At 30.9% G+C, this 70,435-nt stretch overlaps 8 protein-coding genes and 1 pseudogene across 19 annotated transcripts in view; 4 read left to right on the top strand and 5 right to left on the bottom strand.

Moving 5' to 3' along the window:
• LOC107916440 (protein ROOT HAIR DEFECTIVE 3 homolog 2) overlaps nt 1–4,565 on the bottom strand; it is an 8,080-nt gene extending 3,515 nt beyond the window's left edge. The window contains exons 1-12 of the mRNA XM_041102860.1: nt 4,019–4,565; nt 3,238–3,304; nt 2,994–3,096; nt 2,453–2,523; nt 1,629–1,692; nt 1,476–1,541; nt 1,313–1,360; nt 1,164–1,226; nt 1,003–1,059; nt 533–691; nt 382–450; nt 202–293 (exon numbers count right to left, since the gene is read on the bottom strand). Coding sequence (XP_040958794.1) covers nt 202–293; nt 382–450; nt 533–691; nt 1,003–1,059; nt 1,164–1,226; nt 1,313–1,360; nt 1,476–1,541; nt 1,629–1,692; nt 2,453–2,523; nt 2,994–3,096; nt 3,238–3,304; nt 4,019–4,172 — 1,013 coding nt within the window. The 5' untranslated portion in view covers nt 4,173–4,565. The remainder of the gene's footprint in view (nt 1–201; nt 294–381; nt 451–532; nt 692–1,002; nt 1,060–1,163; nt 1,227–1,312; nt 1,361–1,475; nt 1,542–1,628; nt 1,693–2,452; nt 2,524–2,993; nt 3,097–3,237; nt 3,305–4,018) is intronic.
• A 10,747-nt stretch (nt 4,566–15,312) lies between these two features.
• LOC107916441 (uncharacterized) lies at nt 15,313–17,384 on the top strand. Of its 4 annotated transcripts, none has more exons than XM_041102858.1 (3): nt 15,313–15,479; nt 15,907–16,617; nt 16,836–17,384. In XM_041102858.1, the coding sequence occupies exons 2-3, from the start codon at nt 15,918–15,920 to the stop codon at nt 17,177–17,179; spliced, it is 1,044 nt and encodes a 347-aa protein (XP_040958792.1). In that variant the 5' UTR covers nt 15,313–15,479; nt 15,907–15,917; the 3' UTR covers nt 17,180–17,384. The 4 variants fall into 4 exon arrangements, with proteins under 4 accessions (XP_040958792.1, XP_040958791.1, XP_040958793.1 ...); XM_041102857.1 differs by having other exon boundaries at nt 15,459–15,479; nt 15,907–16,621; nt 16,831–17,384; XM_041102859.1 differs by having other exon boundaries at nt 15,465–15,814.
• A 5,325-nt stretch (nt 17,385–22,709) lies between these two features.
• Nucleotides 22,710–26,444, bottom strand: LOC107916442 (TLC domain-containing protein 4). 3 transcript variants are annotated; one of them, XM_041102855.1, is made up of 10 exons: nt 26,098–26,424; nt 25,730–25,748; nt 25,024–25,221; nt 24,773–24,861; nt 24,547–24,682; nt 24,276–24,350; nt 23,830–23,951; nt 23,678–23,753; nt 23,400–23,459; nt 22,710–23,166 (listed from the first exon to the last, which is right to left on the bottom strand). In XM_041102855.1, exons 3-10 carry the CDS (start codon nt 25,162–25,164, stop codon nt 23,038–23,040), a joined length of 828 nt encoding a protein of 275 aa, XP_040958789.1. In that variant the 5' UTR covers nt 25,165–25,221; nt 25,730–25,748; nt 26,098–26,424; the 3' UTR covers nt 22,710–23,037. The 3 variants fall into 3 exon arrangements, with proteins under 3 accessions (XP_040958789.1, XP_016701224.1, XP_016701225.1); XM_016845735.2 differs by lacking the exon at nt 25,730–25,748 and having other exon boundaries at nt 26,098–26,444; XM_016845736.2 differs by having other exon boundaries at nt 25,730–26,429.
• A 5,099-nt stretch (nt 26,445–31,543) lies between these two features.
• On the bottom strand, nt 31,544–35,152 carry LOC107916443 (BTB/POZ domain and ankyrin repeat-containing protein NPR1). Of its 2 annotated transcripts, XM_016845737.2 has the most exons (4): nt 33,831–35,152; nt 32,811–33,564; nt 32,228–32,425; nt 31,544–32,022 (listed from the first exon to the last, which is right to left on the bottom strand). In XM_016845737.2, the coding sequence occupies exons 1-4, from the start codon at nt 34,377–34,379 to the stop codon at nt 31,760–31,762; spliced, it is 1,764 nt and encodes a 587-aa protein (XP_016701226.1). In that variant the 5' UTR covers nt 34,380–35,152; the 3' UTR covers nt 31,544–31,759. The 2 variants fall into 2 exon arrangements, with proteins under 2 accessions (XP_016701226.1, XP_016701227.1); XM_016845738.2 differs by lacking the exon at nt 32,228–32,425 and having other exon boundaries at nt 33,831–35,093.
• Nucleotides 35,153–48,097: 12,945 nt separating this feature from the next.
• LOC107916444 (putative E3 ubiquitin-protein ligase LIN) lies at nt 48,098–53,777 on the top strand. 6 transcript variants are annotated; one of them, XM_041102853.1, is made up of 8 exons: nt 48,098–49,406; nt 49,503–49,632; nt 49,712–50,682; nt 50,771–50,918; nt 50,998–51,053; nt 51,193–51,250; nt 51,385–51,694; nt 51,826–53,777. In XM_041102853.1, the coding sequence occupies exons 1-6, from the start codon at nt 48,427–48,429 to the stop codon at nt 51,200–51,202; spliced, it is 2,295 nt and encodes a 764-aa protein (XP_040958787.1). In that variant the 5' UTR covers nt 48,098–48,426; the 3' UTR covers nt 51,203–51,250; nt 51,385–51,694; nt 51,826–53,777. The 6 variants fall into 6 exon arrangements, with proteins under 6 accessions (XP_040958787.1, XP_040958788.1, XP_040958785.1 ...); XM_041102854.1 differs by having other exon boundaries at nt 51,803–53,777; XM_041102851.1 differs by having other exon boundaries at nt 48,099–49,406; nt 51,009–51,053.
• Nucleotides 53,778–54,645: 868 nt separating this feature from the next.
• LOC107916445 (O-fucosyltransferase 23) lies at nt 54,646–56,386 on the top strand. Its single transcript, XM_041102850.1, has one exon. The coding sequence runs from the start codon at nt 55,299–55,301 to the stop codon at nt 56,340–56,342; it is 1,044 nt and encodes a 347-aa protein (XP_040958784.1). The 5' UTR covers nt 54,646–55,298; the 3' UTR covers nt 56,343–56,386.
• A 15-nt stretch (nt 56,387–56,401) lies between these two features.
• Nucleotides 56,402–57,881, bottom strand: LOC107916446 (fe(2+) transport protein 1). The gene is made up of 3 exons (XM_016845742.2): nt 57,194–57,881; nt 56,964–57,113; nt 56,402–56,885 (listed from the first exon to the last, which is right to left on the bottom strand). The coding sequence occupies exons 1-3, from the start codon at nt 57,809–57,811 to the stop codon at nt 56,580–56,582; spliced, it is 1,074 nt and encodes a 357-aa protein (XP_016701231.2). The 5' UTR covers nt 57,812–57,881; the 3' UTR covers nt 56,402–56,579.
• A 5,464-nt stretch (nt 57,882–63,345) lies between these two features.
• On the top strand, nt 63,346–65,099 carry LOC107915687 (O-fucosyltransferase 23-like; annotated as a pseudogene).
• A 43-nt stretch (nt 65,100–65,142) lies between these two features.
• Nucleotides 65,143–66,777, bottom strand: LOC107916447 (fe(2+) transport protein 1). The gene is made up of 3 exons (XM_016845743.2): nt 65,943–66,777; nt 65,708–65,857; nt 65,143–65,627 (listed from the first exon to the last, which is right to left on the bottom strand). Exons 1-3 carry the CDS (start codon nt 66,552–66,554, stop codon nt 65,322–65,324), a joined length of 1,068 nt encoding a protein of 355 aa, XP_016701232.1. The 5' UTR covers nt 66,555–66,777; the 3' UTR covers nt 65,143–65,321.
• Between the last annotated feature and the right edge of the window lie 3,658 nt (nt 66,778–70,435).

Here is a 70,435-nt window from a genome sequence, read left to right as displayed (position 1 = left end):
AAATTTAGAACAACCCACGAAAGTTGAGTGAAGAAAACTTTTAACTCACAAAGGCAGGTAACATAATGCATAGCTTAGAGTCTTCACTACAGATATTTTTTTTAAAATTAGCAGACCATTCTTCTACATAAATCTAAAATTGAAATAGTGCATCAAACAATAATACGTTACTTAACATGCTAACCATAGAGATAAACTTACTCTGAAAAGTAGGTTTCTAGGATAGAGCTCAGCCTTCTCCCAAAACCAGATACTGACCCAGATTGAACAGCTTCTTCCAATGCTAACCAATCCTACATGACATTTACTATTTCTGTTACTAAAACAAAGTATTCGATTAGTCAAAGTAACAACTAAGTGGAAGATAACTGCAAAAAGTACCTCATCAGATGATAAGCGACAGAACTTCTCATTTGCAATCTCTTCACAACGAACTGTGGCAACCATTACCTATGAACATGATGATAAATCATTTGCTTAAATGGGAAACAAAGAAACGCCATTTGGATAGGAACATTGGATGAAGAGGAACCTTGTGAGCAGGAAGATCCAGATCCTTGTTCTCTTTTATAACTCTCCATATCTGTTGTGCGCTAAAAGAAAATCCAGAGGCAGGGACAACACCCCGTCTGTCACCAGCAAGTCCTCCTGGAGAAATAGAATTGAAAAAACGCTGCCTTAGTTGAGCAACCTGCATAAGATATCAGATAAGGAAGTAAGGCTCTGAAGCCGTGCTCTTTTTTTCTTAACATAAATTAAAATTGTTAGTTTAGCTTCAAGCTTCAGGATTATACTCATTCCCCCCCCCCCAAAAAAAAAAAATTCCTTACGCTTCAAGCCTTCTCTCATGTATCAAAAAAAACAAAGGATAATTATAACCAAAGTACAATTATTAGGTTAAACAAATAACATGGAAAGGCTTAACAACAGTCACTAAAAGTTAGTTATAGCAAGTACTTTTAAAATATGATGAAACTTGACAACTAGAGAGTGAGAGGCTACCTGCTCTTTGAATAACTCCTCTTTTTCTTCATAGCTTGATAAAGCAGTGACCTCCACCTTCATGCCAAAGTTGAACGGTGAAGCAATGCTAATAACCATGTAGTAATATGTAGTAAATGCACACAAGTGATCAGCAAAAATAACATTCTTAATCTTCTTACATTAAAGAATTCACTGAGGGGTGTATCTTTATGGGCCGCAGGTTTACTAACTACATTCCATATCTGCAGTGAACTCAACCAATTAAAATGATAGGGAAAAAAAATAGAGAGAGAGAGGGAGAGTAGAAATACAGAATTCGCAACATTACCTTTTGAATATCTTCCCTTAGTATAGGCTCCAAATATTCAAGGGGGGTCTACAAAAACCAATCACAAAAAAGAGAAGGAAAAAAGGTGTATATTTAAAGGTTTCAGCTCAAACCCAGAAAATGTCAATAAGTTCAGAAGAAAATGAAAAGAATTAATCCAGACCTTTGTTTTATCACGTATAACAAATAGAAGTGTTGTTTTCCGGGGGCTGAATAATCGCATCATAACCTTGATTAAAATTAGAAACAAGACTCTTACACACAATAAATAAAGCAGATATACAAAGGAGAAAAGGATTAGGTACACACGGAGTACCTGAAAAACTGTTTTCAGAAGCGGTTTGTTGGCAGCCTGCTCCCGACCAATATCATGACACCACCTATATCAATATCAACTGTCTGATTAACACCTAAATTTATTTCTAGCATCCTATTTGAAATTATAGGCTGAAATATAAGAACAAAATCAAACTCCATAAAAGCCAAACACACACATCACCAATAAAGCACCATGACAATATAAACAAGAAACCGATAAAAGATAACTAAAAAAACAATGATGAGAAATGGCACAATGATTTATTTCGACGGATCAAAATTAAGATTTATAGTTATATTCAAGATTGTCCTAAAGCTGCATAACATATTATAACATTACTCATTTCTAATTCAGGATATTTCAGTGAACAAGGAGAAAGAACGGCAGCACAAGAGCCATTAGTAAGCAACGGAGGTTCAACACAGACAGGCCTTCATCCACTGCTAGCCTTTGGAAAAGGCGGTGAGTCTATCAATTGAAGTTCGAATACATGTAAGGTTGGGAGGTTGAAATTTTTGTAAATGTGATCATGTTGGTCATCTGGTATGGGCCATCTAAATGTCCATATATCCAAATTTAAATGCAAAGCAATGATATAATGATAGAGATTTATAGTGATTTAAGAGATCCTAGCAGTAATGTTGACAATGTTGCTTTCAAGAAAAGAAACCTTTAATATTTTTACCCTGTCACTCTCTAAAAGTCCAGCGCCTGTTATTTGCCAAATTTTCTACAGATCATACGGCATGAGCCCTGTAAGCTCCAACCTACTGCAATAACCATCAAATCTATACATCAAAAGCATGTATTTAGATACGTACATGTTTATGAGCACAATATCAGCAATTGCCAGAGCAAAGAGGGCACTTTGTTTCTCAAATGTAGTGTCATCCTGAAAATAAGAAAATAAGAAAAAGCCAATGTAATGTAGCAACAAAGAAATGCAACTAACCAAACAAATGAAAATGACTGGAATAATCAATCAATACACATTTTATATCTAGCAATATAAACATTGAGATGCCCACTACAAAATCAGAAGCCTTATATGCCTCCATGTTGGTCTCTTTGTGTTTGTTGGTGAGGATGGACAGTGGACACCAAAAGGAAGCCCAGTAAATAGGATGTGATATATATATGCATCCTGTTAATGTCCCAACCGAGTAAATATTTCTACGATCATATCTTGCCAAAATAAAACAAAATCGAGGAAATTGTAGTATTCCACCCCATCCATTTAATCTGAAAAGCCTCTCACTGAATAAAAGCCCTTCCTCTCCAAATGAACCAACTTATAACTTGCTTTGTCAATGCAAATGCTTTTATCTTTAACATCAAATACTTTTATAAAAAGCTAGTTACCTCGCCTCTTTCTCTTCCATCAGTACCTTCCAAATCCATAGCAATTGTGAAAGGCTCTATACCAACACAATGTGCAATCCAAATACCCTTGGTAGTTTGACTCCTGCAATGAAATTAGATTAGTTTAGAAATCTATCATATAATAGAGAAATAAAAGCAGAAAGAGTATACTACACAGTAATAAGATAAGGGCAAATATTTATTCCTTCTGAAACAATAGAATCTGAGAATTGCAAGAACTAACCTTCCTCTATATGCATCCATCTCCCTGAAATTTGTTTGGAAAAGATGATTTAACAGGGTGCTCTTCCCTATCAACAGAATAGGAAACCTTTTAGTCCACAAGGCAAACACCATTACAAGCAATACATTATAAAAGCTAAAGATAAGAGCAGCCATCCCTATAAACCATCAGGTTGCCACAGAAAATATTACAACAGTCGTAATCAACCTAACGAGATTTACCAACGAACTAAATTCGGAGAAAAAACTTAAATGATCCAATAGTTATGTGTAAAAAAAAGTATAATAGAAAGAAAAATGGTAATTATTGTATTAGCACGCAAGCATCAACTTTCAAAACAAATTTTCTGATAAAAACAATAGGACATAAATTCTCTTCCAAAATCCACTAAATTTTACAGACAAGTTCAGTATTTACATTAGACATTTAGAGAAAAAAGAATTACGAATGCAAATATTCACTTACAGAGACAATTATCCACAAAAGCCAAATTTAACTAAACACAATCAATCAACTTCACTCGAGATTCAATCTCATTTTAGTATTAACAAAAGCAATACATTAAAGAAACTAGATTTGCTCGAAGAAATAAAGTAATAGAGTCGATCAAAATTGAAGTAAGTTTTGAAACAAAAAAAAATCCGATTTTTACAAAAATCCAACAATATCTAATCCAAGAAACTTCAACGAGCTAAAAGTAAACATGCAGACGACAAACAAACAAAAAACGAAGTGATAGAAAAAGGAAGCAAAGCTCGAAACGAATCAAAACGCAACGCACCGCTACTTTGAGGGCCCATGATGGCGACGACAGCATAAGAGAGGCCACAGTTAGAGAATTTAGTAGTCCGCATGAAGTTGTCAAGTCCAACCACATTGAACTCTCCATCTCCATCGATCAATTGTGTCGAGCAACAATGGTCTGTGTCCGCCATCTCCACAAAACCGGATCAAGGATTGAAAAAATATATATATCTGAGGAATCAAAGGTGGATCTGTAAACACCGAATAAGCAGTATGGAATTAGGTTTTGGTTGTTCTTGGTTCTGGTGAAGAATCAGGTACTGCAGACAGATACTTTATTTTAAAACTTTATTCTACTCTTGATGGTTAAGGCTTGTTTGGATTTTGGGTTGAGGTATAAGAAGGAAAGCGAGAGAAAATGCGAAGAGTAGAGAAGAAGGATCCAATTAGAAAGAAGCAGTCTTTTGGCTTACGACCAGAGTTTCGGGATAGCTTGTCTCTCGGGGTTGCCAGAATTTTCTTCTTCTTTTTTCTTTAATTCTTTTTTGGCAATGATGAAAATCAAATTGACGTGGTAAATGATAATGGTAATGATGAAATTTACTTGGCACATGTATTTGTCAAAGAATATTTTAACTCTCATCTTTTAAAACCATAACTGGTACGGTTTTAACCTATCACGTTTTACTTAGGTTAATTATTAATTATTTTTAAATAAATTATTGAGTAATTACGTGAATATTAAAATATACTTCCAAATTTTTTATACTTTTTTACTTTTAACTTTAAATATTTAGTCCCTCTATTTTGTCTAATTTTAAATTTTAAATCTAGTTAACATTTTAAATTAGTATAACATTTTAAAATTAAAAAAAAAATACTCATTTACTAATAATGTAACAAAAGAATAGCATTGCAGTTGACTTAAATTTAATAAATAATTTTAATAGTGTTAACAACTCTAAAAAATTACATCATTTTTTTATTAAAATAAAGTATTTAGGTTAATCAATAATATTGTAAAAGATTGAAGTACTAAATTATGTCAAAAAGCTAAAAATATAAAAATTGAATCTTAAATTCAAGTGTAGGATAAGGATCAAAATTGAAATTTGGCCATTATTAAATACTCTTAAATTTGATTGTAACATAACAACTAAAATTGAAATTTGACTTAAAAAAAGAGAGAGAGGTTAATACACATGCCAACTTTAGTTCTTATAGGAATAAAAGATTTATTAATTAAAAATAGAAAAACTTCGTAACAGCTGGGTATTATATCCATCAAATTTAGCCCGTAGCCCCTTAGCCTCTTGTTCCAGTTTTTTTTTTTTTAAGAATAATCAGCTGGGTATTATTATTAAAAAACCAAGTCGCAAAACAGCCCAACAAAGACAAAGAAATAGGCCCAAATATATGACCCAACCCAGCCAAAAGACAGGAGATGCTCCTGAAAAAACAAAACAGAAACAGCTTCCAACTTTAATTGCTTCTCTTTCCAAAGCTCCAAAACTGTTCATCTGCTTCCTCCTTCGCTCCAGATCCCTCATCTCTCCGATTTGCATGACAGAATACTCGCCCATCAGACAGGCAAGTTACGCAATCGGTCCCTCTCGACTTCCTCTTCCACTGTTCTCTTTGCCTCTTATTCCAGTATTGGAAACGCAAATCTATCGTACTTCTCTTCTAAACAGAAAAAAGTAAAAATTACTGGTAAAGCATTGGAGCTCGGTTAAGAACGGAAAATTTGAACCTTGAGTTAGCGGTGTCCCAGCAAATACCAATTTCATCCCCTTGTTTTAGTTCTCTCCTCTTCACAAACTGTGTTATCCAATTCTTGATAAGCACGTTTGCCCCATTTTTCCATCTTTTGAACTTCATCTCATGTTCGGTGCGGGTATCGCAATCCCAAATTAATACGGGTAAACCTTCTTCAATTTGGGCTAGCTGATCGGCGTTCCAATGCGATAAAATATGAGACTCCACCAACTCCGATGGTAATATCAGCCTTGACATGTTTCCGAGATCACTTGTGTAAAGCTTCTTTTTGATGCACCATGGGTCATCATGATGCCTCACTTGAGTCGGTATTTCAACTTTATTTCTTTTATTTCTATTCGTCAGTTTCCCCATTGTTCGTCTTTTCTTCGATGTAAACTTATCACTCGCAGTTGCTAAAGTAATGGCTTCATTGATCTTCAGTTTATGATGATTGTTACGTTCACCAACTTCAACCCCTGGGGGTTTATTCATTGAAAGAGACCATTCTAACGAGCTATCGGCATTGGATGTAAAATTATCACTCGTAGTTGCCAAAGTAAGGGCTTCATTGATATTCAGTTTATAATGATTGTTACGTTCACCGACTTCAACCCTTTGGGGTTTGTTCATTGAAAGATACAATTCTAACGAGATATCAGCATCGGTAGCGTCTAATTTTCTTGTATATTGATCATTGCTTTCTTTGTAGCAAATCGCTTGTTTTCTCTCATCAGTTTTAGTGGACATATTATCAACGGAAATAGACAGCTCTAACGAAATTTTGGAAGTGGTATAGCTCGGTTCCGACAGAAAAACTCCACTGCTCTTCCCTATCCTACTTTGTAATTTATTGTAATGAATTTCTTGTTTTCCCAATGTTACAGACGACCACGACGAAAGAGACAACTCCAATGAAACATTGCTCTCTTCACAATCGGGGACATCCACGTAATTCAAAAGAATACCAGGCTTGTCATCTGCCATGGTTGAAGCACAGACTCGTTTGTTTTTGTTTCCGGTTACCGCTAAAAGCCTTGTTGAATGGAAATTTATAAAAAAGAAAACAGCAAAAGGTTATTTCTTGCAGGTGAATCTCAACTTTTCTTGAAAATATATCTGAGTTTATATAAAGATCTCGAAATAAATTTGAAATCCTCTTGCCCAAGTAATTCTTTATTTACCGCCTTTGTTTGACTTCTAATTTCAATAGAAAAGGGTTTTAACGTATATAAAACTTTTTGAAATTAAACCAAACATTTAGTACCTGAGTATTATTTTGGCATAATGCGCATGCGAAATCATTATTAATAAAATTATTTCATAAAATAATTTTTAATTAAAAATTTGGATAAATTAATTGATTTATTATAATAAAATTAAAATTAAACTATTTTAATAAAGTATACACAATATAAGATGAACTAAGATACAATATAAATATTGAAAAAATAATTAAACCATGAAACAACATGAGTATGAGTATATGAATACACAAATGTGACAAAATTTGTATAAAATAGATTATTAATGTGTAAAAATTTTATATGAATTTATATTAAAAAGGTGCAAAGTCTTTTTTTTAATTAAATAATTTTAAAAAAAATATGATGACTTGATTACTGACACAAACACAATTTTTTTCTCAACAAAAATAATAATATTATTATTAATAAAAGTAGAGAATAACGATGAAAAAAAAATCACCATCCAAATCCAAGCCATAACATTACAGGGAAACAACAAATAAATCTTTCCTGCAGACACCAAATTTATTACTAAATAGTTACAGGGATTAATTTATCGCCAAAGCTAATCCCATATGTTTGTAAAATGTTGGTTGCAGAACAACATTAATGTTAACGCAACCTTGGATTGGTATGAGTTTGGGATAGTATATCAACCATTCGAAAGTTCTCATTCAGGTTATTGAATTATTTGAAAGTTTTTATTTCAGTCACTAGGTTGTTTTTTTTTTAAGTCTAGCTAGCGAGCTCCAAACAACGATTCAACAATCGGTACAGCAAATAGAATAACTTACCTTAAATCCAAGTCGATTTGACAGTCAATATCGGAGATCGAAGAAGAAATTTATTGGGATTTTGGTGCACATATCCGTTATGTTCAAAGCCATTTCATAAAAAAAAATTAAGCTATAGAAGATAAGGGGGGAAGAGCTTTCAATTTGTGCAAGTGGTGCGTATGGAGAAGGTTATACAATAAAAATTTTAACAACTTAGTGATTTAAATAAAAATTTCTGAATAATTTAGTGATCAACTTATAACTTTTTGAAATCAAGTGAACAAAACATAAATTTACTAGAAATTTAATGACTTTAAATGTAATTTACCCATAGCGTAAATAGTCACCCACTAATCACCAATGAATCCATGAATATAATCCATAGGTTTGAAAACTCGAGTATGAAAAGAAAAATAAAAGCAAATCTACGTCAATTTAGTTCTAACTCTAAAAATTAAAATTTATTTTTAAAAAATTATTTTAGCCTTTTATAATCCATTGACTAACCCATGTGAGATATTAAAATAAGAAAAAGAGTACTCTCTTTCACATCACTTGCAACAATTCCTTTTAAAATATTTTTATTATTTTTATCAAATTAGAGGGCTAATTTTGTTAATAGACCAATGAAAAAAGCCAACATAAGCTCTAAGTAACTAAAATATTTAATTTCAAAAAATTTAGTGACTAAATCGAAAAAATTAATAGTTGGGTGAAGAAAATAGAATGAATAGCATAGTCGGGTGATCATTTTTATAGTTTACCCATAAAAAATAATTTTCAATATGGATTTAACGTTTCACATCATCATTTAACAAAAAAATTTAACGAATTGACTAATTTGCATGTTTCGAAATGTATAAAAGTTAATTTACCTGCTTTTTCAGTAAAGAGACTGAAATACAATCTACCTCTAAATACAAGAACTTCTATGATAATTTTATAGTTTAAGGATTTGTTTATAATATTTAAATTTTATAGATAAATTTAAAATTAATACAATATCTTAAGTGATTGTATGGAGATTACTTATGGGAGGAATGTTTGTGTTTAAATGTTTATGTTTAAAACCTTGTGGATAGGGCCTTAAAAGCCCTCCTTCATTTACCAAAATTTTTTTGTTAAATATTAATCTCGTTATAGATTTTTATCATATCTATTTTTTTATATATAATGTCTAATAAGGGTGTGTAAATTTCAGGTTAAATCGAATTAATTCGGTTAACCGACCGAATTCGGTTAATTGTCGGTTAATCGAATTAATTCGGTCGGAGTCGGTTAATAATTTTTTGAAAGTTCGGTTAACGGTTAATTAAGTTCGAAATCGGTCGGTTAACCGAATTAACCGAATTTAATAAATAATATTATAATATATAAATATTCGGTCGATTCAGTTAATTTTTTATATGTCTATACTTGTTTTAACCAAATATATATATAAATTTCGGTTAATTCGGTTGGGTTAAATTTTTTTGAAAAAATTTTGGTTCAATTAACGGTTTAGGGTTTAAAAGGGTCGGTTAATTCGGTTGATGATAATTCAGGTCAGTTAACCGATTGAACACCCTTAAAATAGGAAGATAACATGCTTCATCGCACTCGAACCCACGTCCTCCTAAACTTTAATTTTATATGAAATGTTATGCATGAATTTTGAATTTGTATAATTTTATACATAAATTTTGTTTTGATTCAATTTTCACAAATTAATAGTGATATGATCTAATCTAATGCCATTTTACGTTTATTTACTATATACACAAACAATTATTTTAGTCTAATATGAAAATAAATTATTATATTTATTTTTTAAAGATGTACAATTGAATCAAAACCAAAATTGATTTATACATGATAATCATAATCAAAGTTTCATATAATAATTAAAGTACTAGATCATAATTTATTTTATCAAATATTACATATTAAACCTAAGTTGATATATGTTTATTTTTTATATTAAGTGTGATCAGACTATGTGTCCATTTCCAATTCGAATGTTCCATGTATCTCACACACACACACTCTCTCTCTCTCTCTTTAACTCTTAAATCTTTATCAATCCATATGCTTTAAGTTCCTAAACTTTTAAATTTAGCTTATTTATTTTTCTAGGTTTTAAAAATTCAAATCTAGTTAGCATAGATTTATTCTATTGGATTTGACTAATGTAACATTTTAAAATTTAAAAATTACTCACGTGTAGCCATATAACAAAAAAATTTGTAACAAGCTTGATTTAACAGGAAATTTTAATTATATTAACAATATTTAAAAACTTACATAAATATTTTAATCAAAATAATGTATTTGAACTAACTAATAATATTATAAAAAATTTCAAATTTGAACGTCATATAAGAACCAAAACAAAGGAATGACATACGTCACCTAAGGGAAGACTATAGCATCCCTTTTTCCTATAATGTGATACATTCAATATTATACTAGTATGGTTTTTAACTCGCACGTTGGATTAATTATTTTTGGGCTAAATAGTTAAAATTAAAATGTTGCAATATGCACCAATTTTTTTACTCTTTGTATATTTGGAATCTAGTCCATCTATTTTTTCGAATTTAAAAATTCAGGTCTAGCTATTAACATTATTAAAATACATCTGTTAAATTTACTGATGTGACATTCTAAAAATAAAAAAATGTACTCACTCGATAATCATGTCACAAAAATGACATTGTAATGGACTCGAATTTAACAAAAAATTCAATGATGTTAACAATTCATTAAATTTATACTGGTAGTTTAATTAGAATAAAATATTTAGATTAACTAATGACATTATAGATGTTGAGGTGATGAATTATGTCAAAAATTAAAGTATAAAGATTAAATCTCAAAAGCATCCATGGGGACTGAAATTAAAATTTGACCATGTTTATATAGTTAAAACATAGAGGGACCAGAATTGAAAATTAACTAACTTTGTTTATAATGTGAGAAAAACGATGGCGTGTCAATGGAGGAAGGCCCTTCCTTTTATAATTAGAAAGTAGAGGTACCATAATTGAAATTAAACCGCTTTTCTATTAATGTAAAAAAAAGGAAAAGAAAGAATAACAAGGACACGTGTCGAAGCTGGAAACTCTTAGAGCCTTCCTTTTATATATAGTAGTATAGATATGAGTTTTTATAAAAGAAAATTATATATAAGCAAATTTTGAATAAGCAATATATTATTATTTTAAATTGTTTCTAGTTTAAATAAAGAGTAATATATTTTCATGAACATATTCATAAATATATTCGTTTAATGTTTAAATGAATATGTTCGTGAACATTAAACAAACAAATATGAACACATATAATTTTAAATAAAACGAACATGAACAAAAAAATTAAAATTCTTAATGAACACGAACAAACTTAAAAATAAATAAATGAACATGAACAAAGGTTGTTCGTTCAAACTCGGTTCATTTCAGTTCTATGTAAATGTATAAAAAATATTTTTAAATATTTTTAAATTTTGAAAAATTAATTAAATGTTGTCATAATATCCACTTGACAATCATTATTATAAATTCAATAACTAAAAAAATAATAAATTAAATAAATAACTAAAATAATATTTTAATAATTGAAAGACCAAAAAAAACCATTATGCCATTCATTATCCGGATTCGTGGCTCCCTATTCTTATATTTTACACGTAATAATTGATTTTTTTTAGTTGATATGGAACTGTTGCGGATAGTATTTTTTAGTTGATTTTTCATCACTTTTCCTAAATCCCACAACAACTTTGATGGCGTATGCCCAACCAGCGGCAAAGTGAACAATTAGTTAGTCGAATGAAATTTTAAATTCGTATAGTCTACATCGTTATAATTCTTAAAGGATTAAATTAAATTTTTATAATTTTAAAAAAAATTAAAATAAAATTTTATCTTTATTAATTTAAAATTTTAAAAAATTTTATAGAGCTTAAATGATAATTTTTCATTTTAGGGGCTGGGCCATGCAGCTCTCGTGGTTGCTTTTCTTCCTACTATAAATTTATTTATTTTTCTATTTTACTATAAGCATTTGTGTTATGTAGTGACGATATAAATATGACTTAAGGGATAAGAGTGAAGTCAGAATTTTTTTTAGGCTGAAATTAAATTATATATTTTTATGATAGTAAAAATATAATTCTGTTATTTTAATATTTTATATATTTATATTTTTTAGACGATTAAATCAAATTTTTATCATTTTTAGAAGTTAAAATGTAATTTTATCATTACTAATTTAAAATTGCATAAATTATAAAAGGCTTAATTATTAAAATTTTCATTTTAAAGGAACCAAGACCTCTGTCAGTTCTCCTAGATCCGCCCCTAGTGTCATCTACAAATGCACAATGTATTTGTTCTTATGTTATTTTTATTATAACCAAGTATAATATATTTAAACATACTTTAATAATTTACATCATATTATTTTTTGTGTTGCATGATCTATGCATGGACAATAATTTCGAACCAAAAACAATGGTTTCTTTCTTTATTTTTTATTTTATGATTTATATTTAAAATACGTGACTATTCACTTTAATAATATAATTCTTATTAATACATAATAACAAAAAAAAAAATACTTCAAAAAACTATTTATGGTTTTGTCTCTTGCTTCATTCCTTACCGCATGGTTGCATTGTATAAAATGAATATACAACTATTCGGGAAATGTATTTGTATTTTAATGGATCGTAAAATGAATATGAAAAGTAATTTAATTTTATTAAAAATTAGTTAATTCATGTGTATCTAAATTTTTAAAAGTGTTTTAAATTTTAATTGTTCTTAAATTTTCAAACTGTAAATATATATGTATTTACCACATGTACAATTTAAATATAATATATTAAGAAAAACAGTGACAATAAAAACAAACATATATAAATATATACTTATTGTATGGAGAATGTAAAAGTACAAGGGAAGCCTCTATATTTAAAGGGTGGATTGTATTTCGACCATTCTATAAAGAAAACGGATGAATTAATCCTTATACATTTCGAAACATGTAAATTAACCTATTCGTTAAATGATGACATAAAATGTAAATTTAAATGACTAATTATTAATTTGTTCGCTGAAATATAGTTAAAATATCATTTTGATTTCTTAATTTTTTTCTTTTATCATTAATTCTAAAAAATAAAAAAACTTTAAAATAAATATAAATTATTAAAAAATATTGAAACTATTAAAAATTATGGGCTTCCTTTGTTCCTCGTCTTCATCCATTGAGAGCGTGAGCTTCCTTTTCATGGCGGAAGCTTCAGTTCCAAACTTTCTCAGATTGTTTAGAATTCGATTGATAGTATCTCTGAGAGTCATATTATGAAGAAGATCATCACCCATTATTTGCCTTCGGCAAACAGAGGTAGCCATTGAAACAATGCAATCTCTCGTGCATTTTTCACAGAAACTAGCGAAACAATACCTCGTCAAAACAACAATTTTCACCCATGGAATTACAGCTACTTGAAGTTGTTGAAGTCGAGGCATACGAAATCTTAAAGCTTTTAAAACTCAAATCTGATGAGTTGGAAACCCTTTATAGTCAAACTGAGGGTCAGCATTAGTAGGGCAACGGTGAATATAATGTCCACCCAAATTGCACCGATGGTAGACATAACCCCACGACGGAATTCGCCACCACTTCCCCAATGTTTTAACGTATGAAACTGTAAACCCCTCTTTGATTTTGGTTTCTTTACAATGGTTAATCCCTGGTTTCCCAGTTGAGCTGTTGGAAATAGAATTAAAATCAAGTCCAAAATCATGGAAATGGAAGCCCTATCCTTGAAGCTCGTCTTTCACAGCAACAGATGATGAATCAATTCCAATCTTGGGATTTTCTTCTTTGCCGATAACGATGGATAATCCAGGCGGTCGAGGAACGCGACAAATCAAAATATTTTAATTTTTTTGTAAAATTTTAATATTTTATATTTATTTTAAAGATTTTTTTTAAAATTAGTTTTAAAAAAATATAAGAAATATTAAAATGATATTTTAACTATAAATCAAAGATCAAATTAGTAATAACAGATAAAGTTTAACAAACGGACTAATTTACACGTTTTAATATATACAAAGATTCTTTTAGTAAAAAAAACCAAAATAGATTCCGTCCCTAAATACAAGGACTTTCCAATAGTTTTACCCATGAAGAACTCATATTGACAATAAACTAACAAAAGTACTTGATATAAATGTATACTTGGAGAAACATATTAAAAATAAAAAATAAATGTTGAAAAAAAATTTGTTACAGCTAAAATGAAAAATCAAAGTACAGGCTAGAGTCCAAAAACTTAGAACGAAAGAGACTAGTCAAGGGGGCTTCGAAGACCCTATGGGCCAGGGCTCGTCGTCTATATGGTCAAAACCCTAGTCAATGTGAGACCACTGGCAACCACTTTTGGTACCCTAACCCTGGTCCCTGGTTGGCAGGTAGATAAAAGCTAAGGAAAAAAAAAAGTTGATGCCGTGGCACTGAAGGGCTTTAAATGTCTTTCCCAAAAGACGAAATTCACAGCTGTGTTTTTCCTCCCCAAAGGACAAAGCTGTCCTCTTCCTCCCATTATGTCCAAACCAACTCCTTGAGTTCGGTCCTTTTTGTAATTATCCTCAACTTTACCCTTCATAATTATATTAAATTTATGCTAAGTACTTGTGTTCTTCATATATTTATAATTTAGTCTTTTTAATTTTTAGATTTAGAAAAACAAGATCAATTGTTAACATCATTAAAATTTTTTTATTAAATTTCAGTTTATTATAACATTTTTTTTACATTTTTAAAATGTCACACCAATAAATTTAAGAGAAAACTTTTAATTACGTTAACAATTGAATTTAAATTTTAAAATCTAAACATGAAAGACTAAATTCTAAATGAATGAAAAGTATAAAAATTTAAAGCAAAATCTAACCACATATGATAATCTTTTCATACGCCAAAACAAAACCCAACTTTAAAATATTTCAGATATTAAAATTTAATGTGAGTTTAAATAAACGATGCGTTTATTTACGGTTAGTGTAAATACAACGATAACGATAACGATAAAATTAAATACTATAACATGAAGCAAATAATAAACTAAACGCATCATGCTTAACCACCATTCAAACACACCCTTAATGTCAGAAATCATGTTGAATGATCTTACTTACCAGTATGAGTATTAATTAGCATTGCAAGCTATTGGCATAATAAAATTTGTTTAGTATTTGATTAAATTAGAAACTTTTTTAAATTGACTACTTTAAAAAGTCAAATGGTTGTAAAAAAAAAACATAAAGTGAGTTAATTTTACTTTATTAAGGGAGTTAATGTTATACAGTTGTGAAAGTGTGTTTTTTTTCTTTATTATTCTATAGTAGGAAGCAACTATAGATGTTTTTTTATTTATTTTTCACAACTATAGATGTTTTTTTTATTTATTTTTCACAACTATAGATGTAGTTGAAAAGAGGAGTGAGGATGATAACATTGGTGGCTTAGCCAAAATCTTGCTAGATCATCCTGAACAGGATTAAAAAAGTTAATAAAATATACTATATAATAAAAATATTATAAAGTAAAAAAAAAAAAACAGTTTCACTTTCTTTTCTCTCACCATTCTCATTGAAAATTTTTGGGGTTTGTTGAAATGTCAGTTTGAATGGATTTGGTTGGCATTTTTCTTATAATGGTACACTTGAGAACACTTCCTCTCTCCCACTCTTTTTCTCTTTGTCTCTCTCATAGTTTGCTAAGCTTTCCCTCACTTTGTGGGGAGAGACACACCACTGGTTTCAATAAGTAGTTTGAGATTTAAACTTTTTAACCTCTCAAGATTTCTTTTTTATGATTTCAAGGGGTTAGTGCAAACCAAGAACACAATCACACTGAAAAATAGCATGATCAAGTTCTATTAAGTGCAGCAGAAACATGATCATGCATATAATAAAACATATAGTATTTCCATTGCCACATTTAGAAATCTTTGTGATATTTGACTACTTTGTTACCTAGACATCAAATCAGGTCCCTCCACTTTCATTTCTCTTTCTCTTGTAAAAAAGACTTCATTTTGCTTCTTTTTTTTGGTTGAGCCATTTTAGCTTATGTTGTTTTAGGGTGTATTCGCATGCACTTGATGATGGATGACCAAGGCGGTAACAATGCTGTAACTAGGGAATACAGGAAAGGGAACTGGACTGTTAATGAAACAATGGTGTTGATTGAGGCAAAAGAGATGGATTATGAGAGAAGGATGAAGAGAAGTGGGGATCACAGTGAAGGGAGGAACAAACCGACAGAGTTGAGATGGAAATGGGTGGAAGATTATTGTTGGGGAAAAGGGTGTTTAAGGAGCCAAAACCAGTGCAATGACAAGTGGGATAATCTCATGAGGGACTACAAGAAAGTGAGGGAGTACCAAAGGAAAGTAGCTGAGAGAGAAGGGAATGATAGTAAGCAAAGATCATATTGGGAGATGGAGAAGAATGAAAGAAAAGAAAAGAACTTGCCTAGTAACATGTTGCGCCAGATATATGACCGTTTGGAGGAGGTGGTGGAGAAGAAAGGAGCTCAAACGGTGGCCGCTACGGCTGGTGGTGGTGGAGGGTCAGATCCCAATATTACCAACTTACCTTATGTTATGGATAGACCAATGGTTAGTACTTTTCAACCTTCATTACCTCCTCTTTTACAACATCAACTTTCAGCTCCTATACCTGCTGCAATTCCATTACCTCTACCACAAGCATCACCACAACTGCCGCCGCCGCCAGCACCAATAATACAACCACCACCTCTTTCATATGCTCAGCCACTGCCCACCATAGGTAGGTACTCTCTCTTTCCCTTGCCTTGCTCACATAGATTTAATGTGCCTTTTAATAGCATTCATTTTTTTTTGTGCGTGCGTGTGCTTGAAAGGGTTGGCAGGATTTCCATCACTAATAATTGATAATTTCCGTGTGTCATAAAATCTTCAGTTAGTATTGATTAATTTCATTGGTTCCATATTTTTATGTTGTGGAGATGTGTGATGATAGCTCAGATTCTGATACAAGTGAGCATTCAGACTCACCAGCAAAGAGAAGGAGAAGAGGTGGTGGCAATGGCGAAGGCACCAGTGGGACTGCTAACAACATAAATGAAGTAAGCACTGCAATATCCAGAAGTGCTTCCATTATAGCAGAAGCCATCCAAGCTAGTGAAGAAAGAGAAGAGAGACGGCATAGAGATCTCTTAAGCTTCCATGAAAGAAGACTAAAGATTGAAGAATCCAAGACTGAGATCAATAAAAAAGGAATGGATGGCCTGGTTGATGCCATTAACAAGCTTGCTAATTCCATCTTTGCTTTAGCTTCCCACAAGAACCAGTCATCAGCTCCCAAGTGATTCTCTTTTAATATTAATTAATCACATTGGTAGTTGTATATAGTAATTGGGTAATCCTCTATGTTTCATGTTTGTACTCTACTCACTTCCATTGATCATTCTAATGTTTAATCTCTAGTGTTTAAACTCATATTTTGTGTTTAAACACAAACTAAGGCTTGGTTGTAATGCTTTCAAAAGTGAAGTATAAGCAAATTGTTGTGTATCTTCTTCAGTTGATTGAATCCCATGGATTAAAAGTGGTAGGTCAGGCCATAAGTGCTTTGTTTAAAGATTGTCATACAAAGTCTGCAACTTTTTTCTATTTAAGTTTGCCTTAATATGTTACAGACTTGGCAGTATAACCCTACTACACTCCTTTGTTTAAAGAACCCCAAAACAACCCTTTCAAACAGTGTTCATAATACATGGTTGGTCCTTTGGAGTGTGAACCACACATGCCATAGTAGGGGAAGTGGAAATGTGAGGGGCTCATCTTATCATTTATGAGGTAGAAATGTGAGAGAAAATATTGTTGCAGGCTACTGAACATGCAGTGACCAGTACTTCTCTGGTACTGGTCAAAAGGCGACCAGTCAATGCATCTCTGAACCCTGAGGCCCCGAGGGATGTCTGGTTCCACAAATTTACAGAAATGCCATTCTGGGTTATATTATTGGAGGAGGTAGTAGTTTTCTTTTCTTCTTCTTGTATTGTAGTCTCTGTTTGCCTGTCACAAAAGTTGGGCCTTTTTCTCTCTTTAGTTTCCACTGTGAATTCAGATTGAGAAAGAGGAAAAAAAACAAAAGAAAAAAGAGGAAGAAGAGGCAATTATTGGCTAATTTGGTAGCTTTGGGTTGTAATTTTCTGACAAAAGGGTTTATATATATGCAGCTTTTATAGAGTGTTATTATTATGTTAGAGAGGCTGGATATAATTGCCATCTTCAGCTTTTCTCTCCCCCCAGCTTTTCTCACCAGTTACTATCTACCTCCCCCCTATTTTGGCCATTTGCTACTCAATTTATAGTACCATTAAGTTTACTTGCTGACTTAGCTAAACCCCATCAAGCTGGATTACATTAGACATTGTTTGTAGTTAAATCTTCAAAATGTTACATATAATTAAAGGGTTTTTTGTACTTGAAATTTTAAATGCAACTGATTGGCAGGACAAGGAGGAGGGCCCCCAATTGGTTCCCAACATGAACTTGAAATGGAGGAACATGACCTTGCAAAGATGCCCTTATCATCAATAAATAAATAAAAACCCATAAATACAAAGAAACTCAAGGTAAAAAATGGGAAAATCTGCTTTTGCTTCTTGCTTGCTTCAAAAAATGATTTTGTTATGATCTGACAGAGCATCAGCATATACTAAGAAAAACAGAAGAATAAGAATCCTCGAGAACAAGAAAATTTGTAGCCATGGTGTGTGTGTGCCTACCATAGCTCTCATTAGCTTTACAGTATCTGCAGATTAGAGAATGTTTGATATAAAGAAAGAATTTTTAGACCACAGAGTCTAGAGATAAGACATACTAGCAGTAGGTTAAACAGTGTTTGCATTCTATTCCAAAGCAGCTTAATATGGGATACAAAGGTTTATACTTTTTTAATGTGCAGAATGGACGTGAATTGAGAAGCATTGTTGCTTAACTTTGGAACACTTAAAGATCCATTTTAAAAAAAATAAAATCATCAGGACCTCTCCTCCATTTTTGGAGCTCAAAACTTTGATTTCTTCTGTAAATATATATATAAACTCTGTAGTGGGAAGTTTGGCACAGTTTCCTGTTAAGATTTGTTGTATTATTGGGGAAACATGTTTGGGAAATTCATGAAAGGTTGAGTTCGGAGCTCGATTATTCTGCACATTTTATTATAAAGGCCTTTCTTTTAAAGCAAATTGAGGTCCCATGGCCATACCATACCATGGACTGTCTTATTTATTCATGTAATTGCCTGGTTTATATCAAAACGTTGAGAAATCTTCTTGTTTTTTTCTATTAATAGTTGATGCGTGCTTTTTGTTTGGTTAAAATTTTCTATTAGTCCTTGCACTTTATAAAGTTGTAGATTTAGTCCCAATACTTTAATTTGGTATCTTTAGTCTTTTTATTTTTCAAATTTTAAAATTTCAATTCTCACCAAATGACTGTTAACTTCATTAAATCAAGTTTTACTATTATCAAAATTTGATGTGTCAAAACATATAATCATATGTGTAATGTCATGCTAGCTTGTTATTTCTACATATTACTCACTAAAATTTTAGTTAATGGATTAACAATTATTATTTGCGTTGAGATTGGAACTTTAAATTTCAAAAGGTATAAGGACTTAAAATGATCCGGTTCGAGAATATGAACTAAATCTACTTTTTAGATTTCAAAATTCAATTTCAACTATTAACACGTTTAAAATTATTTTGTTAGATTAAGGTTCATTACAATGTTATTTTTAGTTGCATTGTTACAAAGTGAGGTTTTTTTTTTTAATTTCAAAATTTCACACCAACAATTTACTAAAAAAAATAATAGTGTTAACAATTGGACTTGAATTTTAAAATCTAAAAAGTAAAAGGATTAAATTCCAAATTTATGAAGAGTACAAGGACCTATGACATATTTTAACCAATTGAATTTAAACAAACAAATTTAACTCTTACTATTTGAGTCAAAACTAAAATTTTAAATTTCAAAAAGTACAAGACTAAAATTGATCCATTTGAAAAGTAGATGGACTAAAATTGATCAAATTAAATTATAGGGACTAAATACATAACATTTGTAAAGTACATAGACTAATTTTAGAATTTAACCTATTTGTTTTATATTTTTTAAGTTTTTTACACATTGGTTTTTGTCGTGTTTTGAAGTAAAATTGTGAGCTTTAAGGCTTAATTTAGTGTCTTAGCTAATTAGGTTAAGTTGTAGAATTAATTTACATGTAGGCTTAATTTTAGTGTTAAATACTTTGTTTAATGAATTTACCAACACATGAAGATTTGACAACTTTGAAGTCAATGTCGCCACGTGTCTGTATTTTTTACTTTTAGAGCAGCAAACTTCGAATGCAATGACGTCTCACCGCCGCAATGATGGAGCAAAGAAGGATAGCAGGGCAGGCCATTATAACATCAAAAACTTAAATTTTAAAATCATTTTTAATATATATTTTACATTTTTTAAATGATTTACTTTTTAATTTATAAAATTTTAAAAATTCAATTTTTCCAAAATCATTTATTTATCCAAATAAAATAATTACAAATACTAACCTTTTACAAATCTCAATTTTTTTAAAAATTCTTCATCCAAAAACTTAAATATATTTGGTTTATAATTGCATTTTGAACTCTTGCAATTTTTTTTTAATTTTTGTAATGTCTAAATAAATTTTAGTTAGTTGTCGTCTTGAACCTGAGTGAAGTTTGAGTTGAATTAGGTTTTACATTAATCAAAGATATCGGAGAAGTATTAGTTGGACAAATTAGTACCTACGCTTTTTTTTGAATATTAATCTCATTACAGATTCTTATTATATCTGCTTTTTCTCATACAATGTCTAAAGTTATCCATAACTCCTCCCCAACCCTTAAATTAGGAAGATAATGCGTTTCAACACATTCAAACTCACATCCTCCAACACTAACAATAATATCAATATCAATCAAATTAAGATTCAATCCACAATTAATACTCAAACTTAGGTGATTAATTTTGGTCGTATATGATTTAATGTTACCGAAATTATAGAATTAAGAGAGGCCTCATTGGTTAACCCAAGCTTAAAATTAATCAATTCAATTAGAACCCTGTTCGAGTCATTAAAAGTTTGGTTAAAGTGGGGTTTGTAGTTTTCAATGTCTTCTTGGTTGATTGGATTAATTCAATTGAAAAATGAAAGTGCATTCAATGTAAATTCAAAAATTTCTATTCGACTTTGCTCTTCTCTAGGGAGGCGATCTCTGGGAATACTTCATAGAAGATTCACATTATATTTTTATACTATAATTTTACGGTTCTCTGCCTGCAACATTAAAACCCTATAAAAATAATAGATTTCAGTTTCATGGGGTTAGGTGATCACCTAATCATTCATCGGATAAAATTGATGTTAAATTTTAGGTTTGGGTTTAGCTTAACTTGAAAAAGTGAGTTTAAAATTTTGCTCAAGATCTATTCAATAATAATAATTTAAATTCAAATTTAACCCGGTTCGCTCGAATTAAAATTTTTATATAAAAATAAATTTAAAAAATTAATACATTAAATATACTACAAATATTAAAATAAATATTTTCCAACAAATTAAAAATACATTTAAAAAATTTTATACTTAAATAAAGTTAAAATAGTTAAAATTTAACAAGCAAATGCCTCTAAAATAGTAGCAAAATTAACAATAAAATAAGCAACAAAATAGTAGTAATACAATAGCAAAATGACAGCAAGACAGTAACAAAATAAGAACAGAAAAAATTTCTAGATAGATTTGAGCCCAGGCCAAAAAAATCATTACCCAAGGTTCGACCTGTTTAGAAGAAGAGTCTTATTTTTTGTCCAAACCCATTTTTCGAGTTTATATTTTTATCTAAATCTTCTTACTTTTCAAACAGATCTTTAAATTTGGACAAATGAGCCGACCGATAATCAAGTCTAGTAAGATGATGATGTAAGTAGTAGGGATAGTTTTAGGGGCTTAAAACTCAAACGCCCCATCCCCCATTCCATGGCTTATTTAAGGTCCTTCAACCTACCACACACATAAAACAAAGAGGCCAAATTCTAAAGTTGGATTTACCAAGTCCGAACATTAGATGACAGTTTAAGATCACTTTCAAGAACATTATTAGGTATATTTAGGATTACAACTCCTAAAATCTACTTTCCAGATAAGTTAGTTTGTTTTCAGATGCTAAAACTTAAAAGCAATGCATCTGCAGGACAGCAAATGCAAAAAGCTTGAATTTTTTTAATTTGTTTTCAGATGCTAAAACTTAAAAGCAATGCATCTGCAGGACAGCAAATGCAAAAAGCTTGAATTTTTTTAATAACATTGCCAGTCTCCTTACTGCCTACATTTGTTTTAGATTTCCTTTTATTCAACTTTAATGGGATTCTTACAACAAAGCAATGAATTAAAAAGAGTTTTAAAACCATACTTTTTTTTTATTGTCTTTAGGTTGCTGTGCTGATCCTGTCAGATTATGTCGATATGGATTACTGCTGTTCCATGGAGATTATTGCTGATAAAGTTTATATTATCCAGATTTAAAGTGTCAAATATGGATATATGTTCGATATGAGCATGCTTAATTTTTCAAAAAAAGTGTTTTTATTTTATTGTAAAATTATACTCTCGTGTTCATGTTTGAAGTTATTGAACACAGTTGTTTCAAAGAAAATGAAGAGTCAGAGTAACATATCAAGTTTGCCAATTCAGAACCATGTGGTTGTGCCAATAAGAAAATCTTCAATATGCTAATTAGGTAATGTAATGTAATGTAAGTAGGCAAAGAATTCCATGTTCAAATAATCAAGAAATGTTCAAATATAACAATCTTTAATTCAAATTTTGAGAGTAAAATGTGCTCATGAAAGAAGTAAATGAAAGATATGGTGTAGGTATACATATCAGTACAACAGAAATGATTACCAAAAATATATATTAGATCGGAACAATTTACAACGACGATTCTATCTCCATCAACTGGAAAAACCGGATCAGACTCGATTTTCTTTTTCTTTAGTACTTGGATTTTGACTTTTTTTTCTCTATGATTTTTTACATGGCAGCAGTAGTAGAAAAATGTACAAGTCTCGGGCAGAATGATACCTGAAGATTTATTAGGCATTCACTGGCGATATTTCATCACTGCCTCTTTGCTAAAGTCTTCAGCACACCTTTAATAATCTTCCCAAACCACATCAAGTTCATGGTGGCTAATGCTGCCGGCACACCGAAAACCAAGATATAGCCAAAGATATGCATCTTGATCACCTATTGAATCAATCAAGTCAGTCGGAACAGAATTTTAGCAGATAATTATAGCAAAACGAATCAACCATACCAGGATTGTTCAAATGGTTTACAGTTTGGGCATGGAAATTGTGAAGAGATGGTTATTGGTGGGCGTACAAATTTTAGACAATGTGTTCGGAGGAGGGTGAATATCGGGATGAAACAGAGATTGACCATGCCTTAAAATACAAAGATCATGGAGGTGAAATTACCTGTGTATAATGCAAGTACACATGGTAGAACATGTAGCCGAATAGCAGAACTCTTGCAACCTGCAATTTATAATTTACCTCAGTTCATCTGACATACTCAAAGACAAGGGCAAAGGAACTTTAAATAAAGGAATTTCGGCTACCCAATACAAACAAAAGCTTGTTTTGACGGCCACCCGGATCTAATTATTTCAACTTTTCCCTTCTTTTTCCTATTTTTTTCTGTGATATAACTACTCATGTCAGTTTTACGATGAATATAGAACAGTTTAGCTCACCAGCCAAGCCAAAAAGATGACAATTCCATTGATGAGATATGCTGTGGACCTCTTCATACCAGCTGTATCAAGATACCTTCATCACCGAAACAGGAGATGGTTTAATTTATATCAGAATTTCAATAAATAAAATCTCACTAGTTAGAACCTACCATCTTATGTTAATCTCCGGAGTTGTCACCTCAGATATAAGAACCATGTATGTATAAAGCTGTGCTTCGCCAGTAAACATTGAATACGCCACTGCAATTCCTGAAAGACTGTGATGAATAACCTGCAATCAGATGCTAGTATATTATTAGTCATCCCTTAGCATCGATTTACTACATGAACATAAGCAGTTCAGGCATGAGACACTTGATAATTTGTTGCCTGCTTTGCTTTAAACCATTACGGTTGTATAAATACTCAACTCTATTCAATTAATCAGTCGAATGGGTTTGTCTTAAGTTGAAAGGTGCGAGGAAAACAGCTGAGTTTTTATGGAAACTTCGACTGTGGTGACAGAATGGGTGCCATCATTCTTTGCAGCAGTAACACAACAAACAAAGAGTAAAAATCAAAGCCAGAGTGCTATCCACATAGAGTATACACTTACATATTCTATTCCACCTAAAGAGGGATATAGCCATAAAATCATTGCAAGATCCGAAATGAAGTATCCAACAGAAACCTGTAAAATATAGTAAGTAATAAGTATTTTAAAAAGGCCTAGCAATTGTACCAAAAGTTGGCACTTGAATTTTATCCAGGAAAGTGATCTTAGAAGCAGCGTTTATATGAGACATAGTGATGCCATGTTTAATAAACATTTAAGATGGATACCCGGTTGAACATCTTAAAGATCACATAAGAAGGTTAAAACTTACCCCTAATCCAAAAGTAGAAAGTGGTGAGCTTCGGAAGACAAGAAGACCAGCAAGTTCATCAGAAAAGAGATTCGACCAGAAAACCAAGTACAACGACAAAGCAGAAATGAAAATGGCATGAACAGTAGAGATACCACTGCCAAAATACATTAACGAGCAGTTAGGGAATGAACATGATAACAGAAGAAGAAAAATAAGGAGAAACTAGATCATGCACGACACTAACCGATTGTTCCACTCTACTCGTTGAATTTTAGTAAGACCAGGGTAAGTCTTGCTGTAAAAATTGCTGATTAACTGGGTAAGATCATATGCCTGAGTGATGAAGAGAAACATGTAAAATGAACATCATTAAAGGAAAAATCCATTCATCCAAGTTTCATGATAAAACGGTACGAAGGAACATCCTGCCTTAAGATTCAATGATCCTGAATTCAAAAGTTGAAAAATATTTAGCATAGGAAAAACTCAATTTACCACTTTGCAAGCAAGAATGCCACCAAGGATGGAAGTGTATGGAATGAAGGGATCTGCAAATAAGTAGTTCTTAACCAACAACTGAGCCTGGTTTTGGTAAGACTTTATAGCCATCACTGTCTGTTTAGGCACTTCTCTCATATTGGAATCTCAAGATCACCTTAGCAACATGGGTGTCTCCTCTTAGTCTCCTCCCTCCTTCATTCATCAATGCCATAAACAAAAACAAATTGGTATCAGAGAAAAGAAAGAAAGCATTCAATCATGTAGGTTTTAGAATAATGGTTCTAAAGAAGAAAATTAAGGAGGTTTCTACATTGGATACTACCACAAACCATATAGTCTACAAGCAAAGGCTTGAAGGAGATAAATAATCAACACAGATGCCAACAATTTCCATCCTATTCCAAGATATAAGATCTCCTCCATTTAACGATAACTTCAATTCAGTCAAGTTAAAGCACACACGAAACAACCAAAATTCTTAAAGTTTAATCAAAATGAAGAAAGCAAATACTAATGGTAAGATTCAGATCAAGCAAGTATTCCCATTTCAGGTAAGCAAATGCAAATGCAAATATGCAATGAAAAAACATTGAAATTTGAAGTAATCTATTTGAAGAACACTTGGATGGCATTGGATCAAGCAATCAAAAGTTATAACGATAGACGCAAAACAGCTAACAAATCCCATAAATCGACTTACCATAAGCATCTGTAACAAGCTTGAAGAAACAACCATGAAATGTAAGCAAAATGCAAGTTGGTATTTAAAGGAGGAAAGGAAAAAAAAAACCAAATCTTTGAAAGAGAAACCTTAAACCAGAGACCAGAAAAGAAAAGGGTTTTTTTTCCAAGGCTAATCAATGCCTGAAACCCAGAAAAAACAAACCTTTAAAGACCCATAACTAAAGAGTACAAATGGCAAAAATAGCAATGCAAAAATGAACAACAACCCATGAAAGAAGAAGAAGACTCAAAACCAAAACATAAGGTACACGAAACTAGAAAGAAGTGAAATCAAATCCTATTTTATCATTTGGGTACCAAAAAGAAAATGAGAGTGGCACCAACCGTAAGGTTTAATCAGAGTGGGAAGAGTATTTTGGAATCTTCACCAACTCAATAATAACCAAAATAATTGAAAGGTATTAAAAAAGTCAAGCAAAAGAAGCAGCAGCAGAAGAAGGAAAGACGCAGTAGTGTGGAGTGTGGAATGTGGATTGGAGAATATAGGTGTTGGGGGTGAATGGTGATGGGTCATGTAATGAGATTGGCTAATGAGAGACGTTTGGGGTGTTCAGCTTATTTGGTTGGTTTGGGGCACTTTACAGAGTGGAGAGTGTGGAGTTTAGCCCATTGCAATCTTATCCTTGCAAGATTGAGAGGAAGATAATAATAAGACCAAAAATGAGAAATGTGTGACACTTGTTTTATGGGTTATGTTATGTTTTATATGTAGAAATTTTGGATTTTACTTTTTTTTGTTTGCTTGAATCAATTCCAAAGCTCAAAGTGATTTAAAACTCTTGAAATGGGAATCATGTGACTAGTTTGTTATCTAGTAACTTTTTTTTTTGTCCTGAGAAGATTTATTTACATTAATAGTTAAATATTTTTATATGTTGTTCGAATAATATAAATTTAGATTTTTTTAAAAATTTTCATTATAAGTTCTGATTATATCTATTTAGGTTGTGTTGTCTTTTACTATTCTTGTTATTTTTTCTTAAATCCCAAAATTTTCCATTGCTTGGTGTGAGAGTAAGTGTATACAATATATATGTGTGTGTGTAAGTTGTTTAAGAAGCATTGAATTAGAAGTAAGGTCTTCTGAGTATGGGGTTGTGAGGTGGGAACAGGTTCCATCATCCCTGAGTTCAAGGTTGAAAGGGGTTCAAAATATTATTTTCTAATTTTTAAGGGGCTCAAATTTTTTTTTAAACTTTTAAAAGCCAAAAAAAAAGGTTTACTAACTTTTAAGGGGCCCTAAAAAAACTTAGCTTTTAAGAGTCCAAATTTTTTTTACCATCTTTTGAGGTAATTAAAATTTTTTTTCTAACTTTTAAGAAACTTAAAACCTCGTATTATTATTTTACTTAACCAGAATCCTTATGAGCTCTAGAAGTTCCTTAATGACAATCCTCATTAGCACTAGAGTTTAACCATGAATCTTTTTTTTGTTAGAAATCAAAATAAAACGAAATTACGATATAATTATAATGTAGTTGAAATTTTTATATAATAAATTAATATAAAATTGGTAAAAAAATGTTAAATTAAAATATTAACTTTTATAATATTTTGGATTCAAATATATATCTTTTTGAATTTTATATAAATAATAATAATTTTCAATAATTAATTTGGCTATCTGGCACTGGCCTTCCCCTTATCCGCCCTATTAGCATTCCCTTAGCCTTGGCTTTCGTTGTGCTTTTGGCATGAATGAACATCGTTTTATATTTTAGCAATTCTTTCCTCGAAAATGCAAGGATTTGTTTATATTTAATATTATGTTATAATATATCAAAAAAAGTTTATGCGAAAATTATGTAATTTGTTAAAATTAAATCAGTATAGATTTTTTTAGATAAAACTACATGTAAGATCATTAAACTATCAGTAATTTTATGTTTTGGTCACTTAAAAAAATTACAAAATAGTCACCGAATTATTCGAGAATTTTTATTTGAGTCTTTTAATTGTTAAGTTTTTTTTTTCTTTTTAAAGTCTGGTTAGTAAACTCCAAGCGACGATTTAACGAATGGAATAGTGGATTAGTATTCATCGACGAATATAAGAATATACTTTAAATCAAAGTCGATTTGACGGTCGGTGTTCGAGATCAAATAAGAAAGTTATTTGAATTTTTGTTCATAGATTCACGATGTTCAAGGCTATTTCATGGAAAAAAAATTATAGAAGAAAAGGAGAATAAGAGCTTCGGATTAGTGCAACCGGTGTAAACAGAAAAGGTTATACAACAGCCCAATAACTTAAATGCAAACTTTCAAATAGTTAATTGACCATTTTGTAACATTTTAAAGTTGAATGATCAGAATATAAACTTCCTAATAGTTTAGTAACATTAAGAGTAGGGTTTTTTCTTTTTTACAATTCATATATTTTTTACGGAAATAGATTATTACGACACACACTACAAACAAACAATCTCTATTACTTGAACTCATAAATTAAATTATGAGATAAATACTCATGACCAATAAACTAAATATCGAGATTCTACTATAATTAACTTTTGGATGTTAACTCAATTAAAAATTTAATAGTATAAATAAATGTGCAATAAAATAATAAGCGAATATGATCTGCTTTTAATAAAATAGTGTTATGTGATTCGATAAATTTTAATAATAAATTAAAACAAGACGTGCATGAAATTCCAACCAACACCCCCATGTTCTTCAATTTTTTTCTTTTACTTTTTTAAACTACTACCTGTTTTTATTAGCTTATTTCAATCCAATCCTTTTATGCTTTCAAGGATTATATAATTACAAAAAGAAACTATGATAACCAAATTTCACCAAATTAAAATTTGGGTAAACTATACAAAAGGTCACCCAATTATGCAGTGTTCCTGTTTTGGTCACTCAACTTTAAAAATTTTCAATTTAAGCACTAATGTTTGAATTCGTTTCTGTTCTTGTCACTTGCCGTTATTTTGACAACTGAAAGTCTTTTTCTAAATATAATGACATGTTTAGTCCTCGATACTTACATATCCTGATTTTAAGTAATTCAATAAATTTAAACCCTTCATATTTTCAAATTTTATCAATTTGATCACCAAGCTTCCTAACCAAAGCTTTCAGCTTTTAAAACAGAGGCATTCCACATCTATTGAACTATTAGGGAGTTTTAAAAGCCGAAAGCTTTGATTGGGAAATTTGATGATCAAATAGATAGAATTTGTAAATGTGAATGTTTAGATTTATTGAGTTATTTAGAATTAGGATCAAATTAATAGAATAAGTAAGTATTGATGACTAAATGTGTTAATATACAAATTAGAAAAAAGCTTTCGTTATCAATTTAACCGTGGGTGACCAAAACATAAACGAATTCAAACATTAATACTTAAATTAAAAAAAAATTTAAAGTTGAGTTGCGAAAACAAGAACGCGAGAATAATTGGGTGACTATTTGTATAATTTACCCTTAAATTTCTGTAATTGATTAATGATTAAATTTTACTATTAATCCCTATATTTTATAAAAAATATGAATTTAATCCTTATAGTTTAATAAAATATCAAAATAATGTGATAGCAATTGATTTGAGTAAATGAGATGCATGGGTTTGGTGGGTTCTAGACTTCTAGTGTAGTGTATGCTAGATACAGATAATTAATAAATATATTAATCAAAGAATTAAATAAATTTAAATGAACTAGTTGTATTCAACTACACTTTTCCATTCTTTAATTTTCTAGTTAATTTGATGGAAAATATTTAATTATTATTGGTTTACGCAACTAAAAATGGTAACACTAGGAAAAAAAATCTGAAATTTTTTAAATCTCATATTAGCCGATTAAGTCTTGGTTCAGTTAACATCGACATTGTTGCTGGTGTAAGTGAACATGGTTTGAGTGCGCTGAAATATATTATTCTTTTATTTGAGGGCTAGAGACGGACTATTGGTACTTCTAAGTATTGTATCAAAAAACAAAAACTAAAAATTATGTTGCTATACTCGTATAAAAAAGAAGTAAATACTTTTTTTTCCTTAACAGAGTTATCATTTAATTATTTGATTTGATTTTGTAGTGCAAAATTTAAATTGTACTTTTTACATGAAAACATATTCCTTTAAAATTTTAATTTATCTGTTTTAATTTTTCGGATTTAAAAATATAAATTTAGTTTAACATTATGAGAATTTTTTTGTAAAATCTATAGAATAATTATTTGATATCAAATTCAAACTCTCGTACCTATAACATAATATTTTTGCCAATAGACAAAGAGATCATTGACTACAACATAATTCTTTTTATTACATAACTATCAAGTAATTATTTTTATTTTAAAATAACACATCATTTCCATTTTATGGGTCATGTTTGGGGTTCGTAGCTGCCCCTTCCAACAATGTCGTCTCCAAGGTTCAAACCTAATGGTCAGAGTATTTACCACCCTAGATGTGGCTTAGGTTCAAATCGCGCTAATCGCGTTGCTACTAAGACTTTATCCTCCTGTTATAATTCAAAAAAAAAAATTTGAACCATAATATAGATGGACTTGGGAACATTATAATTTTAGAAGAATTCATCTCAAAGCTTGAGATGAGTATTAGACATAATTTACTTGGATCAAAATTATCCACATAATCTTTTACATAAAATGGGATTCCACCTTAACCTTTGTCAACAGTGTTAAAATTTTATTAGCTAAATAATTAACTTTGGGTTAGTTAAAAAAAATACCTGGTTGGGGCTTAGGTTGAAACTTGACTACTTGAGCATAGACATTTAATCAAGGATTTGTGACAGTTTGGTCTGTGGACTGACAACTAACATAAACATAGGCCCAAGCTTGCTACTAAACATCTGCTAAAGTAGTAGCAGCATTGTACTAAAAATTCCCAAGATCAAAAGGATTGCTCAAAAGCCTGACTGAAGGGGCTTGGAGATTGCCAGATTGGAACATGTAGATATGGTGAGATTTTCTATAAATTGGCTCAATGGCCGCAATGGCTCGAGTTTGAGTAAAAAAAATTCTAAATATCGAGATGTTTGAACGGGTTATGAAATGTATGCTAAAGAATCTTAATTACTTGAAATTGAATCGAATTCTATTTTTGTTTAATTTATAATTAATTTTAATTATATATAAATAATATTTTATATAAAAAATAGTGAAAATAACTTTAAAAAGTTTTTGAAAATTTGTTTATTAGAAATATTTATGAGAAAAACTTAAAGTTTGTCAAACTTTATTATATTTTTATTCTTTCAAACTTTAAATAGCGAAACTGGTGAATACCAGAATTGTTCTATATTCATCTTTAAAAAAAAATGCCACTCAGAGGATGAATGGAATGACCTTATGATGTTAATGGTAAAGTTGGCCATAATCAAAGTGAAGAATAAAGGCACCCCCATTACCTAGTGAACGGCTAAAATTACTACCTAAAATGTGGATTCCCTCTTTGCTTCGCCTGCTATGCTAAGCTAAAAATTCTTCCTTTAAAGCCACATGACGTTTCTTCTTTGAAACATTTTCTACTTCTTTTACAGGTATCTGATACCTTCAACCAAAGACATAACTTCCACATTTTCTTTCTTCTTTTTATGTATCTATTCAGAGTTCTGGAACCGTATCTTTGCAGTAAGATTAATGCTATAAAAACACATGAAAGTACGATGCCAAGAATTTTCATTAAAGTTGATGGTTTCGGCCGCTGGTTTTTGGTTAGAATGATAAGATCGTCAAAAAACATTTTCCACCGTGCATATTGCTCCACTTGTTCAGAAAATAAACAAAGGTTAAAAGAGATGAATCAGTTGAAAATTTCTATTATCATAGTTCTCTAAGTCACTAAAGAACATAAACTTCCTATAGATCTTTAATGGTGTATGTATAAGTTTGGTTACCTTTATCACCAGAGGATAGGTTATCAAACAAGTTATCCCTGGCAACAGGTAGTAGACAGAAGCAGAGAAGAGTTATAAGTTTTACTCACAAGAAATCCTTACTGATATAATCACAATTTCCTATACTTGTAGGGGCCACCATCTCTCAAAGAAGATGACGATGATGATGAAGACAAACCGTTGCGGTTAAACTCGGCCTTGTCCTTCTTAAATGCCCTTTGAACGTCCTCCTTAAGCTCCCTGAAGCGTGATCTCTCTATCCTTTGCTCTTCCGGGGTGCCTGTCTCAAGGTAAGACAAATCAGGAAGGTCATCCTCCATGAACTTATCGAGCACTTCCGAGCAATGAGGGAAATAGCGCCGACCCATCTCCACTGTGAAACAAACCAACATAATAGATTTAAGAAGTTGCGAGCAAATTTTGTTTGTATCAATTTCCAACAGAGAATAGCCACTAAAAACTACTTGCTTGAACAGGACATAGACAAAAAATGAACCTCCTAATGCAAAAATAGAAAGGATGACATGGAAGAGATGAATGGACCTGAATATAAAGATATTTAAAGCGCAATCCCTCACCTGTTTTCATAAGGGCTTGCATCCTAGCAAGAAGTCTTTGCTTCTGCATAATGGGTGTCTCATTCAAATCAACCTGCCTTAAGTTTCCATTTGAACATTTTGATGGAAAGCCAGTAGCTAACTCGGAGGTTGTTTCGGCATGTGCTATGTCAATGGCAAGTTTTGCTTCACTAGGGAAAAGTAACCTTGCCAATGCCACTGCAATAGACAACACCACTAATAATTAATCTTCTACAGAATACAAACTCGTAATAGGAGCACTTGCAGAATGAATGCAATTTTAAGTGCAAGTAGTTAAATCCGAAGGAACAAAACCACATCTTAAACCAGATTATAAAGAGAATATTTACATGCTTGACTCTATCTAAAAGTCGACTGAAAGAAGCCTACCGAGTATTTGATCACATTCATACTTTTTCGATTGAAACATAGCCTTTTATTGGGGCATCGTAAATGGATGACCAAAGTACAAGACATACAACTTATATCTCAGCTAGTTCTACAGCATAAATGAAATGCTGGGAAACGCAATATGACAAACCACTTAGAGAGAGCCACATGAAATCCCCGAATAAAGTAATACCTCGATTCTCTAGGTACAGAAGTCTCATATGCAGATCATCAGACAATGCATGGGAAGCAACAGAAACATCTCCAGCCATTGGATTTCTCCTCATTTCCCTCTCTAAAATATCAATGCATATCCGGTCTTTATTCGTTTCCTTCCCTTGCTCTGTCTTGGCATGATAATCCTTTGGTCTTGTCAACCTCCGGCAGATGTTAACAGCACTTTGTCCATCCAATGTTAGTGTTGAAGCAGATGCCCCTTTTGCTAGAAGTGCCATTATCACCGATGGTTCTTTTCGCATTGCAGCTATGTGAAGAACTGTGTAACCACGAGAATTCCGCAGATTGACATCAGCCAGACGCAGGCCAAGTACCTCAGAGACAACTTTGGGGTCACAATATGCTGCAGCATAATGGAGTGCAGTAGCATCATCCAAAGTTATGTCAGACTCAGTTAAAAGTAATTTAACAAGTTCGACATCATCAGAATCCAATGCTTTATGTATTCTCCGAATTCTTTTCTCTCGCAAAGGATCAACCACTGCCTCATTGCCTTCACCATCAGAGGGAGACTTGCGGCGAAGCAACCGAATACTCTCCGTAACTTCATAAGGAAGCTCTTTCTCGATACAGATGCTATCAAGATCCGACCTTGCTACTCTATCAACACATTGAGAAACTAGTTGACTGCATTGACAGTGGAAAGCAACCACGAGGATTGGGATGATATCCTCTAGGAGAGCCTTCTCAACGAAGTTAAGAAGCCGCCGCTGCAAATATATACAAAAATGAAATCAGTAGGCATTCTCTTGTTCTAGTCGAGCTAACAATGTTGTTTAATTACCATATCAACATAATGGTTTCTATTACATATCAAAGGTATCCATGTAAGCTTACACTGAGTACACATTCAATGCATTTACATATATATATATATATAAACTATTACTATGATAATCACAAGTCAACACTTAAAATTGATGCCCTTGACAAGTAAACAAAGTTGCTAAAAAATCAAATCTGCATGATTTTCTACCTGAAAAAGAGGAACAAGCTCCGGTATTTGAAATATGGATGATGCATACATCAACTCCACGGCGAAACTTATGGCGGGTCGACAAGCATCATGAGCACAAACATTATCAACACAAGTTGAAACCTCCATAGGAGAAGGCTTGAGCTTTCCAGTATACAAATAACTCAAGAACACCTGGAAAGCTTCAAGTCCAATCTTGCCATAAGGCAACAACTCAGACATGTTATAACTTGGCTTTCCATCTTTCTCAGAAGACCCAGATCCATCCTTAAAAACCTCATTGAAAAACTTACTCCTAACAGCTAAAATACATCTATGAACACCAACAGCAACACCTTCAACAACTATATCAGCATCACTAAAAACAGGACAATTTTCAACAATTAGTTGCTCCAAACTAGAGCTGAGCTTGGTCAAACTTAAAGCTTCAAGGTTAGCCCCAGTTTCAGGAACAGAAAAAGGGGGTATATTGTGAGTGATTGAGCCATTAGATAGATGAGAAGATGAACTGAAACTCAAAGAAGATGATGGCTCAGACAAATAAGCCATTAAAATCTTGAACAAAAGCTTAATTCATGAACAAGAAAGATCCAAACTCTGGTCCCAAAAATCCAACCTTTTATTGCTATTGAGCCAACAGAAAAAAAACATAAAGGAAAACTAAATCTCGAACCTAAATGTAAAAGAAAACTGTGTACAAATCCGAAATAGTGTTGTTAAACAAAAGTATCAAAACTAGCAATTATTCCTATATAGTTTTGGTTTTTTTTTTCCTTCTCAGAAAATAAGTTTTCAGACAAATAATACTCAAAACCGAATCATTTGAACAGAAAAAAAAATCTATACTGATATCATCACAATAATTTTATGCAACAATGAGATGAAACAGAAAATCCCAATTTGAATTTTTTTAAAGAGTAAATTTTATTAAAATACATGGCGGAAAACAATTATAATGAAAGCATAAAAATACAAACTTGCTTGAATTTCCAAACGTTTCAATTGACATGATAAGTGGGAAAAAAAAAAGACCAGAAGAAAGGAAAAGTTTTTAAAAGAAGATCAGGAATCAGATCCTAAAAGAAAGAAAACCCATTAATTTTCACCTAATTAGCTCTATAAAAGATGCAGAAGAAAAATTGAACTGTCAAAAAGATCTCTCCCGTTCTTTTGATGAAGAAAATCAAAAACTTGAAAGAGAAGGGTAAAAAAGTAATTAAGAAAAATGCAGAAAATAATAAATAAAAGAAAAAAGAAAAATAGTCCCCACGTCCGTCCGGAAAATGACGATTATTAGGAAATTTCATATTTTTTGGCTTGTCATTGTGGAATTGAGAGGGTGAAATGAAGTCGTTTAGATGACGCTAAAGGTGACGTGGTAAATTATGGCTAGGTTCCGATGACGTCATCCATGACATTAGTTTTGTGGGCTCCTTATTCGCTGTTACTTGCCAACTGTCAACTGGGTTGGATTTTTTTTCTAATCATAATGTAGGCCCTAACTTAGAATTAAAATAAATAAATAAATAAAATAATTTTTAATTTTAAAAAGTAAAGAAGTTTATAAATGATATTTGGAGTGTGATAGCAAGGTTTAGCTTTAAGCTCTTGAATATTGAAAGTAATTTAAAAACTTAAACTATAACTTATGTATTGGAAAATAGTTTTAAGCTTTTCTATTTTACTTACTTTTATTAATAAATTACTTAAAAGCCAATTAAAACTTCGGATTTGTTCGAGAAAAATTTTTGAAAGGTGAATCATAAAAACTTTTGATAATGTTGCATGTATCTAGGTGATGTATTGATTAAAGTACGCTATGTATGTTATTTATTTGTGAATTAGTTATAAGTTATCCGACATGTCCTATAATACTCCGTAATCTTGTTTCGTCGACGGTTTAAGGTTAGGGGTGTTACATTTAAAGTTATTTTTTTTATTCTTAATCATAAAAAAAAGGGTTGTGTGGAAAAAAGTTATAAGATATATTAAGTATAAATTATCTAAATTTAGATAAATTATGGTTTAAAGGTGTAAAAAGCCTTTAAACATTTCAAAAAAAAGTAATTAAGTTCTTACTCTCTTTTTTTCACTCAATTAGGTATTTAAACTTTCAAAATACATTAAAAAAGTTGTCAAACTTATTCAAAAAAAGCAATTAAGGCCATGCCTTTTTTTTTGCACTCAACTGGGTACTCGAACTTTCAAAATGTATTAAAAATGCCCTCAAATTTTTTTTCAAAAAAAGCAATTAAATCCTTAATTTTTTATTGCACTCAATTAGGTATTTGAACTGTAAAATGTATCAAAAATACTATTTGACCATTAACTTTAATAGTTGACCATTAAAGTTAGATGCCTTTAATTTTTTTTCAGTTAAAGCAACCGCGTATCACAACCACGGCGTGACATGTGGCAAAAAATTATAAAAAATAAAAATCAATAAAAAATATTAAATTTTAATAGAAATGATAAAGAAATATTAAAATTTTATTAAAAATTAGAAGAAAAAAATTATAAGATATTGTAAAATTTTATAAAAATCATAAAAATTATAAAATACATTAAAAAAATCCTTTAACGATTAACTTTAACTACTGACCATTAAAGTTAACAACCCTAGTTTTTTTTAGTTAAAGCTATCATGTGTTACAGCACAGTGTGACATGTGGCGAAAAATGATAAAAATAAAATTCAATAAAAAATAGAAAAAAATACAAAATGTTTTTTTAGTACGATAATTTTTATAATTTTTTTACAAATTTTATATTTCTTTACATTTTTTATAATTTTCTTATGACTTTATAAAATTTTATAATTTTTTTTCTATATTTCTATATATTTTATAATTTTTATGATTTTTATAAAATTTTACAATTTTTTGTGATTTTTATAATTTTTTCTTATAATTTTTAAATATTTTTATTAAAATTTAATTATTTTTATAACTTTTATTGCTTTTTATTTTTATTATTTTTTGCCACATGTCACGCTATGGTTGTGATATGTGGTGGCTTTAACTGAAAGGTTGGTTCAAGTACTCAATTGAGTGCAAAAAAAATACAGTAGCTTAATTGCTTTTTTTGAAAAGTTTGAGGACTTTTTTTTATATATTTTGAAAGTTTAAATATCTAATTGAGTACAAAAAAAAAAAAAGCAGGGGCTTAATTGTTTTTTATAAACTTTTAGGAACCAATTTTATACCTTACATAGATAGAAAATAGATTAAAAATAATAAATAAATAATAAAATTAACAAATCATAATTAATTATATTTTTATTTTGCCCAAACTGCCGATATTTAATCTCAATAAAAGTTATTGAAAAAAAAAATCTCAATAAAAGTATTTATTGAACTGAAAATCTAATTAAAAAAACACCTAATAATTAATTAAAATTAAATTACCTATATTTAATCTCAATAAAAGCATTTATTGAATTAAAATTTGAATTAAATTTGTTTTTCAAAACACCTAAATTTCTCCTATTAACATTTTAAAATAACCAAATTACTCCTATTAATTTCAATGACTCCCAAATAAAACTGGTTTTATATTATATACAAATTATTAAGGTTTTCTAAAATAAATATTTTTTTTCATTTAACATTTTAATTTTTAATATTAGTTAATATTTTAAATATTTTACAATATTTAGATTTGAATTATTATGTAATATATAATATCATAATACTTTTTGTCATATTAATTTTTTTTGCAATAATTCAAAATATAAGAAAATATGGTTTTAGTCTTTATTTTAATTTATTAATTATTAATTAAATAATTTTTTATGCAAACATATATTAAATAATTAAAACTAATCTATTCATTGCATGGATAATTTAACGATCAACTTTAGGCGTATTTTTCATTAAATAAAATTTATGGGTACTAAAGTTGAGTCATAGAATTATTATTTTATTTTAAAATAATTTAATCTAATTTATACAAAAAAAATATCGTCACATTTAAAAAATGTGTACTACTAATAAAATAGATTAGGTGTATATATAGACAAAAATGGCGTAACCCTTTGTTTTTCTAAAGGGCATATAAATTATTTGCAAAAATGTACCAACGTATTTTACTAAGTTAATAATAAACGTGAATAATGTGCATGCAATCGGTCAGTCGGCAGAGAGAGAAAGACTCACAATATTCAAGTTTGGTTACTTTCAATTTCAAGACCCTTCCTTTCGCAGTAGCATCGACAAAGTAAAAATCCAATCAATTTGTTGAATTTGCGTTCACATTTGAGATATGACATGTAAGGATTGGATGAGGTGGAATTGGTTCCACCTTTACGTTTCCATTTATAAATTTATAAAAATTAAAGGAAAATAAATCAAATTAAAACATCACATCACATCACATGAGTTGATTGAGTCATAGTTTAATTGATATAAGTATTGTTATTTATGCAGGAGAATGTGGGTTCGAGTACATTGAAACACATTTATGGCTTGAGGAGAGACTATGGATGGTTATAAGTATTGTGTAAAAATATATATATGATCAGAACCTATAATAAAATTATTCAAAAAAACAAATAAAAACTTAGATTGATTACGGAGAAAAAGGAAAATGGATTTGTATTCATGTGTATGAGAATTATACAGGAACAAGAATAATCTTGGATTAAAAATCGAAATAGATTTCTTTGGAGTAATAAAACTTTTCAAATTACAATACTCGTAGAGAGAGAACTGTAATAAATGCAAAGAAGAAGCATCTTTTACCCAGTAGCGAAGGGCTTGAATGGATGGGATGAGATATTAGTGTCTCTAACACATAATTAAAATGTGAGAATTTGTCCTCTAAAACAGGAAATATTGAATGAATTGATTGTAAATTATGAGATTTTGCGGTTTCTGCCCATTGTGAGTAGGATATTAATCGTAAGGAAAATGGAATTTCCTCAATGACTGCAAATCCTGCCACTATCATTTGAGAATACAAATTATTGTTGTGTCCAATAACCAGATTTTGGTTGGAATCGTTAGCAAAACTAATATGATTCTGTTGATCCATTCGAAGAATTAAATGTTTCACAATTAGTGAACTGAATTTATTACCATAACCTTGATTTAAAAAAAATCATTGATTTATTTAAACCATGCTCATGAGCAAGTGCATAAATATACCCCGAAAAATAAGTGGTATAGGAAATCGTATTAATTTTAATTTTTTATATTTTTCGAAATTCAAAATTTTAGTATTGATCCAAACGGTACTAATTAAATCCATTTGGTTGGATAAATCATCCACCATCTTCATTGGTGTTTATCCTGAACAAAGACAGCTTGCCAACTCTACCTATTGCATAATTTTGGGTTTGGCCTCACTCTGTAGAGTTGATTTTATGTCTGCTCATTTATCTTTGTTAGGCTTCTCTTTCTCTGTTGTTTCTGTGGCGTTCTACTCTGTTGATACGGTGATGTTTTGTGTTTTTCCAATCATTTTATGAATATATTTTATTGGCAAAAAAAAATCATTTGGTTATTTGGCTAATAATCTTTATTTATATGTAACGTTGTAGTTTAGTCTTTATTCTCTAATTGAATAATTCTTAATTCCTATATTTTTTAAATTTTTAAATTTTAATCTTTACGTAAATAACAACAATTAAATTATTTTTAAATAATATATGAAAATAATAAACTAACATGATACATACATATGATAATAAATTTACCATGTTCTAATTTAAAAACAACAAAATTTAATAAATTTAAAAACACGTTAAAATATAATTATTATTTGATAAATTTAAAAATTAAAATAACCAAATAAAAATACATATGTGTGTGGCTACAGGCCCCGAACTGTGATTGGAAAAAGAAAATGAGTCATTAAACTCAAATATATTCCTTTCACACCCCTAAAATTAAAATCTACAGTACTTTTTTATTAAAATTTTGAAGTTCTTAGATTTATTTTAGTCTATTATTTACTTTCTTTCTTTTTATATATTGATATTGTATAAGTTAATTATTTCAGTTGATTTTTCTTTGACTTTTTATTTTTAAAGGTTAAAAGAAAGTTGTGGTTCGAATTGGATCGAATCCGATCCCTTATTCATTTTTACTATTTATATATAAAACAAGTATTCAGTCTGCCGGTAATGTATTTTTATTCCACATGCATTTTAAAAAAATTGACATGTATTATTTTTTAATATTTTATTATGCTCTTATAGTACACTTGTCAACTCTCTAACCTTACTCGTGGAGTCTAAAATATATATTTTTTTATTTTATTATTTTAATTATTTAATATAAATTTAATACAAATAAAAAATAATTTATGCAGGTTTTATAATTATATATATTATAGAACTTTTATAAAACTTTATAAACACGAGTTTTATTAAATAATTAACTAACGCAATGTATTTAATCGATTATACACTAAATTTTTTGAAAATATTTTATTTCCTCCGTTTAACTAAAATGTCACATCTGAACTTCTTTAGTCATTTATTTAAAATTTTTTTAACTTTAATTATTTTAAATATTTTAATCAATTACATTTTATAAAAAATATCTTTTAAAATTATTTTATTTATTATTTTAGGCACAATCGCGAGAACAATTTGTCATCCCATACTTTGTCAAAGAAATTTGACCTTATGTTTGTCATATTTAGTGGGTTCATATAATCAATGGAAAGTACTTATGATAATACCAATCAATCCATAGCATCCTACAAACCTTCAACTTGATCCCAATAATACCCAAAGTTGACACATGAATGGGACTCACCCCAGACAACTTCTTTAATTGAATACAGGAGCTGTAGTTTTCACACAATTCTCTGGTCAATAATATTAAGGCCTGAAGTATGGACTTTTGTAATGTACGGTCCAATATTCAAAGGGCTTCCTGGTCGGGCCTAGCATCTTCCAAATAAAATGGAAAGAAAAATGGAGGCTGAAGTAGGGCTGATGAATTTTAGAGTTTATAACTACAAATATAATATAATTATCAATATATATTTAAGTATAAACAAAATTCACATATGAAATTGTGTATGGTGGAACCAGAAATCCTTTAATAGGCAGTTAGAAGGTAGAATATATTTCGACAAAACCAATAAAAGATGATTGCAAGACTTGAATTTGGATACTCAAAGACTCAGGGCATCAACATTTGCCAGCAATACTGATACTTCGTTAGGAATAGACTTGAAGTTTTTCTTTTTAATATTTGAGTTCAAAATTTTGGATTTTAAAATTGTTGATATTTGGTATACTGGCAATGCGCTTTTTTTGTTCCACAACAAGTCATAAAAAAATTGTTATGCGTTTCTTATAGAACACTTGTTAATCCCTTAACTTTTCTTGGGGAGTCTAAAAACTCCATTGACAGTTCTCTCATGTTTAAGGGAAAATATTTGATATACTCTCAGTAGAGTTTTTAAACTTCACAAATAAGATTAGGGTTGACAAATGTCCTATAAGAGTATAATAAAATACTTAATAAATATTAAAAAAGATACATAATAATTTTATAAAGTTACTTGTGAAATAAAAAAGTATATTACCAATATATCAAAAATTTGTCATCTAATTGATAATCTCATTATAAATTCTGATCACATCTGATTTTTTTTTACATAATGCCTGTAATTACCCATAACCCCACCCCAATTTATAAATAGGAGGATAATACACTTCAGCAGACTCGAACTCATATTCTCCTGCATTGGCAACAATGTCCATGCCAATCGAGTTAAGACTTAATCGGAAAACCTTTTAATTTATTAAATACAAGTAGTTACACTCAAATCTAATTTTAAAAAAGTTATTTTTATATAAGTTATAAAAGTTATACGTATGAACACATATAAGTATTTGAGATGATTATGGTAAAAAAATTATTTTATTATAAACCCTAAAAATTATATTATAAAAATAAATTGTTTATCTTATAAAATTATAACAAAAAAAAATTATTTAAATCTTAAAAAATTTCTAAACTTATGGAAAAAAATATTATTTATAAGAAGTGTTATATAAGTTTTGGATAATTTATAAAACCCTTTAATTTTTTATAAAAGTTATATATAATAAATTTTATATTATTTTTTACTTAGGGTGGGTTTGGATAGGCGGTGTGTTTACCTGTGGTTAGTGTAAAAACAGTGGTGGTGGTGAGATTAGAGAATATAACATGAGACAAAAATCGTCCATCCAAACCTATCTTTAATTTACGTATTATAAAAGGTGATATAGCTTAGCATAAGTCTTTCTTCAAATTAAGTTTTTATAATTAAAACTATATACTATTTAGACTATGAACCTGAATATGATAATGTTTATGCTAATTATGCAAATAAAAATGGTTTCTTACACTATATTTTTGGGTATGATACCATTTGAGGAAATAGTGCTAGACACAAGCATTATAGACAACTTGTGAACTCTTTAATTTGATACATTCAAGGCTTCGAAATGTGGTTGAGAAAACATTTGTTGTTCTAAAAAGTATTTGCTATATTAACAACATTATCTCAGTATAGCATAAAAAACAAGGTTGGATCATACTAGCATGTTGCTTATTTTATAACTTCCATGATAGGTGGAATTGAGATAATATATACTTCGAAGAGCAAATGAAAGAAAGAGATATTAATAATCTTAATTATGTATATTTAAATTTAGATGATGATAAATTCAGTCAAATCCCAACAGATGATGATAATGAATATGTTAAATATTAAAAAGGAAATAACCCAACAAATATGCATTAGAAGAAGTAGATAAAAAATACATATGATGTTTAGACTAACATGATATATACAATGATTTGATTTTAAATTTTTTTTTACTTGTTTAAAAATTACTTTTATCATATTAATAATTTTTTATACTACTCAATATTTTTTTTAAATTATAAATTATGTAACTTTGTAAATATAATGTATTAATTACTACTCAAATAATTATATTTACATTCAATTACTTTGTACGGTCTAAACATACCCAAAAAAAAATATAACATGTGAAATTATTCTTCTTCTTTAAAAATATATAATTCATTAGAGGAAATTAATTATTACCTATCTATCTGTGGAAGCCATGGACAGATTCCATGTATTGATCAAAATGGAGATGAAATTACTTATTTTACCTCTTTTTTCCCCTCTTTGGAAATGTGGGGTTGCAATCATATGATTTCATGATTTACCAAAAAATGAAAAGGAAAAAGAAAACCTTAATTGAAATAAACCCTTTTAATGTGTTGGATTGTTCTACATTTTCCTTAAAAATGAATAGGAAAGAAAAGCAGGACATTACTGGGTTAGCATTTAGCAATCATAGCTACCCCAAATTCGAAAGAAAACAGATATAAAATCAGGGGAAATGTTAGAACAGTGGTTTAGGGGTTGAAATTAAATTGTATTTTTTATTATAGTAAAAATGTAATTTTTAAAAGATTAAATTAAAATTTTATCATTTTTAGAGGGGCTAGTGTAATTTTACCTTTATTAATTTAAAATTTTAAAAATTTTAAAATAGCCAAAGTAAATTTTTTTTCATTTTAGGAGGGTCAGGCTTGTCAGCCCCCTAGATTCGCCTGTAGACAAAATTCAAGAAATTGAGGCATTTTTAATAATTTACATATATTCAGGTTAAAATATGTTATTCATCTTTGTACTCTTCACAAATTTGAAAATTAGTCTGTACTTTTATTTTTAGAAATTTAGTCTCTCAACTTTTTAGATTTTAAAATTTAAGTTCAATTGTTAACACTGTTAATTTTTTTAGTTAAAATTTTGGCGTGACATTTTGAAAAAAAAAAACCTTACTTGGTAGCAATGTAAGTAAAAAAATGATATTATAATAAACTTTAATTTAACAAAATAATCTTATCAATGTTAATAGTTGAATCTGAATTTTGAAATCTGAAAAATAAAAAGGATAAATTTCTAAAAATTAAAAGTACAAAGACTAAATTATAAATTTATAAAAAAAAGCTTATTACATATTTTAACTTATATTTGATTTAAAAAGTGTATTTTTAATTGTTTTTTCTAGGAAAGTACGATTTAGCAGCCGTAAGGAAAAGGCATAAAAAATTCAAATAGAATAAAATTTGACTTATTTTATTAAAGAATTTATTATACAAACGTAAAACATAGATCATAAGCATGTTGACGATATCCTACTGCTACTAATTTTATTCAGGTCTTAAACTTATATAGTTTGATCAAAATTTTAGTATGTTTTTATCATTCCGATTTGTTTTGGTACATTTTGATTAGATCTGTTTATAGATTGAGTCATTCGGTTTGACTCGAAGGTCTATTTGAAAAGTGAGAAAATTTGAATAAAAATATAGGCTTAAAAATGTGATTGGACAAAAAATAAGACCCATTTTAGGCCAGGCCTCTGGTAAGGTTTTTTGGCCTAGACCCGATCCGGCCCAAATTTGCAAAAAAAATCTGTTTGTTTTTCTATTATTTTGCTACCATTTCATTATTATGTTGCTACTATTTTAATATTATTGTTCTTGTTTTATTATTAATTTTGCTACTATTTTAAAGGCAATTTACTTGTTAAGTTGGGCCTATCTTAATATTATTCAAGTATAAAGATTTTTTTAAAAATTTATTTTACAATTTGTTGGGCAACATTTATTTTAATATTTTTAGTATTTTTGATGTATTATATTTTTTAAAATTTTTTATATAAATTTTTTTAATATGGGCGAATTGGGCTAGGCCCAAGTTTTAGCATTTTTCAAATATCACATAATTTAATCTTAGAAAGGATATAACTAGATGTGCTATCTTGATCCTTTTTATCATAATATCCACAAAATTCTGTTTTTAGAATTAAGGTTAATCCTTTTAAAAGATCCTTAGGGTCCCTATCTGGTTGATTAATTGCCCCTTTTGTTCTTTACCTTTCTCAGATTCTTCCCATCGTCTGAGAAATTGTAGAACATCTCCTTGAAATGTTCCAACAAAGTAATTTAAAATTTTTTATTTTGACCATGTGTTGTTGTTTACAACAATAGTCATTGACTGTGCCCAATCATCTATAATTTTTTCATAGTTTGAAATAGGAGTATTAGTCAAATCTAAATAAATTCCTCCTTGGGCCACATTTCTTTTATTTAAATCATTTATTCTTTGTTGAATAGGTTGATTAGAAATTTCTCCTGGATATTCAGGTTTTACTTCAGTGGTTGCAATATTTTCGATGTTATTACCAAAAATTCTTATAGTATCATTATCAATTTTAAGATTTTTGTTTAAAGACCTAAGATAATCATCTGTTTGACTATTTGACTCTATTTTTCTTTTTCTACGAGAATCTGTTGGTTCAGTATCCATTAGTTCAGGAATATTTATTTCTTCGTCTACATTTTCAGATGAAGTCCATGAACACCTCTAGTTTCGATCAATACCAACTTACATCGATGCATATAAATGTGAACAAGTTGGTATAAAATTTGATTTTTAAAATTTTGTTCTTTACCATTTTAATTAATCTATAATTACATTTAAAATTAAAACATAACTATTAAATTAAGTTATTGAAATCTAATAAATAAATTTAAAATTTATATTTACATATAAATATAGATATATAAATGTAATTAAAATATATTTGTATATAAAATTATAAATATATATGTAAAAATTATTAAAAATATTAATAAATCTAAAACATATTAATACGAGTAAATACCAATAACGATATCCCCACCAAAAATACAGGCTACCTTGATTGTAATTGCATTTGCAAACGAACAAACATGAAAATTATTGTGAATAATAAGGCCAATGCTGCCCCGATGAAATATGAAATTTTGCAGCTAAGGACTAAATTTTAGCTGGCATTTTGTTTAATATATAGTACTCAAAGTAGCAAAATAATTGCAAAAAGTTTGTACTACGTACAATTATTTTTTTATTAGATTTTTTCATTTTAATTTGTTACATTTTTTTAGAACAATGCATAAATGGAGCAAAATTTCACCAAAAACCACAAAATTGTCAACGTAGATATAACACACGTAATATTTCTTATTGTTGAAATTCGGGTAAATTACCAAAATAGTCACCTTTTATTTTTTTGGATTACATTTTAGTAATTTATGTTTGAAATGTTACGTTCTAGTCACTTACATTAATGTGTTGTGACATTTTAGTCATTGAGCCATTAGTTGCCGTTAATAATAAGTTGACGTGTCACGTTAAATCATTATTTCAAACAAAGATTTTAGGTTAAATTATATAATTGGTCCCCATATTTTTTTCATTTTGAGCAATTTATCTTTTTTCTTTTATGTTCTTTTAACTTTTCCTTTTTTTTTTGGTTCTTTCTCTTCTACTTCTCCTTCTATTTTCTTCTTCTCCATCTCTTTTAACATAAAAAAAAAAAAATAAATTGCTCAAAACGAAAAAATATGGGGACCAATTGTATAATTTAACCTAAAATTTTCGTTTGAAATGATGATTTAACGTGTCACTTCAGCTTACCGTTAATGACAATTAACGCCCAATGACTAAAACATAACATTTCAAAAATAAATAATTAAATGAAATATAAGAAAAATAAAAGTAATTATTTTAATAGTTTACCCGTTGAAATGGTTGTAACAATAAGTTTGTCCTAAACACACTTAATAAACATATTGTGATTATGATTAAGTGAAGATAGCACCAAACTTAGATAAAACCAAAGTTGCAAAGAGAAGAAGAAGTGAAATGAGGGAGAAAGAAAGACCACAAAACGTTAAAAAAGATTCTTCGAAATTATCTTATTTCATTTGACGGTCCAAATTATGTTATTGATAATTGTTTTTAAAATTTAAAATAATTTACAATATAGTTAAAAAAAAGTTGCGTAGGACAGCATATGATGCTTCGTAAACAAGGGTGCGACAAAATAATCCTTGAAAATACCCATTGTCTCGTGAATCATAAAGTTGATAGGTCACCATCTTACGTTCCTAGTTTTACTTTTTTCTTATTATTTTCCCCACATGAGGTTTGGACTATGAGTTGGTTTTCCTACCTCATAAATCACAATCAGGGAAAAAAAAGTTTAGTCTTTTCAATGTGCTCCATCGGTCCTTCCCACTATCAAACCAACATGCCCACCAAATTTAACCATTTATATGTTACAACATAATTTCTATTTTTTAATTTAAAATTACAGAGACTTGGGCATATTTTTTTATATAATTAAGATATTCTCTAGGTTTTAGGACCCGTGATTGTTTCTTTTAACAATATTATTTTCAATGTTTGAATTTGATAGTGCATGACTTGAAGATAGAACTAAAACAACAAAATAAATTTTCTTTAAAGACTACATGTGCTTTGTCATATTTTTAACTCGTTTGTTTGGTCTAATTTTAATGGTGTATGTCCCATTTAGACGGTTTTCAACTAAGGGTGCGGTATGTTTAACTTATTTTTTGTCTCACGTTATAGTATCTAATATTACCGTCACTATTGTTTTTTACACTAACCGTAGGTAAATGCACCGCCCATTCAAACCCATCCTAAATTTGTAAATGTATTAAGGTATAATGACTTATTTGACATTTCAACTTTATAAAAAAGGTCATTTTAACATTTCATTTAATTTTTCGTCTCTTTTAATTATTAAACTTATATTATTTGTCAAATCACTTCAAAATGGATGGAAAAATTATCGCCTGTTATTTTTGTTGCACGTTAGCAATTAATTAAATTTTAAAAATTATTATTATTTTATAATTTTTTGATTCTTTTATATTTTAAAAAAATTAATTAATTAATTAATTAATTAATGTTTAATTAGAAGGTCAAATAAATCAACATGTCTTCTACATAGTTTTCATAAATTTTTAAGGTCACAAGTATCATCGTACCTAAAAAATTATCCAATGCCCGAAATACTAGAATTGAGGATGAAAAAAAAAAAAGAAATACTATATTTGATGATATAATCCTTAAATTTAATTAGCAATATATTAGTGAATTTATGTATTTATAGAGGTAAAATTAAGTGTTCTTATTTTTTTATTTAAAAAAATTAGTTTAATTATCAATATTGTTAGTATTTTACGTTAAAATTTATTAATACATTGATTACGTTGCTGGTATATGATTGACGTAAAAAAACATGCTAAACTAATTGCAGGATTTTTAAATTGAAAAAAATAAGAGTATATAATTTTTAAAATTTAAAGTTGCAAGAGGACTACATCTCTACATCGGGAAATGTACAAGGACTAATAGCATAATTTGATGATCCCTCAAAATCCCGGTTCACAAATATGAACCCCCTTTTACGGGGAAGTTAACTGCTTTTAACTGGATTAAACCGGTTGGTCGAGGTCTAGCCATAATTAAAAAAAAAAAATACTTCTCTTAACGGCCGAAAAGGGACAAACAAAACCACCGCCCACAAAGGCTTATTGTCCTAGTTTCCTTTTGTTTTGCCTACAACCCCATTTTTTGAACTCTCTTTCCTTCCATAGCTGTCGTTTCGTTATCTTCTAGTTTTTGTGGGTTTCTCGGAGGAATGTCAGTGAAGCTTTATAGACTCTTCTCCATTCCTCTTTCCTTCTTCAACCCCAATAATGGCTTCTTCTTTACATCAATTGCTCAAGGAAGAAGGGTTCGAAAAAGGCAAGTTATTGAAGAACCAACCAGATGACTCCACTGCATTACCTATTTACATCTGCCGTGGCCGAAAAAGCTCGGAGATAACCGAGCACAAGGATGAAAAAACTGTTATCCGAAATGGGTCCTCATTGTTTTCATCATTTAAACCAAAATCAGATGAGCCTGTAATCGATGAAGCCGCCATTAAAGCTGTGATATCTATACTCGGTGGATACACTGGTAGGTACCTTAAAGATGAGAGTTACCGTGCAATGGTGAAAGATAAGTGCACCTCTTGCTTATTATCGCGGCGAAAAGCTGGTTCGGATAGTGGGATTTTTATGAACATGGAACTTGGTATTGAGAGCATTGACAAGTTAGTGGAAGATCGAGGGAACAAAAAGGAATTGAGGATGAAATTGTTCAGGAATTCGATTCGGCTTTTGAGTATTGTTGCTTCATTGAATTGTGAAAAATCGAGGAATGGTTCAACTTGTGGAGTACCCCATTCTCATCTTTCAGCTTGTGCTCAGCTATACTTATCTATAGTTTACAAGCTGGAGAAGAATCATAGGTTATCAGCTAGGCATTTGCTTCAAGTTTTTTGTGATTCGGCTTTTCTAGCCAGAACCCATTTGCTTCCTGATTTATGGGACCATTTTTTCCTTCCCCATTTGCTTCATCTTAAGGTTTGGTACCACAAAGAACTTGAACATCTCTCCAACTTGGGCAATGCTTTGAAAGAGACCCAAATGAAAGCTTTAAGTAAGCTCTATAATGACCAAATGGATATGGGAACAGCTATGTTCGCTATGTACTATAAAGAGTGGCTTAAAATTGGGGCTAAAGTCCCACCAGTTTCTACAGTACCTTTGCCATCAAGTTCCAGTTATGGATCATCAAGAAGGAGATCATCTGAGTCTCATGCTTCAGTTTCTTCTATTAATAGAAACTTGTAAGTTAATAATTTAGATAAGTTATAAGTCATTTTGTGTTAAGCATTCAAGAAGTTTTGACTTGTTTTTCTTGATTGTCTTGAATGTTTCTAAAGGTATCAGACTGTGTTTGGTGCCGCAACCGAGTGGCAATCCATGGAGCTTAATCGCCGAATCAGGACATCGATCGATATATGTCGCCTCGAGGCAGAAGAAAATGAGTTCAAATATGAAAACTACAACCAGGTAATTCTATCAGGCTGCGATTAGTTTATCATACTGTTATATTGGAGAGTATATCATTCATGGTTCTGAAACTTGGCAGAACAAGAAGAAGACACATAGGAGGTCATCATCAAGCCATATTTATAGCACTCCGAGAACCGAATTATTGCCCGAGACACAAAAATCAGGCCATTTCCGGTTTTTTAGCTGCCAAAGTAGGCCAAAAGGATGCTTGGTAAACGGGAAAATTGATGTCAGAAATAATTCAATGATAAACTTGGAACATCTTGATCTTCCTTTGAGTGATTTAAGTAAAGCCATAGCTACTATTTGCTCCTCAGATGTTCTAAGTGACTGTGAAATCGCAATCCGGGTAATGACCAAAGCATGGTTGGACTCACATGGTGATTCTACCATTGAAGCTGCTTTAACAAAGGCGCCTATTATTGAAGGAGTCCTTGAGGTTTTGTTTGCTTCCAACGACGATGAAGTTATGGAATTAGCAATATTGATTTTAGCAGAATTTATAACTAGGAGTAAAGTGAATAGGCAGATAATACTCAACTCAGATCCACAGCTTGAGATCTTCTTGAAACTGTTGAAAAATAGTAGTCTATTTTTAAAAGCTGCAGTGCTGCTTTACTTGTTGAGGCCAAAGGCAAAGCAAATGATATCAACTGAGTGGATACCCCTAAGTCTTAGAGTTTTAGAATTTGGAGAGCACTTGCAGACTCTTTATACAATAAGATGTAGTCCTCAAGTGGCAGCATTATACTTCCTAGACCAACTTTTAACTGGTTTTAATGAAGATAGAAACTTAGAGAATGCTTGCCAAGTGGTTTCTCTTGGGGGATTGAACCTTCTGATGAGAAATGTGGAGTTCGGTGGTGTTCTCGAGCGGAATAAGGCTGCCTTGATCATATCCTGCTGCATTCGAGCTGATGGAAGTTGTCGACACCATGTAGCTGATAAATTGAACAAGGCAGCTCTGATTGAACTTATGGTTGGGAACTGTAAGGATTCTAATGGATCTGTCATTGCTTTACTAACTGAGCTACTCTGCCTAAACAGGTACCAATCCGTTTACTATTTACCGTGATTTTTTGATTTGTTCTCGAACTTCAAATGCATATCCTTATTACCAAGTGAATGTTAACAGAAGAACACAGATGATGAAATTCTTAAATGAACTGTTGAGAGGATGGGGAGGCTTGAATACCATGCACATCTTATTAGCATGCTTGCACAAAGCTCTACCCGAAGAACGTCCCCTGGTTGCGGCCCTCTTGTTACAGCTTGATCTTCTGGTAATTAATTTCATTGCCATTCACAGCATTATATACCACCAATTCTGCAATATTTCGATTCAGAAGTCACGGATTGCAGTCATTTTACAGGGAGATCCTTTTAGATGCAGTGTCTACAGAGAAGAAGCAGTTGAGGTAATTATAGAAACTTTAGATTGTGAAAAATGTAATGATAAGATTCAACAACAATCCGCCAAAGCTCTTACGATGTTGGGAGGTCGGTTTTCTTACATGGGAGAGGCAACAACTGAAAGTTGGCTTTTGAAACAAGCAGGCTTTCATGAAAACTTGGAGGATTCATTCAAAAGAAGGAAATAGGTGATAATTTCTTGGTAAGCTACTAATATGATTTGTCTATGTATGGTTGTTAATTATAGTTGCAAGATTTCAAACTACACTTATTGCTAAAACTGCTGCAGATACCTATTCTTTTCTAATGTCTGTTGGTTTTTTTATTTTTTGCTAGGATGAAGGGGAGGAAGAAATAGAAAATTGGCAAAAGAAAGCAGCAATTGCATTGCTAAATAGTGGTAACAAGAGATTCTTGGCTGCTCTTTCAAATTCCATGGCAAAGGACATTCCTAGTTTAGCACGAGCGAGCCTGGTAACCATTGCCTGGATGAGCTGTTTTTTGCATTTGGCTGGAGATAAAGATTTCCAGGCCATGGCAAGCTCAATACTCACGCCCCGGTTACTAGAATCCTTGAATTCCAATCGAGTACTTGAAGAAAGGGTGCTTGCTACTTTCTCATTGCAGCAAATCAGAAAAAGCTCAGGTGACATTTTCAAAGCTAGCCTTGGCCATTCAATCATTTCTTTTCTTTAGTATATGAAATTTCAATACTTCTCCTATATGTTGCTATCTTTTGCTCCATCCTTGACAGATCAATATGTTCATCTTTGATAGAATACATAGCCTGATGAGCTTATTCAACCGACTCACAAGCACTGCAAGGCACCGGTAGCCAGAGCTTGAGGCCTGGACGGTCTGGCTTGTTAAAGAAATGCAAGAAATCATCCAAGTATTGGATTTCAAAAAAGTGATTATCCAATCACCCTGGCCTAATTCATTAGAGAGGATGATAGATAAGTTGCTACTTCTTCCAAATTCTTCACATCTTTTGAGAGTGTAGGTAAATATAAATGTATATATACACATGATTTCCCCAAATAAAGAATGGAATGCAAAATCTGTTTTCTTCCTGGAAAACATGATGATGACCAATAACATACAGATTTAAAATGACAAGAACAACTTAAAACTACTATAACATGCAAGAGCTTGATGGCTAATGTTTTCTCTTTTGTTTTAACAGTGTTTGGTTTGGTTATTTTCACCTTGTATTCATCAACACGAGTATAGCGCATATGATCCTCGTATTGGACATGTATTTGTATCTAATACTCACCCTGAATCTTGATAACATAAGTTATCATCCTATCTCCATGGAATATCACAGTTTTGTCAGATTCGCTAGAATGACAAATGATTTCAATGACCAATCTGTTTTTATCTCAAAAATCTTATTTATAAAAAATCTCATCCTCAGTCATGGCTCATGGCACATGGCACATGGCTACCGGGTGAATGTTTGGATTCAATTGATATCTCAAAAATCCAACAAAAAAAGAGTTTGTGGTGGATGTATTATATAGTGGAAAAAGACATAAGGGGCAGCTCTTTCCACTGAATAATACAAAAACAGAAGCAATTAAAAAGGAAATCTGTCTCATTCCAATTTCTAGTTCTGAAATAACATATTTCATGTTTTCAGCTACCCTGTCTGGCTTTCTAATTGCCCCACCTTCACATGCCTGACCCCACTTAACAGTACTTTGCTGTATTAGTTTTCTTGGATCCTTCTATGAAAGTTTTTAAACTCTTATTATTGCTCTTGAATTGTGCTGGTTAGCTATGGTTGGCACCTCAAAGGTTAAACTTTTTAAGGATGTTTTAGATAAGGGTGTTTTACACCAGTAATACTCAATATTTGAATTCCTTTCTTGTCTGATATTATTGAAAAAGCTTCACTTATGAAAACGGCTGCCAATACAAGTTGCTGTTGTATAAAGTGATCAAACTGATACATCAAACCTCATTTATTAATATAGAATAGAGTATCATCATATTCTTACAAGACACCTTAACTCAATCCCCAGGCCAATGCTAAGCTAACTGGAGAATAGGAGCACGGCAATTCATACTTGCATGAGACTTCAGACATAAAATCGCATTATAACAACAGTGGCAATCCTCTAAACTCCATGGTCTTCATAAACCACATCAACTTGGAGGATACGCTAAACGTGAAGTGCAATTAGATTCACGCATGAACTCCTTTACTAGGCTGATATAGAGAAACGGGACTATCGTTCCGACGTTCTAAGTGGGCCTTTTCAGATGAAAAACATTGAATGTTGCAGGTGAGAATGGACCCTATAAGAGCTCTTGTCCAATGCAGCAGCTGATGGTTGTGATGGCGGTGCCGAAGAAGAAGAAGAGGATCTTGATGATGCTTGAGACTGTCGGTTCAATACCTGCTGCTAAAGCCGACCTCTATGTTACATATATATACTGTTCCAATAGTTACAAATGATGATCTGAAAATAATGTCACTTGGTTATTAAGCAAGAGTTGTCATTATTCACAGTGATCAATTATGTCTCTTATCACCGAAAGTTATGCCACTTAATTGATAACAAAGGGTCTTATTCAAGTATATACCTACTGAATAATTGTATTTATGTCTAAAGATACTATTATCTATTTAGGTAGTCATGAGACATGAGACATCCTAAAGGAGAGGAATTTCATTTGTAGGATATACCGATAAGTTCTAAAATTCTATTTTTCCTCTATCTTCTAATATTATTAGATTGTTTTATAAAGAATTACTGTAAATTTTTTTTATAGAAATTGATTTTATTTTATAAAACTATCCTTATAATATTTTTTTTCATCTAAAATGTGTTCGAAAAACCATTATTATATGCAATTGCACATATGATTCATTAGGTAACAATTATGGAAAATAGATCTATCTGAATTATGTGTAAATGATTCTTCAATTATTAGGAGAGGGGTTAATTGGACGAATTCCACAAGTAATTATCTTTTAAATTTCTTTTATTATTTTTTAATTAAGAAAGAAAAAAGAATACTAAACATGACATAATAAATTAACATGTAATTACACTTTGATAGTAAAATGTGTGTAAAAAATTAAAATTTTGGTATTGGCAAATTGGTATCTTAATAACAACAATATTTTAGAACCCAAATATTTGGTCGATTGATAAAAGTGTTCACCTTTATACTTAGGTTATGAAGTCGGTTACTACTTTAAAAAATCAATTTCTCCATGATCAACATGAAATTTTCCCTTCATGGGTTGAAAATTCAAAATGTTGATAGCAATACTAATTTATTATTATTATTATTATGGATGTTTTAGAAGAAGTAAACGGTTATTCATGACATATGTTTCATTCTTTATGAATTAAGATTAAGGATTATCTAACAAAGTTTTTAAACTCTTTTAAGGTTCACCATTCCAATTTCCAACTCAAAAACTCACCAGGAATTTAAACAGAAGCACCTACCCTGCCCTGCCTCCAACTGTCGACCCATGACACTAGATTGTAAGTGAAATGCGAACGTCTCTCTCAACATTACATTGGCTTTTTCATTTACGTTTGCTTTCCTTTGGATTATCTCTTGGTTTCCTTTGTTCAATTTGCTAGCCCCATAAACAGATAACCTTTACTGGTTTCTTCTTTTATCTTATTTGCACTCTTTTTGTGTTACACTTGAATTCAGCCTGGTTTACACCTATGTTTCTTTCCTATGCTTAAAATGATTTCTCTTGATAAATAATTTAGCTATTTTCAATTTATTGTTCATTTTTAGAGATTGATTGTTGAATTTTTTTCCTTATATAAGCATTATTTTTTCGATTTAATAAGCATACACTTTCCATAAAAAAAATATTTCTAATTTATTCTTGTTTTTGTTTTTTTACAGCAAGTTTTCTCAGTCTCCTATGTTCTTTCTTCAACGAGGTTGATTAAGTGTGTGAACTTCAAATGGATTTATCGTCTAGCTGTAAGCTTTCGAGGTTATTCGCCTGCAATTTGACTTCCATAATATGCAAATGTCTAGCTTTGGTCACCATTGCTCTGTTCTTCAGAGCTATTTTGTACCATTTATCATCTGGAGATGTGCTTGAACGGGACGACCTCGACTTGATTCCAGGCCGCTCTATGTTGTCGCAATCCGATGAAGGGATTCGTAGAAATAAGTTTTTGGAAGTCCCTCAACTAGTTTGGGGACTAAATAATTAAAAGATAGCATTTGTAAGAGCTTGTTTAACTGCTAGAATGCTGAACCGAACTTTTTTGATGCCAAGCTTAAGTGCTTCACTTTTCTGTAAGAAAATCAACCGCTTGCAGCCGATTTCGTTTGATAAAGTCTTCAAATTCGAAAGGTTTAATACCCTTTGTGAAGGGTTTGTCCAGTTAGCTCGTTACTCGGATCTTAAGAATCGAACCGGAGTATACGATCTCCGAAAGGGAAGTGGAAGAAAATGGACTGTTGAGAGAGACCTTGAGCAGTTGAAGCAAAGCATCATCAATGGTCCTATTGATATGCATGAGGTGATTAGAATGGTTGGAAAGAATCCATTTCTTTGGCATGGTCATTGGCCTGTAAAGGACTATGCAAGGGTCTTTGAGTGCTTAGTGTTGGTTGATGACATATCAAAAGAAGCAGATAAAGTTGTTTCCAAGATTAGGCAGATAGGAAGGAAGCTTAGAAGCGAACCCGGCATGGGTTCTTCGTTGCGACCGGCTCCTTATGTAGCTGTCCATATAAGGGTCGAAATCGATTGGATGATTCATTGTAAGAAGTTAGAACAAAGATCAGGTGTTAGCCAAATATGTAGCAGCAAGCAAGAAATTATAGAAAGAGTGGGGAAAATCATCAATCTTGAAGCTCCCATTGTTGTTTATCTTGCTGTTGCTGATAACCTACTTAATGATTCTTCATTATTGAGTGGTTGGAACAAAGGGTTGGTTCCTTGTGAAAAGAAGAACTTAGGGGTTGATGGAATTTACAAGAAACATTCATATCTGATTCAGTCTGCAATTGATAATGAGGTATGCTCGAAGGCTGATATATTCGTTGGCAACAGTTTTTCGACTTTTTCAAGCCACATAGTTTTTGAGAGAACACAAAAGATGATGAGGATGGGGAGTACAAGCTCATGCAAGAACGAGAACGAGGTCGATGTTCAGTGGCCGTCTTATGCATACAATATAGCAGCAGGGGAATCAAATGGTCCTCAGAAATGGATGACTAATATGTCTGATTCAAGTCTCAGAGTAATTAGTTATGACTCTAATGCCATTTCTTGTTTAGGTTGAACCCAATTCATCCTCCTGGTTGAATGGCCTAAAGGATATCTGTATATGTAGAGACATACTGAAATCAGAATGGTTTCCTTGGATTGGTGATTGTTACAGTGAAAAGGTCAACTTAAAAAAAACATGTTTTCAACAACACATGGTAAACATAGACATATAATTATTTTACTTTTCTTTTCCTCCCAATATTATTACATATCAAAGTTCTCCCCAACAAGATTTTAGTTTTGAAGATGATCAAGCCCATTTGGCCATGACGGACATGCCACCAGCACCGAGAAGAACTGCAACATAAGACTTAATTTGGAGCTTAACGCTAGCCTGCAACTTTGATCCCATGAAATCTGCTGCAAGAAGATCAACCAAAGCCATATAAATCAAAAGCCCAGCCGAAGATGCATTTAGCAGTCCGACAGTGATCAAGGCTGTTGGGCTGTTCTCTTTGTATGTGTTGGCTAAAGCAATTCCCAGTGCTATCCCAAATGGGGTCGTTACGGAGAAGAAGAACACCATGATAAACTTCTTCATTGTTTTGTACTCGGCCTATAATTTTCGTTTGAGTTAGATGCCTTTTGATGAATGCTTAAACATGAAGAATAAAAATATAAGTGGATGATGTACCTGAAGAATGCAACCGCCAAGACCCATCCCTTCAAACATTTGATGGAAGCAAAGGGCTGCCACTAGACCTTTAATGGAGCAAGTATTATTTGAGGCTCCTAGTGAAAGCCCTATCACCACTGAATGAACTACAATCCCCAGTTCTAGCACCTGCATACAACATGTCAAGCCAAATGAGGTGATGTAATTGAATATGTTAGTATCCTTGTTAACATCTGAAAATTTCTTACCATGGCAACCACACGGTATCGCAACAACTGTTGATCTACAGTTCCTGGTGCAGGCTTTAAACCGTGATGGTGACCGTGAAATTGTCCAACATTCACCACAACCATTTCCTGTTGTCCTCCCTCAACAGGTGATGCAACTTCCGGGATAACCCCGTTGTTGCATTTCTTGGTGTATATTGATGTAGCCATGGAATCCACCATTAAGGTCACTATTGCGGATAACATGGCGACGAACCCCGTGAAGGGAAACTTATGCCATGGATTCTCTTTCAAGCACCTAGACGATAACATGTTAAAAGAGTCCGGCAACACGTGCATGAAACCGGTCGCCAGAATAATCCCGGCTGCAAAGCACTTAACGATCACAAATAAATTTCTGTCGGGGTTAAGAGCCGGGATCGAACGTGTAAATAAAGGTGAACATACCCCGATAACACTAGCGATTAATATGGAGAAAATGGCTATGACCTTAAGGGGTAAGGCCTTTTCTTTGTTGGTGCAGCCATCAGTTTTGGTTTGACATTCCTCTGGTACTACTGAAAGTGCTTGTGGTGGGAAGATGCAGATGATAAGCAAGAAGATAGAAAAAAGTCTGACATATAACGAAGCCATTGACATGTAAAGATAGAAAGTGTTTTTTGGGGGCCTTTCAGTTATGGGGATGATGAATAAGTGTGGTTCTATACATAGAGACGAAGTTATTTAACTAGTATAAATATAAATATATTGCTAAGTCAACATCTTATTGATAAAAAGCTTAAAATAAATTGGTTTAAGTCTTAACTTACATGCATTTTTATAAAAATTTGGTAGCTAAATTTAACATTTTTTTATATATAATAATATTAAGTTTTTAGTATTTAATTCAGGTATTAGAATTGATTTAATGAAAGCTATTTGCTGTTTGAATTTTTTTAAAAATTTTCAGAATAAATTCAGTTGCAAATATAAATTTGATTAATTTTGTATTTAACTTGTCAAATATAGCTCGATGGGTATGATTTAATTGGAGTTTTAGGATTAAATTAATTGTTAATATTTTTAGTTAATTATGAATTTTCATTGCAACTATTCCTGCAAGTTTTCAACACTAGTTTCTTCACCAATTGCAACCAAAGAAGTAACTTGCAGAGAAATATTATTTTTTATTTTATTGATCAATCCCTTTTATCTTCTTCGAGATTCATCTTAAATGTTTGATGAGATCCAATCAACTCATCTATCTTTATTGTGTAATTTATAAACAAAAGTTCTTTCTTTTCCTCCTCCATCTTTTATCATACTTACATTATTCTATAAATAATTACTGCATAAAATATTTATAGAAGATGATATTCTTGTTATAATTTAGTCAATGCTCAATAAACTATTTTCGTTAGTACAAAATTCAAATAATCATTAAATTTCATTGTATCTTTAAATTTCATTCGCTTATAACTCTTTTCCAAAAAAAGAAAAAGAAAGATTGTGGTTTGATATTAAAGTCTTTTATCTTATCGATTAGTTTTCTATTTAAGCATTTGTTTTTATTCCATTTGCATATTCACGACTTCACTTAGGTGTAATAATTCAGGAATGTTTTTCAAAAGTGCTTCTCTCAAGTCAAATTTAGCTTTTTTCCAAAAATTATTTTCCCAAGTACTTTTGAGAAACATTCCTAAATTAAGTCTAACAACTTAAAAATTCAAAAAAAAAATAGAAAAAAAGAGAGAATTGAATGCTTTTCTACTTTAATAAAATACTATTTTTGTTTTTTGAATTTTGTTTTAAATTTACAAAAATCTCAAATTAAATATTACAATAACAGAAAAAAAAAAGGAGAATTGATTGCTTTTCTACCTTAATAAAATACTATTTTTGTTCTGACTTTAATAAGGTGTGAAAGGATAACAATATGATGATATTCTTTTTTAATGATTTGAATGATGGAATCCATTTCTAAGGACAATGAGTAATTAATTAAGTACGGATTAGATTTTATTTAATGTTGACTAATTAAATGTACACAAATTCAAAATATAATTATCTTAAACTTAAATTATAAGGTATAGTATGGTGGTTATTCATCTCATCCCTTAATCACGAGATCAGAGGTTCAATCCTTGTCCATAAAAATGGAGCACATTTCATGAACAGTTAATTATCATTTAAAAAAAAATCCTTAATATTGCCAGTTTAGTTTGATTTATTTCTCCATTTAGTACTTAAAGTATGCATCTATTCAATTTTTTAGTCCATATTTTAACATAGTGTTAAAAAATTGGTGGCCAATCAAATAGTGCCACGATGTGTTTTTTTTACAAAAGATATCCATTTTCTTTTATCAAATATATCAAGGTTGAAACATTATAAAAAATAAATAAATATATAAAAAAATTTAGAAAAGTATATATAAATTAAAAAATTATAAAAAAATATAATTCATACACATTTTTCCGAATTTATAAATATTTATTTTATTTTTATAATATTTTAAAGTTTAAATATTTTATAAAAGGATGCCAACTTGCCAAGTGACTCTTCTTCATTAACCAAAACATGTCAAGTGGAGGTTTTTTATCGGCCAAAGCTGTCAAACGTTTTCTTAAACATTGTTATAAATGGATTAAAAATATAACAAATGCATACTTTTAAGTATTAAATTAGGCCAAATCAAAGTTCAAAGATCAAAGTGAGAAAATGAATATACTTTTAGGCCCCAATCATGAATTAAGCCATAAAATATAAACAATTAAACCTATAACAAATATTCTTTTGGTACTTGAATTTTTAGAAACTATACAAATTGATGCCCGAGTGAATCAAATTTTACTAAAAAGAGCATGAATTTTGCCAACGTTGAAAGGATACAAATTTTGACGCAATGATTTATAAAGGTTCAGTAGTATCAATTGCTTACATTTTCTACCTTAGTTCCACTTGTCAAAAATTTTCTTTATTTATTAACTTTGAATTGTTGTCTTTTAAGGTTCCGAGTACTTTATTTTGGCTAAGATAAAAATATCTTTCACCAAGTTTTCAAGGTTAAATTGTGGAACATCTCCTTCTACAAAGGAATGAAATGAGTAAACAAAGAAAACATATTTGTTTACAAGGTTTAAGCTCACTTAAAACCAAAGGTTAAACTCTTATAAGGATTTGTAATAAAGCTCTCTAAAAGATAGAATAGAACATGTACAAAGGTAAACAATAAAACGCTAATGTCTATGCACAATAAATAATATAAAGAATTAAAGCTCTTGATAAGTACTCATAGTTGATATATTTTAGGCCTTTATTCCGGTTAGAGTTTGTTATCATAAATATCATAAGAGGGTTTAGTTTTGAAAAATTTTAAAATTATGGCTGTAAATGTAAAACCGTTTTTTTTAACTGATTTTTCTAACATTTAAAAGCTAAGTTCTTAGGGGGAAAGTTAGTGATGAAAAGTCTAACATTTGAGTACAAAAGTGACAAATCTTCATTGGGGTGTATTAGAACTCGGTTCACTGGCTGTATTTGTTTTAAAGATAGTGAATTCTTCTCGTTGAGTTAGGCTCCGCAGACATAGGAAAAATCAAAGTGCGTAAACAATTTTGCTGTCCCCTGTTTGTATTATGGTTATCGCAGTTTGATGAGAAGTGCCTACTTCTGCTCATATTTTGTTCTTACAGTTTGGCCACTAATTCAAGTCAACGATGAGAATGTAAATAGAAAGAAGCCATTAAATTGAGGGATAAACTTATGGCTATTGACTTAGGGGATCCATCTTGTACTTAAAAATACTCGAAAAATACTCAAAAACACCTTGAAATCATTGAATTGATTCAAGACTTTTGAAATATATTAAATGTGTTTTGAGGATTTTAAATTCTTAAAATGTCTACAAAATAGATTAAGAATAACTATGTAAAAATTTATCATAAATATTATATAAAAAAATTTGATAAATCAAAGCTAGCCATTCAAATAATGTAATCATCTTAACCCAATCATCTTTATAATGCAGGAAAGAATATTCGAAATTCTCTTACTTCTTAATGTTATGATATGTGAAAGGATAACATATGATGATGCTTTTTCCTTTTCAAGGAAAAAAAAATCATTTGAATGAGGGGGTTCCATTTCCAAGGACAATGACTACTTTTTTTTATTAAAAAAGACCATGAGTACTTAATTAAGTACGGATTAATTAGTTAATCTTATCGATTAAATGCCAAGTCATGCTGATCACATCCAAGATATGATTGCCTCAGCACCGCAAGTTCAGGTTTAAATATCATTTTATGAAACTATAATTGTTTTTTTTTAATTATCATCTCAATTTTTAAGATATATATTTTTATTTTGATAGCTTAAAATGAAATTTTTGTAATTTTATTATTAATATTTAAAATATTTTTATTTTAATCACCCAAACGATAGTTCACCGTATACATCACTTTTATTTTGCATATTAGTAATGGTGAAGAATATAGTATAACAACAACACAGCTAATGGTGAAGACTTGTTCGGCCGGTTTTTCCTTTCTATTATTAGCATCTAAATCCTCAACTTTTAACTTCAACACACAACCATTCTATTATGTTTATTATTGGTATAGTGACAATAATGATTAATTTCTTCGCATACTAATAATTAATTTTGTTTATCGTAAGTTTTTTTTAAAAGATCAACGATTTATCATGAAATGTGTTTTATTTTCATGAGCGGAGATCATATCCTAACTACATGAATAGGTGACGAAGTGAGCACAAACAATCATTCTCAATATCCACAAGCTTCATCAATTTCGTGGGTTTTCACACCCAGAGATTTTATTCAACAAGGCGTTGAAATCAATTCATCTACCAAGGAGCTTCACCGCCACAGTATTCTCCATGCTTTTCTCAACAAAGGAACAAACTCTTTCGGAAAGGACTACCGATAGCAAGACATCAACAACACTGATTTCCACATCATCATTCCGTAACTTTGTCGTCTTCAATAAAATCTTCTTGGTCTGCAGAAGTACCACTAGGAACGTTACCCAATAATGTTTCCTTAAACGACAAGCGAGTCTCACGGCTAGCATCTTTTCCCTAATAAAGGCAGTTCCTCCCTTATTCGATGGCTCTTCCTCACGTCGTTTGATCTTCTTTGGAGCCTGAAAACCTCCTTGAGACAATATCATATTCTTTTTTAATTCATAATTTATATTGCTCATAAACAAAAAAATATTTTGGCAATAATTTTCTCACTATAAAAATGAATATCTTTATTGTAATTTTTACAAATTACAAAGTGCTTATCAGTGGTAAATACTAAAAAATAATTAATAATTTAATATAACACATTTTATTAAATACACAAGAACAATTTGTGCATTAATATATATCTATAATATATATATATAAAAGCACAAGTTAGAAAAAAATTTTGAACTAATAAGAATATCCTTTGTTGAGAAACATATATATATATATGAGTTCAACTGGAGCCTTTAGGTATTTTTACTGTTGTAGCTCACAACCTGACCCCATTGTTTTGTTTTGACTCCATCGTTTCTAGTACTGACATTCTGTGCGGGCTCCAATCCTCTCTATTCCTAGGGCTGATATTTTGAGTGAGCTTTAAGCTCACTGGATATGTGTTTTATTCTTGGTCGCCTGTAGAACATATGATCTCCCTTTTGTGAGCACCTTGGGCCTTCAACAAGCACCTTGGATATATGTGGACTTGGGCCGCAATCCTCACTTGGTTTATGCGAGCTAGATCAGCGAATTCCTTTGCTGTCCTCTCATGGTTCGCCTCGCACTCAATCGTTCAGTGGGACCTGTCAAGGTCACGGATGGCAGACCTGGGTCTTATCTAGGGCTCGGGTTGATTATTACTGATGTACAACACCTTTTATTTTTCATTATATTACTAAATTCACATTTAAAAATAATTATGATTTAATAGAAATTGTGATAATAGCACATTTAAAAATAATTAGAATTTAATTTACTATTATGCTAATTTTATTAATTAAATATTAAATTCGTAAAATTAATCTTATATTGGAAGCTAATTTATTGAAAAAAATGTGAGTTGAGTTGTGACTCAGAGATTAACTTGGTTGCAGAGGACTGCATGATGGCGACATTAACTCTTAACATTATAGTTTGCTCAAACTCCACCACTATTATGTTTACGTATTGATGCTGGAAACAAAAGGTTAGCATTGGCAATCCATTCTAGTTTCCGACTCAGAACCCACAAGGAATTTACACAATAACATCTGCCCTGCCCCGCCTCCAACAGTCAATCCATGACACTGTGCAGATTGTGAGTGAAAATGACGTTTATTTTCCTTTGGATTATCTCTTGGTTTCTTACAATTGAATTGAGCCTGGTTTACACCTATGTTACTTTCCTATGCTTAAAATGATTTCTCATGATAATTTCTTTTCTGAACTTTGCAGATTCTGATATCAAAGCTACATTTTGTTGGTGTTTGTTTCCTATGTTCTTTCTTCAACAAGGTTGATTAAGTGTGTGAATTTCAAATGGATTTGTCGTCCAACTGTGAGCTTTCGAGGTTATTCGCCTGCAATTTGACTTCCATAACATGCAAATGTCTAGCTTTGGTCACCATTGCTCTGTTCTTCAGAGCTATTTTGTACCATTTATCATATGGAGATGTAGTGCTTGAATGGGACGACCTGGACATGATTCTAGACCGCTTTATGTTGTTGCAATCCGATGAAGGGATTCATAGAGTTAAGTTTTTGGAAGCCCGTCAACTTGTTTGGGGTCTAAATAATCAAAAGATAGCATTTGCAAAAGCTTGTTTAACTGCTAGAATGGTGAACCGAACTCTTTTAATGCCAAGCTTAAGTGCTTCACTTTTCTACAAGGAAACCGACAGTTTGCAGCCAGTTTCGTTCAATGATGTCTTCTGGTTCGAAAGGTTTAATTCACTTCGTGAAGGGTTCATTCGGTTAGCTCATTACTCTGATCTTAAGAATCGAACCAGAGTATACAATCTCCGAGCAGTTGAAGCAAATGGACTGTTGAGAGAGACCTTGAGCATTACTCTGCTCTACAGTTCATTCGGTTAGCTCATTACTCTGCTCAAGGGTTCATTCGTGGAAGAAAATGGACTGTTGAGAGAGACCTTGAGCAGTTGAAGCAAAGCATCATAAATGGTCCTATTGAAATGCATGATGTGATTCGAATGGCTGGAAAGATTCCATTTCTTTGGCATGACCATTGGCCTGTTAAGGACTATGCAAGGGTCTTTGAGTGCTTAGTGTTGGTTGATGAGATATCAAAAGAAGCTGATAAAGTTGTTTCCAAGATTAGGCGGATGGGAAGGCAGCTTAGAAGCGAACCCGGTGAGGGTTCTTCGTTGCAACTAGCTCCTTATGTAACAGTCCATATGAGGGTCGAAATCGACTGGATGATTCGTTGTAACAAGTTAGAGCAAAGATCAGGTGTTTGCCAAATAAGTAGCAGCAAGCAAGAAATTATGGAAAGAAGGGGGAAAATCATCAACTTTGAAGCTCCCATTGTTGTTGATCTTGCTGTTGCTGATAACCTCCTTAATGATTCTTCAATATTGAGTGTGAAAAGAAGAACTTAGGGGTTGATGGAATTTACAAGAAACATCCGTGTCTGATTCAGTCTGCAATTGGTTACGAGGTATGCTCGAAGGCTGATATATTGGTCAGCAACAATTTTTCGACTTTTTCAAGCCTTATAGTTCTTGAGAGAACACAAAAGATGATGAGACTCGGGATTACAAGCTCGTACGAGAACGAGAACGAGATCAATATCCAGTGGCCATGTTATGCATACAGTATAGCAGCAGGGGAAACAAATGGTCCTTAGAAATGGATGACTAATATGTCTGATTCAAGTCTCAAAGCAATCAGTCATGAATCTAATGCCATTTCTTGATTAAGTAAAGCAAAAAGAAGAGGATAACAATGGAACAGTTGAATACTGAAAAACTGATGATTTTTATTGGATTGGTGACTGTAGCAATGTAAAGATCAACATACAAAAACATGTTTTCAGCAAAACATATGGTCAACATAGATAATTATTTTGCACTTGTTTTTCTTTTTGTCTCCCAATATTATTACATCAAATTCACTCGCCGTATGGTTTTGAAAATGATCAAGCCCATTTGGCCATGAGGGACATAAAACCAGCACCCAGAAGAACTGCAGCATAGCACTTTATTTGGAGCTTAATACTACCCTGCAACTTTTGTCCCATGAACTCTGCTGAAAGAAGATCAACTAAAGCCATGTAAATCAAAAGCCCGGCCGACGATGCATTTAGCAACCCTTCTGTGATCAAGGCTGTTGGGCTGTTGTCTTTGTATGTATTGGATAAAGCAATTCCCAGTGCTGTTCCGAATGGGGTCGTTACGGAGAAGAAGAACGCCATGGTAAACTTCTTCATAGCTTTGTACTCGGCCTATAATTTTTCATTGTGTTAGATGCATTTCGATGAATGATCTGACCCTGAAGAACAAAAAGGATAAGTATAAGAAATACCTGAAGAATGCAACCTCCAAGACCCATCCCTTCAAACATTTGATGGAAGCAAAGGGCTGCCACTAGACCTTTAATGGTGCAAGTATTGTTTGAAGCTCCTAGTGATAGCCCTATCACCACTGAGTGAACTACAATCCCCAATTCTAACACCTGCATACAACATGTCAAGCCAAATGAGGTGATGTAATTAAACATGTCTACTTTCAGATAATATTTAAAGCTGAAAATTTCTAACCATGGCGATCACACGATTCCGCAACAATTGTTGATCTACAGCTCCTTGTGCGGGCTTTAAACCATGATGATGACCATGAAAGTGTCCAACATTCACCACAGCCATGTCCTGTTGTGTACCCCCAGCAGGTGATGCAACTTCTGGGATAACCTCATTGTTGCTTTTCTTGCTGTATATCGATGTAGCCACGGAATCCACTATTAAAGTCACGATTGCGGATAACATGGCGACGAACCCTGTGAAGGGAAACTTGTGCCATGGATTCTCTTTCAAGCACTTAGATGTTAACATGTCAAAAGAGTCCGGTAAAACGTGCATGAAACCAGTAGCCAGAATAATCCCTGATGCGAAGCACTTGACGATCACAAATAAACTTCTTTCGGGATTAAGAGCTGGGACCGAACGTGTGAATAAAGGCGAACATACACCGATAATACTAGCGATCAATATGGAGAAAATGGCTATGATCTTAAGGGGTAAGGCCTTTTCCTTGTTGGTGCAGCCATCGGTTTCGGTTTTACATTCCTCTGGTACTACTGAAAGTGCTTGTGGTGTGAAGATGCAGATGATGATGAAGAAGATAGAAAAAATCTTGACAAGTAAAGAAGCCATGAAAACCTTTCTTGGTCACCTCACCTGAAAGATTAATTGATGTTTAGGACTTTGAGTTATGGGGATGATGCATAACTGTGGTTCTATATATAGAGATGATGTGACATCATGTTATTTAAATAGCACGTATATATATATATATATTCTTCGATTGCTATAAAGTAGAAAGAAAATTAAAATTTTCCGAAGTACAGTAGGACAAACTCATTCTTTCTAGTTTAGTTTATTTATTCACTTGATTGAAACTTGTAACAGATTTTAATTTCCTTTCTTGCACACAGAAAAGTTTGTAAATGAATAATTTCGAGCTTTAATTTTACTTATTGAATTACTTAAACGGTGTTAAATTCTGAGTTTGTATTTTAATGGGTTAATATATCATTCGATACTTTTCTGGTAGAAAGAAACATAAGTATTTAACTGGGACAAAACTTCGAGTACCAAATTGAACATTGAAATCAAACTTAAGTACGTTTGAAAAAATTCATGTACTAAATAGGACGTTAAAACTAAACTCAAGTATCAGATTGATCATTAACGTCAAATATAGGTACTAAATAGTATATTAAACCTATGGAAATTCTATTGAAAAGGACAATTGAATCTTCTTTATAGTGAAAACAAAGCATGTGATTCTTTAATTCCAAGGCTTGAAGCATGCCATTAAGAGAGAAATCTGAAAATTGGTAGGCATCAAATTTCATGCCATTCTCAATAATTGTGGGCGTAAGCATAGAGAAAGGAAACTACAGCCAAAATAAATTGATTAATTTTCTAACATATTACAATACTAATTCATTGACTTTTGTTTAAATATATAGAAGTCTCAAAATTATAAAAATCTCAGGTTGCTTGCCACACAAGAAGCATGTTCGGCTCGTGGTTGCTTTGTGTTCGGCATCTGCCGACAATTATGATAAATGGAATAAAAATTCAGTGCGTAATACGAGCACGTATTTTTAAGTGTTGGTGCCGTAAATTAACCGGACACAATATAAAATAAAAAGTATACATCTATATATATTATATTTACTCTGGCGACGAAAAATCAAATTATCACTATTAATATATATTAATTGAAACTAAATTTATGTGCTCAAGTGGTATTGTTCTATGCCGGTTCTATTTTAGATTCTTCAAACTATTAACATTATGAAAATGATATAGTGTGAGGGAGTGAATGTGTTTCAGTTGTTCAGGATGGTTTTGAAATGAGAGAGTTTGTACCCAAAAATGAATAAAACTACATTTTGATCCTCTCAAAAAAAAAATATATTCATTTTTGACCTCTTTAAAACAATTTCCTAACCTCACCTCGAAGAAGGTGGATATGTCTCAGTCTTTTACATGGGGATTGCTAAGGACATTTTAATCGTGTGATCTGCCATATCTCTTATTCATGACATTTATCATCTTCTATTTCTGGAGTTAATCCCTTATTTTATGGGTTTTGTTGGCTTATAATATATGTTATAACAATATATTCCCTAAGTTTGAGGCCAATTATAAAGTGATGGGCTGAGGGCCTACAATATGGTTGGTTTAATTGTAAGTGGTAAGTTATTAAATTAAAGTTGAAATTGATGTATTTAGAGGTTTAGAGATACCAACACTAATATCTAATAACATTAATTAAACAATTTGAATTACAATACCTATCTAGTGCTTCAAAGTACATAGGGTGTCCTATACTTTTACTATACTAAAAAGGTGTCCTACAATAAGCTTTTTTATTAGGCCTATTCAAACGTATTGAAAAAACAAATTATCACGAACTCGAAAGAATCGAATCATCGTGAACCCAGAAATTAATTTTTATAATTTTCGATTCAAAGCAAATAAAAATAATAGTTCAACGCATTAATTAAACCGATATGGCATGAAGATTGCCACAACTTGTAATTATCTGATTACATGATAATCATAGGGGGAAATTTAATATTTATACATATGATGATCATTTGAAAGGATAACAGTATGAATGATGATGTTGCGTTTACTAATCTTTGATTAAATTGAATGAGGGCATGTACAAGTACTTAATTAAGTACGGATTAACTTTGATCTAACCTAAGCTTGATTAATTAAAATGCCAAGTTAATTAGATCTCTCAAGTACATGCTGTACACAAATTCAGACAATGATTGTGTGCTGTAAGTTTTGGTTTATGGATCATTTTACAATAGTTATAAAATCAAAGGGTTTTATGTTTAATATATTGTTAATTAATAAATTATACTTTAAAAATAATCGTCGGTCAACGTATTAAAAATCATATCCAAAATAAGATGTGAAAGTTTTTAATTTATCTATAAAAAAAAGGTTAATTATATTTTTGGTACTTCAATTTTGGGAAATGATTCAACTTGATGCCTGAAAAAGAAATGTACAATTTATACCTAACCACTCAAATAATGTAGCATCTTAATCCAATTTCTATATTGTCGATTCTGACGAATATAATTGTGGCATATGCATAATATTTATTACTTAAAAACCCTTAAATGGATTATAAATTTTAAAAGTTATATATTTTAAAAAATAAAATCTGTTTAAAATTCAAAAGATTTAAAAATAAAATGTTTTAAAAATATAAAAATTGTAAAATTCAATGCTATCTAAACCGGATTGATTTGATCGGGAACTGGTTAGGATATCGGTCAGGTGAGAGATAAAGAACGGTTGAATCAATTTCAAATTGATCTGACCAATTGGTTCCTATAACACGATTAATTCGACCGGTTCAAAGCAAATAAATTATTAAAAATTATAAAAATCGATTCAACTATCTATTCAATTGGTTTTTTAGCTCAGTTAAACCAGCCTTTACTGTTTTTTACCTCTCACTGAATTGATACCCCAGTTAGTTTCTAGTGCAACTAGTTCGGCCTGATTTAGATAAAATTGAATTTTAGAATCTTTTTATATTTAAAAAATATTTTTTAAATTTTAAAGACTTTATTTTTTAAAAATATATTTTTTTTAAAAAAAATTATGTTTTTGTTTAAAATAAGAAAAAGATATATTTAAATTTTTATGTACTTTTAAAGGGTAAGGTGCAAATTGACAAAAAAAAAACCTATAAATGTTGAGGGCTAAAAAAATTGTATTACCTTTGAGATCATTAATTTTAACGCAAAATTAAACGGAGAGAGTGAGATTTTTAAATAAAAAAATTATTGAGCACATATTAATGCAAAAATTTCAAAATATTACAAAGACTTTTGACATATTTAAACTTTAAACTAATGTATTGAAAGATGTATTGTCATATTAATGCTAAAAGCTCAAAACTCGTTTGAGATCGAGAATATATAAATATATATATATATTTCCCTCTCAAGAAATTTCCTTTTTTTAATGAAAATTTTATTGAGCACATATTAATTTAACCATGGAAGCATAAGCTCCAACACATCTTGCAAAAACCCTAAAGCATATGAGGACTGAGGCCATTTCGTCTTCCCGGAAAAATATTTTCAAATCTAATTTAAAAGAAAGATTTAGGATGGGTTTAGCTGGGTGGTAAAATGTAGTACGGTGCGTTTAGTTTATTTTTTGTTTCGCGTTACAATATTGTTACAATATCTAATCTCACCGTTACTGTTGTTTTTACACTAACTGCAAGAATACGCACCGTCCATCCAAACTCACCCCTGAAAAAGAAAAGAAAAAAGTAATTATGTTTAGCTAGAAAAGAGGAATTTTAGTAGAAATGGAAGGGTATATTTCAATACATTGAAATTCAAATTAAACCATACTCCAACTAGAAATTTGACATATTAAGCAAAAGAAGAGGAAGATGCAGTTTGTACACTATTTTCCTAAGAAATCAATGGTTGTTATTGTTAGTTCCATATCTTTTTCCTTTAACAAACTTT

Source organism: Gossypium hirsutum, chromosome D10 (assembly GCF_007990345.1).
Source record: "Gossypium hirsutum isolate 1008001.06 chromosome D10, Gossypium_hirsutum_v2.1, whole genome shotgun sequence".
Lineage (NCBI taxonomy): Eukaryota > Viridiplantae > Streptophyta > Magnoliopsida > Malvales > Malvaceae > Gossypium > Gossypium hirsutum.
The sequence above is the reverse complement of the archived record's forward strand: the minus strand, read 5'-3'. Positions and strand labels throughout refer to the sequence as shown.

Coding starts and splice junctions, on each gene's coding strand:
- LOC107916441 (XM_041102857.1), top strand. CDS start 15,918: ATGCACTTGATGATGGATGACCAAGGCGGTAACAATGCTGTAACTAGG. Junction 16,622..16,830: donor CCACTGCCCACCATAGGTAG/GTACTCTCTCTT, acceptor GTGTGATGATAG/CTCAGATTCTGATACAAGTG.
- LOC107916442 (XM_016845735.2), bottom strand. CDS start 25,164: ATGAGAGAAGTGCCTAAACAGACAGTGATGGCTATAAAGTCTTACCAA. Junction 24,862..25,023: donor GCATTCTTGCTTGCAAAGTG/GTAAATTGAGTT, acceptor TTCATCACTCAG/GCATATGATCTTACCCAGTT. Junction 24,683..24,772: donor CGAGTAGAGTGGAACAATCG/GTTAGTGTCGTG, acceptor GTATTTTGGCAG/TGGTATCTCTACTGTTCATG.
- LOC107916443 (XM_016845737.2), bottom strand. CDS start 34,379: ATGGCTTATTTGTCTGAGCCATCATCTTCTTTGAGTTTCAGTTCATCT. Junction 33,565..33,830: donor AGCTTGTTCCTCTTTTTCAG/GTAGAAAATCAT, acceptor ATATATTTGCAG/CGGCGGCTTCTTAACTTCGT. Junction 32,426..32,810: donor TCTGTACCTAGAGAATCGAG/GTATTACTTTAT, acceptor TGTCTATTGCAG/TGGCATTGGCAAGGTTACTT.
- LOC107916444 (XM_016845741.2), top strand. CDS start 48,427: ATGGCTTCTTCTTTACATCAATTGCTCAAGGAAGAAGGGTTCGAAAAA. Junction 49,407..49,502: donor TCTTCTATTAATAGAAACTT/GTAAGTTAATAA, acceptor ATGTTTCTAAAG/GTATCAGACTGTGTTTGGTG. Junction 49,633..49,711: donor AATATGAAAACTACAACCAG/GTAATTCTATCA, acceptor GAAACTTGGCAG/AACAAGAAGAAGACACATAG.
- LOC107916445 (XM_041102850.1), top strand. CDS start 55,299: ATGCTGAACCGAACTTTTTTGATGCCAAGCTTAAGTGCTTCACTTTTC.
- LOC107916446 (XM_016845742.2), bottom strand. CDS start 57,811: ATGTCAATGGCTTCGTTATATGTCAGACTTTTTTCTATCTTCTTGCTT. Junction 57,114..57,193: donor GATACCGTGTGGTTGCCATG/GTAAGAAATTTT, acceptor TGTTGTATGCAG/GTGCTAGAACTGGGGATTGT. Junction 56,886..56,963: donor TTGGCGGTTGCATTCTTCAG/GTACATCATCCA, acceptor CGAAAATTATAG/GCCGAGTACAAAACAATGAA.
- LOC107916447 (XM_016845743.2), bottom strand. CDS start 66,554: ATGGCTTCTTTACTTGTCAAGATTTTTTCTATCTTCTTCATCATCATC. Junction 65,858..65,942: donor GGAATCGTGTGATCGCCATG/GTTAGAAATTTT, acceptor TGTTGTATGCAG/GTGTTAGAATTGGGGATTGT. Junction 65,628..65,707: donor TTGGAGGTTGCATTCTTCAG/GTATTTCTTATA, acceptor GAAAAATTATAG/GCCGAGTACAAAGCTATGAA.